The sequence below is a fragment of the Glycine max genome, chromosome 2 (assembly GCF_000004515.6).
Source record: "Glycine max cultivar Williams 82 chromosome 2, Glycine_max_v4.0, whole genome shotgun sequence".
Classification (NCBI taxonomy): domain Eukaryota; kingdom Viridiplantae; phylum Streptophyta; class Magnoliopsida; order Fabales; family Fabaceae; genus Glycine; species Glycine max.
This window is the reverse complement of record NC_016089.4, coordinates 9,172,000-9,234,484: the sequence shown is the minus strand read 5'-3', so window position 1 is coordinate 9,234,484 and position 62,485 is coordinate 9,172,000. Positions and strand designations below refer to the sequence as shown.

General features: G+C 32.5%; 3 protein-coding genes and 1 long non-coding RNA gene across 5 annotated transcripts; 3 read left to right on the top strand and 1 right to left on the bottom strand.

The window, feature by feature from the left end:
* Positions 1 to 5,665: 5,665 nt before the first annotated feature.
* Positions 5,666 to 17,589, top strand: LOC100800563 (methionine aminopeptidase 1B, chloroplastic). Of its 2 annotated transcripts, XM_003518633.4 has the most exons (10): positions 5,666 to 5,864; positions 5,978 to 6,059; positions 7,659 to 7,896; positions 11,394 to 11,555; positions 11,641 to 11,682; positions 12,577 to 12,648; positions 12,772 to 12,851; positions 15,089 to 15,186; positions 16,238 to 16,285; positions 17,171 to 17,589. In XM_003518633.4, exons 1-10 carry the CDS (start codon positions 5,732 to 5,734, stop codon positions 17,314 to 17,316), a joined length of 1,101 nt encoding a protein of 366 aa, XP_003518681.1. In that variant the 5' UTR covers positions 5,666 to 5,731; the 3' UTR covers positions 17,317 to 17,589. The 2 variants fall into 2 exon arrangements, with proteins under 2 accessions (XP_003518681.1, XP_014621682.1); XM_014766196.2 differs by lacking the exon at positions 11,641 to 11,682 and having other exon boundaries at positions 5,668 to 5,864.
* Positions 17,590 to 18,875: 1,286 nt separating this feature from the next.
* LOC100800036 (allene oxide cyclase 4, chloroplastic-like) lies at positions 18,876 to 20,544 on the top strand. The gene is given in 2 exon segments (NM_001317457.1): positions 18,876 to 19,146; positions 19,700 to 20,544. Coding segments are annotated over 2 exon segments (768 nt in total). The 5' UTR covers positions 18,876 to 18,902; the 3' UTR covers positions 20,224 to 20,544.
* Positions 20,545 to 29,890: 9,346 nt separating this feature from the next.
* Positions 29,891 to 32,522, top strand: LOC121173998 (uncharacterized). Its single transcript, XR_005889609.1, has 3 exons — positions 29,891 to 30,289; positions 31,558 to 31,764; positions 31,883 to 32,522. It is a non-coding gene; the product is annotated as an uncharacterized lncRNA (long non-coding RNA).
* Positions 32,523 to 55,167: 22,645 nt separating this feature from the next.
* LOC100808573 (zinc finger protein WIP6) lies at positions 55,168 to 57,148 on the bottom strand. The gene is made up of 2 exons (XM_006574818.4): positions 56,517 to 57,148; positions 55,168 to 55,722 (listed from the first exon to the last, which is right to left on the bottom strand). Exons 1-2 carry the CDS (start codon positions 57,012 to 57,014, stop codon positions 55,216 to 55,218), a joined length of 1,005 nt encoding a protein of 334 aa, XP_006574881.1. The 5' UTR covers positions 57,015 to 57,148; the 3' UTR covers positions 55,168 to 55,215.
* Between the last annotated feature and the right edge of the window lie 5,337 nt (positions 57,149 to 62,485).

The window sequence follows — 62,485 nt, the reverse complement described above, 5'->3', positions numbered from 1 at the left end:
GCCCTGTGTTTTTTTTCCAAATTGCACCCGACACACCTCTTTTTTCTGCATCCTACAAAAAACTTCTTAATTGTTTAGCTCACATTACACTCAGACCCCCTCTCTCCTAAACATTGTTTAATAATTTAATAGAAAGTAGACACATGTTGGCCACATGATTTTTAACAAAAAATTATATTTAAAATACCTTCATCTTCTTTCTCTTAACTCTATAAAAGACATGACACCATTTCCAACCTGAAAATATTTTAACATTCTTCCTTCTTTTTCTTTTTTCTCTAATTGGATGCGAACCCAACTTTTTGTTAGACGTGAACTCATATTGTCAGTACGCGTGTGTTAACACCTTTCCTTCTTCTTCTTCTTCTTCTTCTTCTTCTTAGTTCAATTTTTTTGGTGCGTGTTGAGTTGTTTGGTTGTTGTGTTTTTGTTAGATGTGTTCCCAACAATGCCTATTGATTGAATATGGTCATTTGCTTCAAATTTTAGTATTTTGCTCTTGTATTTGTGCTTTGAACTTCTTTCTTTGAAATATTTATTTTTGATGGTTAGGTGTTTGATATAATGTTTCAATCAAGAGCTGCATCTTCTTCAAATGCTAGCAACAATAAAGTAAGAGTCAAATATTAAATGAACAATTGTTATTACCTTAAGAAAGGTCCATTCACAGGATCAATTGTTAAATTTGTTATTGAATATTTAACAAAGATGTTAAGGCAATTTCGTCTGGTCACATATTTCAATTGTGTTAATTAAGAACATTGACAGAAAGGGGGGGGGGGGGTAAGAGTAATGTAAAAAAACAGAGGGGTATCAAGTACAATTTGAGAAAAATTAAAGGAGTGCGAGTGCAATAAAGATGTTAGGACAACTTCATTTTCTTACATATTTCAATTGACGCTAACAGAATGTGGGGTAAAAATTATGTAAAAAAAGAAAGGGGTATTGAATACAATTTGAGAAAAATATAAGGGACGTAAGTGTAATTTACTCTAAAAAAACTTAAAATTTTCGGCTATATTAAATAAAATTGAGACGCAAAAAAAATCTATGGGTTAGAAAAGAGGGTGAAAATGTATTTTTCATATATTAATCAAAATTCTTATTTAAAAAATATTTAAATGCAATTAAAGATAATATTATTAAATAATAAAATAAAGTTAGATAACAATAATTTCCCACTTAATTTTATCAATTTCAAATATTAATAATTATATTTTTTTTTATCTAATTCAATCAGAATTTATTCAATAAATTATCTTTAAATTTGTTTGGAAACTTTCTTGTAAATAAAATGAAAATATTTATAATTACATCAAAGTAAAAATCCTAAAATCTAAAAAAATAATACATTGAAAATTTAGAATTCTAAACTAAATTATGTACAAATATTAATACTCCATTTATATGAAGTAAATACACTTTTTTTCTTTCTATTTATTATTATTTTTAGTACAAAATGAAGGAACAGGAACGAGACTTAGACTTTTTAGATCATAAAAGTTCAATTGGAATAAAATGTTTAATTTTTATAAATAGTTTTTATATCACAATAGTCTTTAACTCTTTTTATTATTTTTTTTATTTTCTCATAAAATAGTTATTTTCTCAGAACTTATAAGAATGAAATTATTTTTATTAAGATTTTACAAATTTTTCCAATAGTTATTATTATTATTATTATTATTTAACAAATCACAATAAATAGACTCAACTATATCTTGAATAAGCTTATGAGAATTATTCACAATTAAAGAATGAGGAATGCCAATATCAATTTCACCATTATTGTAATTACCAACTGGACCATCACCCAAAGAAAGAATTCAATATGAAAATGTCATCTTTTCACTTTCATCCACATCATTTAAACCACTTTTCAAACGCATGTTTTGAGTTAATTTCAAAGTTTTACAACATTTTTCATAATTGAGAAGAGTTAATGGTGGCCAAAATAATTTCAACTTTACTTGCATTAGGCACAACAAACAAAATTTGTTTGAAATCACCATTGAGAATGACAACTTTTTCACCAAAAGTTTTATGCAAACTATTGTCAATAGTAAAACACATAATATCTCTTAATGTTCTATCAAGAGCTTCAAATGCAAATCTACTAACCATAGCTGCTTCATTCCATATGATCAAAGGTAGTGTGTTTCAACAATTCTACTTTCAAACTTCCTTGCTTAATAGAATAACAAAAATCCTCATTCAATAATAATGGTATAGCAAATTAAGGATGAACAATTTTACCGCCAAGAAACAAAAGAGATGCAATACCACTTGAAGTTACATTTAACACAATCTTTTCTTTGATCACAATTTATAAGATAATGTCTTTCATAAGAAAATCTTACCAGTACCTCCATATCCTTAGACAAATAAAGAATATACCTTGGTTGGAATTACATGCATGAATTATATGATCATACTCAACTTTTTGATTCTCATTAAGCATGATTACATGTTCATCAAATAAAGATCACATTTCATTCATGTTATAATTGAGCTCATTGAACAAAAATACATTACCATACTGATTAAAACCTTCTTCAGAAATCAATACATTGACTCAAACTCCTTCAAAGATCTTCCATTTGATACCATTAACTTCTCAATCTCTATCAAATAAAGTTTTTCATCGTATCATCTTCAATAAGAAGATCTAAAACCAAAAAAAAAATCTATTTAAAAAATATAAAAAACATAATAATTTTTAAAAATAAAAATGATTGGCTGGTAATCTCAATTCTTTCCTTTTGTCATAAAGATACCATCAGACAATAAACTTTAAGTTTCTTCCCAAACAACTAAAGGATTGGACATAGAGTTCAATAAAAATAAGTTCAATGCAATAAACTTTAAGTTTCTGTGATAATGATTAAATATGACATTCAAATAAAGTTGAACAAATATTATAAACATAAAATAAACATGAAAATGAAATTTCTCTCTAAAATTACCTATTTTTAAATTCAATAGCATTAGGGGTTTGTGGATTCCAAATAAGCCTAGATGTTTTTCATGACATTTTGAATGACAGTCTCACCAAAAAAAAGTTAAGATGAAAATACAAAACCTTGATAGTAAAAAAATAAAGTTATGAAGCCCAAGCACAATTTTATAAGCCAATTCCATACACAACAAGTTTATACGCGAAAACTCATGATTGACATTACAAATTACATTCCCGAAAAAAAAAAGACAAACGTGAAAGATTTCTTTTGGAATGGTTTATGAATGTTCCACAGAATCACATAGTCACCTAAAAGTGAACAAACAAAAACAAAACAAATGCAAATAGGGACAAAAAATAATTTAAGCATACAAAGGTCAAGATTCTCATCCTACTGAAAAAAGTATAAAAGGAATAAAAACGTATATAAACAAAAAATTATAGATTTGTTTTATAGATTACTGATAAACCAAATCACAGAAGGAATCTCTGTATTAAAATTTGTATTAAAATTAGACAGGTCAACTTGATTTGTCAGCTCCTTCATAATTGTTTTGGAGTTCCGTACATTACAGACTAAAAAAATAGAAAACGAAATCAAATAACTCAATAGAAAGAAGAAGGGCAAAACCGAAAGGGCACCGTTAATTCAACAATAAAAATCCTCTTGATCGAAAGGAAGAGAAGTGTAATGTTATAGATAAATTATTGGTGTCTATCCATATTCCATGCACATTGTGAGTAATTATGTTTCTCCTTAACTATATAAAAAAAATGTTTCTCCTCAATTCTATTAAACTATTTGTAACCCTTCAGTTACAATTTATACCTATAAATAAACCATGTCTTTTATGGAAATGAGGCACAAGAATTATCTTTTCCCCCCTATTCTATGATTCTTTCTACTCTTTATCTTCTCTACTTCTAAATTCTTTTAGTTTTATGTTTATTTTTCATAATGAATTAAAAGATAATTTATTCAACTCCTTTTTTCAAATGATGGAATCTAATTTTTTACCATTATATTATAAATCTAAATTATTTAATAATAGAGTGACATATTTTTAATTCTTTCTATTCATGATTCACCCATTCTACTATGTTTCAATCGATTCCATTTTCTATTATCTTCCCAAAAGTTATAAGAGACTAAATTAGAGGAGCAAAGTAGAAAAAAAAAATACATAAAAGACGAACATTTTATTTTAGCTTAATTTATTTTTTCATTTATAAACTAGGTAAAACTTATAAACTAACAAATTTAATTTGGTAAAACTAATTAATAAGTTAGTTGAAAGCTTATAAGCTATAAACTAGGAGCTGAAAATATGAAAATTAACTGGAAGCTTATAAGCTAGATGATTTAATTAAAAATATTTGATAAATGTCTAATGATGTAAAAGAGCATATTTATATTTTTTACATTTAAATTGATTTCTAATAACTTATATTCTTAAAAAGTAGGATAATAATTTTTAAGTTTTGTATTACAAGAAAATGATAAAATTTTGGTGATTTTACTCATATTGTTTAAACTTTAAACTCAAAATTTTCATTTTTTTTTGAAAAAGTAAATTTGAATGAAATAAAATTTGTTAGAATTATATTGTTTAAAATAATTTTTTTATATTTAAATACTTTATTAATAATATTATTTTAAAACAAAAAATATAAGATATTTTTTCCTTATATTTTTCTTAAAAATTTATTTTTCTATTTATACAAGAATAACTTGGATGTATACATCTCATGACTACAAAATATGATACAAATAAGATCTTCTATATATATATATATATATATATATATATATATATATATATATGAAATTATGATTAAATTAAAAAAGCATAAAAATAATTTAACAAATAGTTGTAAAATTGATATGATTCAAATAATTCATAACCTTAAGGAACAATTAGGATGATATTTGACAAGTTGATTGTTGTGTGCGTGTAAGAATAATAAAATTAGATAAGAGTAGTTTCTCCAAATAGTAAAAAAATAAATAAATATTAAATTGAATAAAAAGATAAAACATAATTTCAAATAAAATAGTAAAGATAAAATTGAGAAAAAAACTAGTAACTTTTAAGTTAGTTTATTTTGCATAAGTTATTTTAAAATAACTTATCAAAATAAACTACTAAAATAAGCATGAGTCAAAGAAAAAAAATATATAAGCTTAATTATAAATTTTATCATTCAATTTTCATTATTTTGAATTTTTTTTCATCCAAGCTTTGTTTTTGCAAAATTTTACCATTTAAATTTTCAATTTCTGTGTATTTTATCATCGCTTAAGAAAGATGAATGATTTTAATTTTGACATCAAGATGTAAAAAAATAATTTTTTATATTGATTATAATTATCATCAATGTAAAAAGTTACTTTTCCACATTGATTATAACTATACAAATCCTAAAAAAATAACTTTTTACTATTTTGTTACCAACATAATAACAAAAGACAAAAAATAAAAAAATTTAGATAGTAGAACTTGTAAAATGTTAAAATTTAAATTATAAAATTTCTGAAAAAAATTTAAGTGATAAAATTTGTAAAATTAAAAAGATGTATGGTAAAATTAATGAAAATAAAACTTAAGTTATAAAATTTATAAAATAATAAAAATTTAGTAGTAAAGTTTGTAATTAAATTAAGCTAAAAATATATTTAAGTTTTTACCCTACTTCTTCTAAAACCTCAAACCCCCTCCATTTTCCATTATCCTCACTCACTCACAAACACATACTCTTCTTCTTCTTCCAATGGCGCTCACTGCTTCGCTCGCTAACAACGCATTTCTGAAAATCCCAACACTCCATCATGGCGAATGCTCACTGTCTTCGTCATCCTTCATCGGTTCTCGGCTCACACTCTCGCGCTCTTGTACTCTTCAAGGTTCGCCAATTCCGACTATATTCATCTTTATTTTTTTCGAAACCGTAAATAAATAAATAATTTTATTAAATAAACGAAGCCTCACACGAATGCTTTTGCGATGAGTTTTGCAGGGAACCAATTGCTTTCGAGAAAGCAATTCGTGGTTTTCGCGAGGAAGATTTCGGGGTTGGAGGAGGCCATGAATATCAGAAGGTAACCAACCCTATAAGCCACCTCTGTTGGAATTAATTAGGCTATTGAATTTGTAGTATTTTAGTTGGTTTAATTTGAAATTTTTAGTTCATAATGTAAGGTAATAAATAATCTGGATTTGGAGAACATGGGAACTGGGAAGGTTCTATGTTTTTAGTAAATGTTTTGTGTTCAAGGTTTTAAATTGTTGTTGCGGTTGTTTGTGACTGATACAGTCCACAATCACAGCCGGATACGGCCACCGCCATGACCAAAATGTTATTTAAAAAAACCAAGGTGAAATTTTGAGTACCAAAAGCCATAAGCAATACGTAACACAAGCCAACTGAAGCCAATGCCATCCTAGATATTCTTTGAATTCTTTGTTAATTTTTTAAAGAAACTCGTCATTATATAAGCAATCTGTCGGATTCTTATCACCATGGTCTCTAAATGATGCTTCTGTAATTTCTAGTATCTGTCTGCTATTGTCGCATGCTCAACACAACCAAAATATTATAGGCTATTATGCTTTTAATTGGCTGGGCACAAAACTGGGGAAAACATGGTTACAAAAACAATAAAATAACATGTGGGTTGGGGAAGTTCCAAATTCCAATACCTGAATCATTCTCTGTAGGATGTTTTTTTTTATTAGAACCAACCCATGAATCAAAATCAACCCACCATATGTCGGTTGGGTTGAGTTAAAACCAATTGAAAGAGAGAAAAACAGATGCAAGAGATGTTGAAACTGTGTATTGACTACAGAACAGAGTCCATTTTAATAAACTTAATGCAACAAATACATAATTAAATATAGGAGATAATATTCCTACTTATATGATACAATATGCCTATAATTAAAAAGATCCTAATTAAATTAAATAAGGAAACAAATGAAAAAATAGAAAATAAAAATAAATCCTAACAGATCATCTAGGATACTCTAAAATAGTCTAAGATATAAAATATATATTATCAGATATTTCTAACAAAACCCATGAGTTTTGCTGGTTAGCCCAAGCTAATGAACTCCCATCTATGATATTCTGAATTTGTAGTTTATGTACTGTGCTGGATGTTGAATTGGAATTCTGTGGTGTAACATATTTTGGTAGTAAAATGTTTGATAGATCTTCTTATGAGTTCTCAATTACATAAGTGTGAACAGAAGTTCTCCAGTGTACAGCTATTTCATAATCTGAATTTGTAGTTTTTTCTATTAGATGTTGAATTGTAATTGCATGGTATGCTGTACATGGGCAATAAATTTTTTTAGAGATCCTTCTTTTATCAAAAAATTTGAGAGACATCAGGGCTGTACATTTTTTTCCTCTGTTCTTTCTCATTATCTGCTTGACGTCTAGTTAGTGTCCCTATCATTTAGATCGTGGAATATGGGGGATAGATATCAAATCATCTATTTATCCTTTCCTCCCCTCATTTCTTCTTTGCTAAGCAATATAAAAGTGCTTTCTTCAGCAAATAATTTTTTGAATTTCTTTACTCTTGCGTTTGCTTTCTAGTAACCAAATAAAGTTTTTATTTTATTTAGAAGTAGAAAAAAGTAGATGCAACTTTAATATGGATTCTTACTCATTGTCTGGTCATATGAAGAGAACGTGAAGTTCGAGTTGTGCCAAAGTTTAAGAAAAGGCCTCCATTAAGGCGTGGGAGAGTATCACCACATCTCCCTGTTCCTGACCACATACCAAGGCCTCCTTATGTAGGTTCAGATATACTTCCAGAAATTGCAAGTGAGCATCAAATTCATGATTCTGAAGGTATAGCTAAAATGAGGGCTGCAGGTGAGCTTGCAGCGCATGTCTTAAACTTTGCAGGAACTATGGTTAGGGTAAAGTTTCCTCCTTCTTGCCTACTTTCTATGTGATTTATATACTTGGTGTTTACTCTCTTGCTAAAAGAATCTGAGATTCAACAGAAACAGAAAACTAACTTTGATTGTATTGATTTCTTAAGTGAGGAGAGGATCTTACAGATATTTATAGACTAACAGAAGAGTGCTAGAGAAGCTACTAGATGCTGACTCAGCACTGACTAGACTCAATAACTAACTTGGGACACAAGTTAGTTATTAGAGATAAAACTAGCCTACTGCAGGTCTACTATTAGACAGTGGACCTTTATTACAAAGAATTTAAACATAGACTCTTATACTCCCCCCACAAACTCAGGGTTATTGATAAAAATCAATAACTTGAATTTGGCTCTAAGATAAACAAATCTGGTTCTAGATAGTGGTTTGGTGAGGACATCTGCAATCTGATCTTGAGCAGGAACATCAGTGACTACCAAGGAGCGATTCAAAACTTTTTCCCTGACAAAGAAAATGTCCAGCTCCATGTGTTTGGTGTGGGAGTGAAGAACTGGATTATGAGAAAGAGCCACAGTACTCAGATAGTCACTATTTTCAGTTGCCCTTATCTCATCTGAAACTTCTTTTGGGCATACTAAACAAGGTGCAACATTCCTTGACTTTTCAATCAAATGATGCTTTTCCCTTGTAATTCCTCCTTTCATGATCTTGTGGCAGTAGTTACAACATATTTCATTCGTAACATTTTCTCTAACAGCCGTGCAATGTTTCCATCCAATGTCTATCCTCTTACTAGGAGGGTTTGAGGAAGCAGTGTCAGTCCCTATCCCTGACATTATCCTATAACTGAAAAACAATTGGGATGAGGTTTTCTCATAAAACCTCAGGACAACGAACAAATATTAGTTATGAAAAAACAGAATTAAAACTCTCAAATTACAAAAAACAGAATAGAGGACAGTTCAGAACAAAGGAGACAAAAATAGTTCAGGAAAAAGAAGAAAAACAAAAGGAAAAAAAACCAGAGTAGAGAGGTCGCCTGAGTAAGAGGGTCACTGGAGCATAGTGGGTAGTTGTATGGGTTCGCACAAGGTCGCAGCTAGGGTTCGAGTAGTGAGTGTGAGAAGAAGATCGAGTGAGTGAGTGTGAGAAGGGGGTTCGTTTGAGTTTAATGTGTTTTCGGGTCAAGGTATTTTGGCCAACCCAAGTCCAAAAAATCGAAAAAACCCGTCATGGCCTCCGTGAACCGCCACGACGTTATGGCCATGGTGGGTGCCATATCCCAAATGGCGGGCGTTGTTATTTCACCCGAAATGGCGCCTAACGGATGGTGGAGGCCGCCGTTACGCCTTCATATAACCGTTATGGCGCCGCCATAACCGCCATTCGATAACACTGATCTCTATCCTAGACCATAAATATACTATATAGTATAGGCCATTACACCAAACTGTTGCCAATTGGAAACATTCATCTGTAACAAAAGATATTTTGAGAGAGAAAAACTTTAGAAAGGGAAAGTGAAAAATATTATTGGCTACTGAACTTTGTGTTACAGCTTGGTATATCTAGGCCTAGACAGTTAGTTATGACAACTGTGAATAACTAACCTACTAACTAACTCAGTAGAGTAAACTACCACCTAACTAACTCACTTAGCTGAGAGTGCAGTTGAATACTGCAACTCTCTGTACAATACTCTAATACCCCCCTCAAACTCAAGGTGGGTGAGACTTTGAGGAAGTCTAAGCACATTGAGTTTGGCTCTTGGAAAAATAAATCTGCTTGGGGAGAGTGGCTTGGTGAGTGCATCTGCCCACTGATCAAGAGCAGGAATATGATGGACAACTAGCTGCTTGGTCAGAACTTTTCCCAAACAAAGAAGACATCAATTTCCATAAGCTTTGCTCTTGCATGAAGGACTGGATTATGAACTATAGAAACTGCTCTTTGATTATCACAAAAGACAATGGGTGTGCTGAAGGGAACTTTCAATTCAGTCAAAAGGGTCTGAATCCAAGATATTTGTGCAGTAGTCTAGGCTAAACTTCGATATTCTGCCTCTGTACTGGACCTTGCAATAACCTGCTGCTTGTGGGACCACCATGATATGACATTAGGACTAAAGTAGATAGCTGCACCAGAAGTAAATCTTTTGTCATCAGTATCAGATGCCCAATCTGCATCACAGGGCTCTAAGAGTGTATGGTTGCCCCAAAACAGCAGGTTCAAGATGAAGACCATGCAACATTGTACCTTTCAAGTATCTTGAGATTTGTTTCGCTGCAATCCAGTGAGAATCTAAAGGATTGGCCATAAATTGGCAAACTTTGTTCACTGAATAGCTTATCTCAGGCCTAGTGATAGTCAAATATTGTAAGGCACCCACTACAGACCTGTATAAAGTAGGATCAGAAAAGAGATCTGAGGCTGTTTTAATAAGTTTGCAACTTGAAGCCATAGGGGATGAAATAGGCTGAGCCTCCGCCATATTTGTTTTCTGCAACAAATCTGATATATTTACTCTGAGTGAGGAGTAATGACTTGTGAGGAAGAGTCTTAACTTCAATTCCCCGAAAGTAGTCTAGCAGACCAAGTTGTTGAAGAGAAAAACTTAGAATTGAGCTGGGATGCTAGGTGCTGAATCAGGTGAGTGGAACTGCCAGTAAGGATGATATCATCCATTTAGACTAGAAGATACACAGTGTGATATGCAGTCTTGTAAATGAAAAGAGAGGGATCACACTTACTAGCCATAAAATCAAACTGAAGTAGATTAGGTTGCAGCCTCTCAAACCATTGTCTTGGGGCTTGCTTGAGTCCATATACAAAGCTTTATTCAGTTTGCAGACCATAGAAGAATTAGATTGTTGGAAACTAGGGGGTTGAGACATGTAGACAGTCTCATTAAGTAAGCCATTAAGAAAGGCATTATTGACATCTAGCTGAGCAAGATTCCACTGATTTGTGATGGCTAGAGTTAAAATAAGCCGATTAGTGACAGGTTTCACTACTGGAGAAAAGATTTCTGAAAATCAAAGCCTTGAACTTCATTAAAACCTTTTGCAACCAGTCTAGCCTTAAACTTATTGATTGAACCATCTGCATTTTCTTTGACCCTAAAAACCCATTTACAACCAATTGCTTTTCTGTTTGGTGGAAGAGACACTAAATCCCGAGTGTGATTCTTCATCAATGCTTCATATTCTTGTTGCATGGCTGAAAGTCAATTTGGATCAGTCAAGGCCTGCTTCACATTTACATCTACTACCATCTAGTCATTTTTACATGTTCAGCTATTGAGATCATTGGCGATGATTCGACAAAATTATGATGTGACAACTGATCTGTAATGTTAGATGAAGTATGGAGTTTGCTATCTTTAAAGTCTTAGATACATATTTGAAGATTTTAGACCTTTGGTGGACTGTCACATTAACTTGTCTTCTGTTTGTTATGATAATCTACTTTGTGCTGCTATTTTGATCTAACTTAATCTTGGTTTAAATTGTCAGCCTTCCATAACAACTAATGAGATTGATAAAGCAGTGCACCAGATGATAATTGATGCTGGTGCTTATCCCTCACCCCTTGGCTATGGTGGATTTCCGAAAAGCGTGTGCACATCAGTTAATGAGTGCATGTGCCATGGAATACCTGATTCTCGGCAGTTACAGGTCTTCTAAGCCTATATTGTGATTTCTAACTTTATCTTTGACATGCATTTTGCTCAAAACTGATGACAATGATCTCTTTTTACAGAATGGTGATATTATTAACATTGATGTGACAGTCTACCTGGATGTATGCTTCTCCCTTACTAAAATTTTATTTAGGCTTAAGTGGTCACAAGTGTCAGTGTTATTTATACGATTATTTGGAGCTGTCTTATAAATTACAGTTTCATAGTAATTCTCTTTCAGCCTTTTCTTGTCTATACCTTTTAATGCATGCGGCTAGAATGTTTAGTTATTAGGGTGCCTCTTGTACCAGAAGCTGGTTTACAGCTTATTTCTATTATTTTCTTCCCATGCAAACATGCTTTAACAAGAAGGAAATACTCATTGACTATGGTATGGATAGACATGGATTGGTGTTGGTGCTGAAAGCTAAAATAAGCAAGTTGTTGCTACTTTGTTGAATATCAATGAGTGACAGTGTTCAATTTTTTTTTACATGATTTATGCCATTATATTTTGTATCAACTTGTAATAATTTTTCATCAGTTTTCCACTTAAAAATAATACATTTAAGGGAAATGATTGGTGAGTTGTTATGATAATTCAGTCGGACAAAGGCTTCTCTCCATTTTTTTTGTCTTAACCCTCCTATTCATTAGGAGAAAGAGACCTTGACTAATTTGGAATTCGGCTGGGAGGTTCTCTCTCCATTTGAGAAAGTATAAATACGATATTATTTATAATCTGCTGAACAACCAGCTGGTTGCTGACGAAGTAGGAGTTTAATTTCTCATGATATTTTTTTAGGTTTCTCATCATGTATATTAAATTTGATTGTGCGAATTTATTTTATGATGCTCTGTCTGGTAGTTCCCTTTTTTTTTTCAAACAGATTAGCTGTGATATATTTTTATATTGTATTTTGGGTACAATGCTAGTTACTAATAGTCTCTCTAAGATATTTATTGCTTAGTGTTAATGACCAATCAAATTAATGCCCTTCTATATGCCGTATTAGGGATATCACGGAGACACGTCAAAGACATTTTTTTGTGGGGAAGTCAGTGATGAACTGAAAAATCTTGTCAAGGTATGGGCTGTAATCCATTGACCAAATATTACTATCTTTAAATACTTTTTTCATCACATTTAGCAATTTCAGTTGTTCAGTTATTTAGATTATTCATTGAGTAAATCCTTTATATGTTGGAAGGTAACTGAAGAATGCCTGGAGAAGGGAATAGCTGCGTGCAAGGACGGTGCTCTCTTTAGGAAAATTGGAAAGAGAATCAGGTAAATTATTCTTTGCATTATAATGAAGAAAATGCCTACATGCTTGTAAATTTACTACTACTGATATTTGTCATGTGAATCTTGGTTTACTTTCCTTTAATTTGTAAAACTAGTTCCAGCCTTGCAATAGAATGAACCCATTAACATTATAAATTATTAACTATTCTTCCTACAACAAGCTGCTAGAGAAGATTTAAATGCTGTATCATTCTTTGAAATTACTAAACTATCCTGAAACAAGGTCCTAGTACAACAATGGGTTAAAATTTAATTTTATATATTACTTGGCAGACTCTTATTAGAGAAAGGATGAGGAACAAATGATCCTAGGCACTGGGCAATGACGAGAAGTCAAGTCTAAGTCACTTAAAATGCAGCAACAGCTCACAATCATAAAATACCTTCTGTTGTATTTGTCAATTTCACGTGTTCAATCTAATAATCCTAATTTAATAAATTAGTTCTCTACAAAACCATTGGAACCATGTATCTAAAAGTTGTCTGATCATAAAAATGAATACTCTGCAATTCTACTGCACTTTTCACTTTGTTGACTACACAAGTTAAAATGAGAGCAATCACATAATCAATGTCTTCATCTGCAGGATCTGATGAATACATTAAAACATAAAATACAGTGCATTACCCCAAGTCCTCTACATTGAGACAGGAAAAGTCGTTCATCTCCCATATTGAGTGGGTCTAAATGCAATTTCTTTTTCATATTTCTGTTTCTATATCAAAATTAAAATGAAGATACTATGATGCCCTGTAATAACACTCCCCATCTAATGTAGCATGCTTCATCAAGTTGTCAAAGATAATTAAATAGGGGAATTTGGAATTTTAAATGTTGCCCGTTTTCCCTTTCATTTGACCACAAGGAGTACTGACTGAAACAAATATCTGAAATTTAACTCATTTAACTTGTGTTGGGTGATTTGGATGGAAAGGTTCTAGTCAATGGTTTGGAAAGTTGGGAACTTGAAAGTCTGGTTTGAGTTTGACCTTTTGGGGAATGACTATTCAGGGTTTTCGGTGATGGGTACATTAGTCATGAGCTATGCAGAGTTTTCCTCTAAGAAAAAGGAAAATTGGCTCTTAATACCATATAATCTAAGTATGGAGAATATAATTGCATCTCTTAAATTATTCAGACAACTAAAGCTATACATATAGCTGAACTGAAAGCTAAATAAAGAAGCGACACAAAACATATTGGGGAATCCCCAGAACTATCTAGGAGATTCCTCTCGCAAATTAGGAATAGCAACTAAAAGGGATAGTTGCTATGGTAATGGCATAATGACATAATTTTCAAATTTCAGCATAAAGGTAGTACCTAGTGTGTCAAGTATAAGTTTCCCTAGGGGGCGGTCACCACTCATTCTAGAGCCTTGTTTTTTGGATTGTGTACAATTGACTCAATTTGCCTTTGCATATATGAACTAGTATTTAAAAGTTATGAATAAATACTTTGAATATATAATTTATATTATAATTAAAATGCACAATAAATAAATATTTTTAATATATAAATTATATTTTAGACTTATGATAAGTAATTGGCTTAAATATGTTTGATGTCTTTGATAAATAATCTATTTTTTTTTGTCCCTAATAAATTTTTTTGTTGTTTTGAGTCTCTGATATATTAAAACTTTTGTTTTAAGTCTTTGTCGTTAGTTAAGTGATGATATGACACCATCACAATTATTGATAATGTTGGGAAGATCAGTTTGTAACTCAAAATAAAAATTTTAATATATCAGAGATTCAACAAAAAAATTTAGGGTCTTAAAACAAAATTCGGTCATTTGTTGGGGACCTTAAACATATTTAAGTCTAAATAATTTATATTTTTTTGGTAATGAAATAATTTATATTGTGATAAATGATTATTTTTAACTATTGATTAGTTTTTTTTTTTTAAAAATTAAAATTTAATTTAGAAATAAAGATGAAATGGATAGATTGAAAGAGATAAGAGGTTAAGAAAAAGTCTTAAAAACACTTCCATTGAAGATTAAGTCTTAAAAATGTTCTAATTCACGATAATTATTCTAATTTATGTATATAGAGCATTTGAATTTTCTACTTTAATTTTTTTAAGTTAAAAGTTATTAATTATGCATCTTTCTATTTCTAGTTTCTTTATACAATTATAGTATATCTTAATTGATGATGTGATTTTTCATTTTTTAAGTATTTGCTTTTCTTTTGAAACATTATCTCAGTGAGCATGCTGAAAAGTATGGCTATGGTGTAGTGGAGCGTTTTGTTGGGCATGGTGTGGGAACAGTGTTTCATTCTGAACCAATTATTATACACAATCGTAAGTGACTAACTAGTATAATTTCTTCATGATATTGTTTTTCAATTTCAATCATAATATGACTGTCTAAAATAACACTACATTAACTGCACATTTGTCGCTTGGTTTTTCTATGATTTTATATGCTTATAATTGCTACTTAACTGGACTGTTCGTAATAGAGTGTTCACCTAGGGGTGTGTGCTTTCAATTTTATGAAAAGCAAACCAAACTGGTAAGTACAGTTTATTTGGGAAAACCAAATCTGATTTCCCCTCCCATTCAGTTTGATGTTTTTGGGAAATTGGTTCAAGGTTGGTTTAAAACAAACCTAAACCAGTTCTGAACCAGTTTGAAACCAGTTTTGAACTGATTTTAAACTTTTTTTGGTTCAAAACCAGTTCAAATCCTGTTTTAAATTTGTTTCAAAACCAGTTTTTTGAACCTTTATTTTTCTCTCTCAAAATCCAATTTTAAAACTGGTTAACCGAGCCAATTTTCTTTTAAAACAGTCCATGTGCCTCGGTCCTTGCTAACCCCAGAAATTAAATTTTAATAGGTTGACTAGAGCATTGTCGACATTTCAAGCCTACTGGGTGTTGTTTTGGGGGCGTCATATATAGAAACCCAACATTGGACCAGTTCTGAACCAGTTTGAAACCAGTTTTGAACTGATTTTAAACTTTTTTTGGTTCAAAACCAGTTCAAATCCTGTTTTAAATTTGTTTCAAAACCAGTTTTTTGAACCTTTATTTTTCTCTCTCAAAATCCAATTTTAAAACTGGTTAACCGAGCCAATTTTCTTTTAAAACAGTCCATGTGCCTCGGTCCTTGCTAACCCCAGAAATTAAATTTTAATAGGTTGACTAGAGCATTGTCGACATTTCAAGCCTACTGGGTGTTGTTTTGGGGGCGTCATATATAGAAACCCAACATTGGGATAGACCTTCCCTCCTCTTTTCCCTCTTGTTTTCCTTGTTATGCAGAGAGAGGGTTCTGGAGCTAGGAGATATTATTTTTTAGTATTACTTTTTCCTAACAGACTTTTAATTTTATACCATTGCTTTGACAGGCAATGAGAAGGCAGGCCGCATGGTTGAAGGTCAAACATTTACAATTGGTAAGTGCATTGTTAGTCTGTACCAAGAATCTGAGGTGATAACTGTTACCTTGTCTTTGACATACTACTGTGGTATGTCTAGAACATTTGGAGTTATTGATGAGTGCTCATCCTGCTCATAATCTGTAGTTTGAATTGACTCCTTGTTTTGGAATAATATATACGAGGGGAATTTGCCTTGGTAGAAAGAAGAGGTGGGGATCTGTTTGGTTTTAGGAAATGTATTTGTTTCCGTTCTCTGTTTTCACTAGGAATTACAAATATGCCAAAAAAAATTCCACTGTCCATCATTCTGTGTCTTCTTTTCTACCTGAGGGTGTTAAAGCATTTTTTGAGATTCATCATCAGTTCTAGATGGTTATAAAAATGCTACGTCATAATTGATAATTCTTAGAACATGAGTTAGGGCCTAACTCAATCCTATAAAATCGATTTGCAAGGTGAGAGTTGACCCACTTATATTCTCTTTTCAGGCCCTATCTCTAGTTGATGTGAGACTTTGGTATTTCCCAACAATAATTCAAATTATCCTTGTGGCATAGTTGTGTTGTGTCTTTATAGTTTATATCCCCCCCACCCCACCCTTACCTAGAATGTATCACGATTTTGAAATTCTGCTATGAAAGTAATCCAATGCAAATATGATGACAATTGTGTTTGTGCTAGGCTTCTCATCACCTGTGACGTTTACATCCATACGTCTTGTCTTCAAATGAAAATAGCAATCTAACTTGTTTGCCATTTATTTTATATTCATGCTGGTTCTGAATTTCTATTGGAAGTGGATTTTAAATAAGTTGGTTGCTCTCTGTATTGGTCAAGCTGTGTGTTTAGTCTTGAAAATTGAAATTGAATGATCCCTTAAGAATTCTACCTAAATTGCAGAGCCGATTCTTTCAATGGGAAGCATTGATTCCATTACATGGCCAGACAACTGGACAACACTAACAGCTGATGGTAGTCCGGCTGCACAGTTTGAGCATACCATTTTGATAACTAAGACTGGAGCCGAAATTTTGACTACATGTTGACATGGTAATTCTTTGTTTAATCCACATTGATCATGTTATGAAATATGAATATAGTTTGTGTCTATGTTGTAAATATGTGCCCTTAAATCAATTTGCTTCTGGAATATTATGCTCTGGCAAGTAAAGATTGCCTTCAGAAGCTGTATACCAAATTCTTTAGTGCATAGAATTTTCATATATGATGGCACCAGATATAGAAGACATAGATTCAGCAGTACATGTTTCTATCAGAGAATACAAACTGTCAAAATGAAAGTTGAATTGGTAGTCTAATTTAGTTTGCAAGAATAGCTTGGTTATTGTTTGTTACCAATTGTCTAATGTGCTTGGAAGTTATTGGAAAGAGTTTAAGCTGAGATTTCATTTGAAGTGGTGGACATTAGCCATGGGACTACTTGATAAAGCTGAACATTCACGAGTTAAATTTCAGATTGACAGTGAATATTCGAATTCGCAGAGCTCAATCGTGTTAATTAAAATCGAAGTTGGGCTTGCAATACAGTAATAACCCCGGGGTTCAATCTAAAGAAATATACACGCTTGCATAAAGTATGATATTCAATCTACTTATCATATGGGATTGTTTTAAGTTCAATTGAGTTTTGAGTTTTGTTTCAAGTTCAATTGAGTTTTGTTTTAAGTTGCATATCTTGTTTTATTGTTCTTCAATGAGATTGAAAACAAACTCATGTAATGTTTTGCACATTATTAATTTAAAAAGGACAACCATTCTCCCATAGAAGTAATGGAATATAATATGTTGACATGTAGTTACTTTTAGGATTTTCAATTTTTTAGTCCTTAAACTTTATAAAAAAATTTATTTTAGTTCCCGAATATTTTTTTTATCAGTTTTTATTCCTTTAAATTTTTTCCCCTAATTTTTAGTTTAATTTTTTTTTACTCTTACTTTTTAATCCTTACAAGAAACTAAAAATAAGGACAAAAAAAAGTTAAAAGATTAAAAGAGTGAAAAAAAAGGTTAAGGGATTAAAAACAGACTTAAAAAGTTCAGAAATTAAAAATAAATTAAAAAAAATTTAGGGACTACCCTATTATATATATATATATTAGAATATAGGAATGCAGCCACACGTGAAGTGTCCTAAATTTTACTTTATATTGATATTCATTCAACTTTTAAAAAAGAAAAAGACCATAACAAATCCTAGTGCCGGGTGGTGTTATACGTATGCAATAATGTTAGAATATACGATAGCAGCCGAACGTATGAAGTGTCCTAAATTTTACTTTAGGCCACTTGCAAATATATAAATAATTGTACCATTCTTGACTGAGGCGTTCGTTTTACTAGTTAGCTAGGAGGAAAGAACGTAGCATATGCTAAGTTTTTATTTATACTTGGGGAAAAGGACCAGGAAAAAAAATCATTGAAGATGATAAAAAAGAAAAAAGTTCCCATTTGGGAAAAGAAAGCACTCATTGACCTCATTTGCTAACCTTACCGTCCACTTTCGTTTCACTCGTCCCATCCACGTGTTAAAGTTAAAAACAAAAACCATTTTATAATTTTTTTCCATATATAAAAGCACCTTTAAGGAAGCATTCATCAATCATCACCATCAATGGCTTCCATGAGCTCTCTGAAGATGATTTCTTCCTTCAAGCTCTCCCATTTAAGTTGTTCTATCTCTCCTCTTTCAACCCAAAAGCAAGTAGGTTCAAGTCTCTTTCAATCCTTCCCAACCAAAACCTTAAAATTCTCAGCTACTCCTCAAGTATCTACATCTAGAAGAAGTACCAACAAGACTACAACCACTGCATTCTTCTTCAATAACCAAAAGCAGCATCAAGATTCATCACAGCCAAGTAAGTTCTTTTCAGATCACTTTGCTAGATCTCACACACACAAAACCAACTTTTCAATGACTTAGCTAATGCACAAAAATCAAAATTTAGTCTAAGAAACACAAACACTTTTCTTCTTTACCGTGTCATCGTGTGAGACACGTTTCCCTCTGACACTCTCGAAATTTGTTCAATACTTCTTTATCAGGTGCTTAATTTAAAAATTATTTTTATTAACTTAAATACTTATGTTTTGTCATCTTTACACAACTTATACATTAGAAAAAATTATAAAAGATTGGTTTAAAAAGATGATTATACCATCAATTTAAATATTTTGTTATATGTTATCCATATTTAATTCCATTATAGTTTCTATGCTTGTGTATATATGATGTCCCGGTATCCTAGATTTTAGACATTAATCATGCCAAAATATCTGTCTATGTTGTGTCTGGTGTCTGGTGTCTTGCATCCGTGTTTCAGAGTCCCTGCTTCATAACTCCTAGTACCCTCTTTGAGTAGCATTTTCTATCATTTCTTATTCATGATGAATTTGTTCATATCTATCTAGCCAAAGTTCAAGAGCTCTTTGTCTACGAAATCAACGAACGCGACCGAGGAAGTCCTGCATACCTCAAGCTAAGCCAGAAGCAAGTTAACTCTCTTGGAGACTTAGTGCCATTCAGCAACAAGATATACTCAGGAGACTTGCAAAAGAGGCTAGGGATAACTGCAGGCTTGTGTGTGCTCATCCAGCATGAGCCTGAGAAAAAGGGTGACAGATATGAGGCCATTTACAGCTTCTACTTTGGTGACTATGGCCACATATCAGTGCAAGGAGCCTATCTAACATACCAAGACACATATTTGGCTGTTTCTGGAGGCTCTGGAATCTTTGAAGGTGTGTATGGACAAGTGAAGCTTCACCAACTTGTGTTCCCTTTCAAGCTTTTCTACACCTTCTACTTGAAGGGTGTGCCTGATTTGCCTCCTGAGCTGCTTGGGAAGCCTGTTGAACCTTCTCCAAGTGTTGAGCCTTCTCCTGCTGCTATGGCTACTGAGCCTCATGCTTGTTTACCAAACTTCACCAACTGATGATGATGAAGCAATTGAGCCTTTTTTGTTTTTCAGAAAGTTTTAGTTTTGAACCCAAAATAAAGTCTTGGTATTGCAAATTAATTATATATTTTTTTATCCGTAAGAAATCAAATACCTTAATACAAGATTTATCACACTCACACAATTGAACTATTAATAGATTGACTATATTATACCCAAAAAATCTAGATCAGTTGGTTAAACAGAATATATAAATTATTATAAATCTCATCCGATTCTCATCTTTAATTTTTATGGATAAAATAAAAAGTTCCCGACATTATTAAATCTTTGTTTGTGTTTGAATAGATATGGTGGATGTATTAGGTAAAAACATAATTTGAAATACCAATCAATTTTACTTAGATTTTCTTTTCCTGAACTAGCTAGATAAGACTGCAAAACGATTACTATATGAAAAACTATTTGAGCCGAACATTGGTTGGTATTCAAATTTGATTATTATTATAAGTAAATTATTGAAACGACACCAACCTACCTCGATCCGTGACTATGCTTGATATTTCTTCCTTTAGGATCGATATTCCTTTCTTTGGACAGCTCAGCACAGTAGTTATAAGCAACTGGAATATTGTTACAATTCTGTTATTTTCCTTTTCTGTTATGGCCATTTGGAATGACATATCTTATCTTTGGTTGAAATTATTATAAATATGACAGTAATAAAATAAGAAGGTAGGAGAATTATGAAAGTACTTGTTAGTGTAGTATAGAATAGCTAACTTAGTTTTCTGTTCCTAACAATATTGGACTTCAAATAATTAAGCTCTGCACTCTGTGGTTGATAGTAACTGAAAATGCTAGAAAAATCTTATTCAACTGGTGAAACGTGGAAGGGCACACTTTTAAATGTGGAGGAACATGCGGGCTGTGGCTACGAGAAACAACCATTGTTTGAATGCCACGAACACACTGCACCGGGTCTGTATTTACTGAAATTTATTAAAAATTACAATATTTTAAATTTCACATATAATTTAATGAATCTCTTTAGTGATTTTATCCAATAGGAGTGTATTGTTAGATTTAAATATGGGTTTCTTTTAGAGTCTAATGCTTCAAAAAATCATTATTTATTTATTAAATGTGATAATGATTTTATAGTGTAAAATAATTTTATATTATTATTTAATCATAAATTATTATTTAAATTATTGTAAGATAATTATTTTTAAAATTAAACAAACTTATCATACATATCAGATCATGAATAGATGATTGTGTAATTTTTTTTACATTATTAACCTGTAATTTTTTTTCTTCTTTTTATCTGATTTTTAAGATGGTTACATAAAATAAAAAAATATAATAAATTTTGTTGATTATAATAAAACAGTCATGGAATTTTCTTTTTTATTACTTTTTTTTAGTCCACGATAAATATGTGTAAATTAATTAACAGATTAAGAGATAAAATATAATTGATAGTAAAAAAGTAATTAACGTGACAATTCATAGTTGACTATTAACAAATGAATAAAAACAAAAATTTGTCAAAAATCCACAATAAAAATGAAGGGAGGGAGTATATTTTATAGTTGATTATTTATGTGGAAAATTCATTCATGATATTAAATTTTAATTAAAACGGATCCAACGCAAGTCTACAAAGGATAAATTTGAATTTAATATCTGTAATGAGAGTATGGCTTCCTCTTGTTTGTTGGCAATGGTTGTTATCAACTATACCCTCAAAAGTTGTTTAAAAAAAGAAGAAAAAAAAAACTATACACACAAAAGTCTTGAGTCAGATCTTAGGAATCTCCTTTAGGGCTAGATCTGAAGCCACGACCCAGTCACCAAAAAACATCTTGAAAATGTGATTGATGTATGCTTTGAACACTTCATGATTATTATACGTTTCACGTACAATAATTTTTCGTTCGTACTATTGAAAACTTCAGTCAGTTTTTTTTTTATTTTATAAAAAAACCTTATTTTCTTTTTGTATGATAATGGTACTAAAGATTTTTTTATCAATAAAAAAATTAAACACAATACCAGAAACATTTATATCACTCATTTAACCAAATGAATTAAATCCCATTAACAATCTCATAAAGTTATCCCTTTTTCCTCCTAAGTATAGAATATAATCCTTTTAAAACTACATTTTATAATATCTCTCTTTTATATTCCCTTACGCGTAATCTCTTTCATCTGGACAAATTATTGAATCGATATTTATTTATTTTTTATTATAAAACTTACATGACATGTGAAAGGCAAAGGTATAAGACTGGCATTATAAAAAAAAGGTATAAAAATACGATTTTTCTTATATTTTAAACTTTATTTCTCAATTTTTTTAACTAGATGATCAGCTTCCCGTAAGAAATAAAATAGATAATCAGCTATCATAGGACGCTCCATCTAATTTATAAACACCCAAACCATTGTAGGTCCTTCTATAAAATAAATAAATAAATAATTGTAGGTCCAAGCACCACAAGTTGACAAATGTGACTTTCCAAATCGTTAGTCTTAAATGCTTCTTTAAAACTAGTCGATTCATGAGCAAGAGGATTGTTAAATATTAGAATTATTGATGATTTAAATTAAAGTATCACTACGTCTATATTAGTGATTTTATTGGATTGCACTTGGATTAGTTATATATCATTATCACTTCATTGATCATTGACAATTTCAAGCCTTGCTAAGCCTCTCCCAACACTTAATGTATGAGTTTCATAATTTACATCAGATCACCATTTTGAAATATGGTTTAGGTTTCTGCTTTAGGGAGTTATTATTGGCACTATCATTTTTGCTTTTGATACTACTCACATGAGTGTCTTTTAATAATATCTCAAAAATATCTTTTTGACAAAAATACAACGGACTTATGATTCTATTGCCTATATGGGGTGAAAAAAATTTCACAACGGAAATGTGATTTCTTTGTACACTTGTACAATGGAATCGTGTTTCTATTGTGTTTTATTTTTTCATCTTATATAGGCAACAAAATTATAATTATGTTGTGTATTTTTTTTATCCCCAAATAACATAACAAAATCATAATTTTGTTGTGTACTCTTATGAATTTTTTAATTAATTTTAAATGTAACTTACCTTTTTTTTAAAAGCAATCAAATTAATTGTGATATATTTTATCATTTTTAATAGTAATTAGTATATTTTTTTAATTAAAATTGAATTATTTAGTTAGAAGTTACCATTTGTAAACGTAATTGAATTAATTATTATATGAATTACCTTTATTAATCGTAATCAAATCAACTTATAATATTAATTTATATCATAGTTAATTTGATTACAATGGAGGTGAAGAAAATAGTGTGAGAGATGAAGAGAAATGGTTGGGTGTTATGATAGAGAAGTGAGAGAAGAAAGAAGGGTTTGGGGTGTAGGAAAACTCAAAGATAAAATGATCATTTACTAAGGTTTGGTAGTGCTAATAGCAATTCTTATAGTGGCAATAACAATGCCCTCCACTTTGGCATAAGCATGTGGAGTGTCTAACCAAGGAAGCGGTCTTTTTTCCCACCTACCTAGGGGGATTTGAATGCTCCACCTTCCCTATTGAATCATGCACCTCCTATTTTTTTTTAGAACCCCAAATTACCATTATCATATTATACCATTCTAGAATAGGTGTTCCATAACATAAAAAATAGCTTCCGAAATAAATGTTCCATAACAGTAAAAAATAACTTTGCCTTCCGGAATAAGTGTTTCATAACAATAAAAAATAGCTTCCAGAATAGGGGTTCCATAACAATAAAAAATAATTTCCAAAATAAGTGTTCCATAACAATAAAAAATAATTTTGCCTTCAGGAATACGTATTCCATAACAATAATAAATAGCTTTGCTTCCGGAACGATCATTCCGGAAGATACAAGATGCACTTCCGGAACGATCATTCCGGAAGATACAAGATGCACTTCCGGAAAGGTCATTCCATAAGCAAAAATGTTTCCAGAAAAACCATTCCAGAAGCATTTTTTGCTTATGGAAAGACCATTTCAAAATTATTTTTTGCTTATGGAAAAACCATTCTGAAAACATTTTTTGCCTATGGAAAGGTCCTTCCAGAAGGATTTTTGCTTATGGAAAGGTCATTCCAAAATTCCTGTTATGAAAAACTTGTTTTGGAACAACTATTCTCGGACTCCCTCCTCGGTAGGCCAGGCATTGGCATAAAACTCTATGAGTATCTCCAGGTCAAATTTAGCCATGGATCTCACAAGTGGTGCCCAGTGCCTGCGGGCTATCTCCCCCTGAAAGTCAGGGAACTCATCATCCCTCAGCTGGACCCGTCTTTCTCTGAGGAATGACCACCCCTTGATGGTCTCAAAGCGTTGCTGATGTTCGGCGCTCCAGAATCGGAGCCGATCAAAGTCCATGTCAGCTTGTGGGGCTACGCTGGAGCCTTCTCCGGTGGTGTCCTTCCTGGATCTCTTTGTTGGAAGTTTTCTTGGGGCCATCTCCTGCGAAAGCAAACATTGGAAAGTCAGTTTACAAGGGAATGCCATTTAAAAGCAAAATCAAGCAAAAATGGCATACAACTCTTTCCAACCACATACCAAATGCAAATTTAGAGAAAACTTAAATATGCACATTTCCTTGAGGAGATACATTTACGAACATACACGTGTGTAAGATATTTTGCTACCTACACCAACATACAGGCACATTCAACGTATTTTTGCTACCTATATTCACACATATGCATATTCAAAGCATTTTTTCCCCTAAATTTACATACACACATACTCAAGGTATTTTGGCTACCTAAAAAAATCACATACACGGATATCCAAGGTATCTTTGCTACCAAAAAAATGCATACATGCATATTCAAGGTATTTTGCTACCAAAATTACATTTCATGCATATTCAAGTACTTTTGCTACCTAAATTACATTTCATGCGTATTCAAGTACTTGCTACTCAAATTACATTTCATGCGTATTCAAGTATTTTTGCTACCCAAATTACATACAAATTAACAAGGTATTTTTGCTACCTAAATTAACAAAGTATTTTGCTACCTGAATTAATATACAAATTAACAAGGTATTTTTGCTACCTAAATTAACAAGGTTGGGTAGCATTGTTTTGCTACTTCGTTCACATTATATTCGTACATATATGCACACTTGAAAGCCAATTTCATGCTATACACATATTTAATTTTATTTGAGAAGAAATTTCACATCACACATTCATGGGAACGGTAGAAAAAAAAACTCTTCACTACTCATTCACACTTTGCAAAATCATTTCATGCCATATGCTACCATTTTAGGAGGCATTTTGGTGTCATTTTTGAACACACATGCATATTGGCAACACGCATAGCTACCTATTCTATATACACATACACAACAAGTGTTCAACACATGTTCCACATCATTTAGGCGCAAAGAAAACCATCATGGTGCAGCGCTTACCAAATGCTGGCCTAAAGGGGAGCTTCACCTAATATGCTCTCATCTTTATGCTTTCTTATATTAAAAAATCCAAGCTTGAGTCTTTAGGCCTAAGCACACATTCGAGCACCTATTCTAGCTACTAAAAACTGTCCTTAAACTCCACAACGACAGCCACCTATGCCCAAGTTAATTCCATAAACAAAAAATTAGAATTGTGCTCAATGCCATTGAGGCATTTCACCGAGCACTTGATGGGCGCACCTTTAGGCATGAAAAAGTGGGGAATGGGGGCAATGTGACATGCCCAATCATTTTAGAACACAACCTTGGCCTAAGGCTATTGTCTACAACTCCCTATCTCAACAAAAACAAGCACAAATTCAAAGATAAATGCCTCATGAATTTGAGCAAGAATGAACAAATAAAGCATCAAAACGCAACAATGGTGAGCCAAAGAGCAAATAGATGGTGCACTTACTTGTATGGAGTGAACAAGGATACCAAAAATGGAAGCAAAGCACAAAAATGGTGGCTTGGGGGCTGCAAAATCATGTCGTTCCGTGAGCCCCTTGGTTCTTGAGTGTTGGGGGGAGTTTTAGGGTGAATGAAGCTTCACCCCGACCCTTTTTTTATATTTTCGTGCAGAGGGTGCTCGCCCAGGCGAGCTAACTTTGCATTTTTTTTTTTTGCAAAAACCTCTTTGCAAAATTTGACTACCTTCCAAGCTTGTGCTTGTTTATTTTAATTCCTAGGATTATGAGCAAACTAGGCATATTCAAACTATGACTTAAGAAACATAGGCGAATAAATAACAAGCTGAATTTTAAAAGATACTAGGCTGCCTCCTAGTAGCGCTTCTTTAACGTCTTGAACCGGACGCGGGATGATGATCTATTGATCACGGGCCTAGCACCTGCTCGTATATGCCCCTAAGTCTTTGAAAACAGGAAATGGCACTACACAGTAAAATATGACTACGCTACCACTTACTTTTGCTATGAATTTGGCGTGGTATTGACCAAATCTCTACTTATCCTCCGACTCACGGGATGACAAAAATGCATATGCATGCACGCTCATGATTAGGCAGTTCAAGTGCAACAATTTAAACGAATGTTTATTATGTTCAATTTTACTTAAACGCTCGTGGCACCCCTATAGATCGAGAGTATGCATTTTGAAGCAATAACAGACACAACACAAGGGTTTGAAATGCAAGCTATCAACTCGATGTTTATTAGATGTTGCGATCGAAGTTTACAGAGATCTAGAAAACTTTAGGGAGCCTCAGAGTACAATCATGTATTGACTCTCCTAGCTCCCCCAAGTGCTAAGCACAATATCGTTTGACGATATCGGCGTTCACGGGTGAAGGAAACTCTTCATCGTCCATGCTGGCAAGCACCAGTGCTCCTCCTGAGAATGCTTTCTTTATGATGAAAGGTCCCTGGTAGTTTGGAGCCCACTTTCCCCTATTGTCCTTTAGGGCCTGAGATACTTTCTTCAAGAAGAGATCCCTTACGTTGAATTTGCGCGGACGTACCTTCTTGTCGAAAGCATTCTTCATCCGCCTCTGATACAAGCGCCTATGGCTCATAGCTGCCAACCGCTTGCCTTCTATGAGATTGAGCTAATCGAAGCATGCTTCAATCCGAACTCTGCCAGAATCCTCAAAGAGGGGACCTCTACTTCAAACGGTAGTATGGCTTCCATGCCGTATACCAATGAAAATGGCGTTGCCCCGGTTGACGTGTGCACCGAGGTTCGGTAGCCATGTAGTATGAAAGGGAGCATCTCGTGCCAATCCTTGTATGTCACGATCATTTTCTGCACTATCTTCTTGCTGTTCTTATTGGCATCCTCCACCGCCCCATTCATCTTGGGCCTATAAAGAGTGGAATTATGGTGTTGAATCTTGAAATCCTCACACATTTCTTTCATCATTTTTTTGTTCAGATTGGTGGCATTTTCTGTGATAATCTTCCTGGGCAACCCGTATCGGCAAATTATCTCTCTCTTGATGAACCTGGCCACCACACTCCTCGTCACAATGGAGTATGAAGCAGCTTCCGCCCATTTGGTGAAGTAGTCGATTGCAACCTCAATGAAGCGATGTCCGTTCGAAGCCCTGGGCTCGACGACTCCAATTACATATATTCCCCATATAGAGAAGGGCCATGGCGCCGCCAAAACATTCAAGGGCATGGGCGGAGCGTTGACGTTGTCACTGAATGCTGGCACTTGTGGCATTTTCTCACATGGATGCAACAGTCGCTTTCCATGGTGAGCCAGTAATAGCCTACCCTTAGAATTTTTCTGGCCATGGCATGCCCATTGGCATGCATCCCAAAGGACCCTTCATGCATATCTACAAGCATTCACGCGGCTTTTTTAGCGTCCACGCATCAGAGCAAAACCATATCATGATTTCGCTTGTACAAGATACCTTCGCTTAAAAAGAAACCAGCTGCCAATCTCTGCAAGTCCTCTTGTCGTTGTCAGAAGCTCCGTGTGGGTATTCCTTATGGTTCTACGTACCACTTGATGTCGGAATACCACGACTTACCATATTGCTCCTCCTCTATTAAGCAGCAATGCGCGGGCTTGCCACGACATTTGAACTTGATGAATGGGAGGTCTCCGTGTGGGGTTAGTTGAAACATGGATGCCAGGGTGGCTAACGCATCAACCATCTGATTTTCTTCTCTGGGAACATGATGGAATGAGACATCATCGAAGAACTTGGTCAATTTCTTGATGTATGCCTGATAGGGTATCAACTTGTGATCCCTAGTATCCTATTCTCCCTTCAATTGATGGATCACCAAGGCTGAATCTCTGTATACTTTGAGCAAATTGACGTTGAAGTCAATTTGTTCGTGCAATCGAAGCCCAATCTGGCCGTGAAAGGAATGTATTGATTGTCAGGAGAGACCAAAGCCGCCCCAACCCCATGGCTTAGGGCATTGGACGCGCAGTCGAACCACACGATCCACTTATCCCGGTTCTCATCCTCCAACTTTTCTCCGAACATGGCCATGATGTCTTCATCTGGAAACTCCAGATGCATCAGCTGATAGTCGTTGAGAGGCTACTAAGCCAAATAATCCGCCAAGGTGCTCCCCTTTATTTCCTTTTAGGCGACATAGACAATGTCAAACTTAGATAGCAGAACCTTCCACTAAGCGATCCGCCCCGTAAGAGCGGGCTTCTCAAAAATGTACTTGACCGGGTCCATCTTGGATACCAACCAAGTAGTATGGCTCAACAGTACTGTCTTAGACGATGGGATGCCCATACCAAAGCCTCGTTCAAGTTAGTTATGACACAATTTTGTACTTTGGTAGATATTAAAGGGGGTGATATAATGTAACCTAGCTTCAAACGGCTTAGTTTTAATTAAAAGGCTATTGTTGTGCTCGTATTAATTATTTTTCTTAAGCTGTTACTTTCTTTGCTTAGTATAATAATGATACTACTTTAGTATGAGCGACCAGCAAGAGCAATCATGTATCTTCCAAGAATTTTTCTTTCCCATGAACCATACTTCATTCAATGTTAGTGTCTGCCATTAAAAGAGCACCTAATTAGACTCCCCATGATGAAGAATGCATGTTTTCCAGACTCGACTATATAACTAAAAAATAAATAAACTGCACACTACTTTTTTTATAAAAAAAAATTACAATTCAGTAATGTGACTACTAAACATTCTATAAACCTAGTTACTTAAATTGGGACTTCTGATTTTTTTAAGACTAGTATTTCTTATTCAAGTCTAACAAATTTAAAATCATGAAATCACTTACCCAATTGTTTTTTTGTTTTATTAAACTCAAGTTAAATTATTGTTGCTAAAATAAATAAATACTTTTTGGTTTAGTGTCTTCTTCTAAGTTTTATTTGTTTCTATAAAATGTTTTTGTTAAATCAAGTTGGTCATTTCATCAATTTACTCTACTAACTTGACCAACTTGGTCATATTGATAAACTTTAAGAAATGTTTTGATCGAATGAGTATTTGTCATGTCATCAAAATTACGTCACTACTTACTAATATGATATTGGTAGAGAGAATAGAGAGAGGACCCTATGATTTCTAAGTTGCAGAGAAACGACAGAAAAAAAAAAGGGGGAGCTTCAATTAGTACACAAATAATTGAGGAAACAGTAAAACGAAACAATGAAAGAGAAAAAAGGGTGAAATAAAGAAAAAGCAAAGGGTTGCAGAGAACAACATAGGTAGTTGTTGGGTGAGGAAAATAACAACATTAATTGAACTAAAAGCTATCTTTTTATTGGCTCAGCTTCAACAGGGCTTCATGCATTATTATTCGGTTTCTTTTTATGAGTGAAGAACATGGCCTATTGAAAGCTGAGAAAAATATAGAATGACACTGGTTTCATTCATTGGCTAGGAGTTAAACTAAGAATTCAACAAAGGAGGGTAAAACAGTTGCATAACGCAGAGGAAGTTAGGGAATGCCTTCACGAGACACGAGTGTCTCGGATGTTTTGGGACACTGAGGTATCTTTCTTTTTGAGGATACGTCGCTCTAGAGGACAGATGAAGATACAGATTTCACTATGGGGCTCTTCTCTTCTCATCGACTTTTGAATTTGATTCTACCAAGGTACTCCATCCTTTTACTTTTGTTAATTAATTAGTTTGCAATGTGAATCCCAACACCATAATGTAGCTCTCTTTTAATTTTTATATTCCATTATTATAATGTTGTTTTTATTTTGCTCACCATGCCTCCTCCAGATGCATGTTTTTTTGTCATGTAATGCATATTTCCACTAGGCGTTTTTCTTGTGTCTTGAAAAACTGTGTATGTGACTGGGTTTTTCTTCGGTAGGCTTCACTTCTTCAATGTTCCCACTTGCACTAATATTATTCAAAGACCCAAGTAGTAGTAGCATTTGCATTTCCCTCATGTACCCAATGGGTAGAGCCATCAGGTGGTTGAAGGGGTTGTTTGGGACAAGGACAGACAGAGAGCGCAAAGAAAATTCAAATCACTCAAACAGAGATTCCCGAGGTCTAAGATTGCTAGACCACTGATTAAAATGAATGGAGAAATCCTTCTCTAAATTTCTCAGCCAAGTCCAGATTAAGAAAGCTGCGTCATCCATGACTTTGTTGCTGTCAAAAGGAACACTAGAACTAACTTATTCCTCTGTTGCCATATTGTCCAGGTCATCGCCAACCACCACCATCTCCACCTATTTGCACATACTAATGATTGTTTCCTCTTTAAAACTATTATTTATTAAATTTAAATAGCTTAATATTGTTCAGCATATTATGTGTAATTGTTCTAACTTATGCCTCAAAACTCCACCATCGAGTTAATCACAAATTGAAGTTTCTACTGCCAACTATGCTAAGTTCATTTCCAATTCCTATCCTTCTACTTTATCACTAAGCATTGTAGCCGAATTTATCTTTTTATGTTATTTCTTCCTTTATGCACATAGTCCCTATCATGGACATTACAGAATACCTAAGCCATTTCAACTATAAACATATATATTTACTACATAGGTTTTCATTTTTTATGATCTGTTTGTGGTTATACCAGAAATGAAGGCACTTATATATCTCTGGTATATTACCTGACATATACTAACACCATTACAAACCGACAGAATTACTCTAATCGCTACAAACTGACAAAATTACTTAAACTATGCCCTGCTTCATTTTCCTTTCTGCTACCTAGGGCTGCCAATTGGAGTTAATCCAAGAAGAAAGGTGGTGTGGGAATCTATAATCAGAAAATTAGAGGCTAGGTTGAATAAATCGAACTAGAGAAGCATTTCGATGGCTGGCAGAATTACTCTAATCAATGTTGTCCTAACAGCATTGCCTGTGTTCAATTTGTCTTTTTTTCAGGGCCCCTACAACACTGATTAATAGGCTAACTGCCATTTAAAGGAAATTTCTTTGGGGTGGTAGCTTTGAAGGGAAGAAGATAGCTTTGGTAGCTTGGAGACAGGTGTCTGCCTCTAGAGATTTGGGAGGTTTGGGGATCAAAGACATTAAGGTCCTCAACAATGCTCTCCTAATTAAATGGAAATGGTTGATGTTTCACCAATCCAGGTTTTGACACTACATTTTTTCTTTTAATGTGTGTTATTTGCAAAATTAGGGACCTCATCTCATTGAAGAAAATACAATAAATGATTAATCATAATGTTTAAGAGCTTTCAAATTTCAGGCTGACATAGTGGAACAAATTCGAACAACTAGACTCTTCAAACACGTCACAAGGTGGTTGGATTCTGAAAGTTCATGTTGTAATACTTTAGCAAACCTTGGTGACAAAGACATGTTACCAGCACTTGCTGCCAGTGTTTGTTGCCAAGCAGCAGATCTTTTGACTGTTTGTGGTAGCCAAAGCATCTGAAGCTGTAGCCTTAGGGAAGCTGAAAACTCTTACTGAGAGTACCATGAGAGAAAGAGCTTTAACAACACAGCATAGTTCCATGATCACTATCTCAAAATTTGAGTATGAGTATCTAACAAATCATGCAGCCTCAGTAGAAGAAATTGCTGATAAAAAGTAGCAGCAGCTGAGGCATGGATTGAAGCTCTCAAGGCCAGCGAGAAGGAAATACTGATGGAAACAAAAATAGCTCAAAGAGAACTCAAAGAATCAAAATTGGAGCAAGAGCTGGAGGTTTACACCAAAGAGAAGATGCTTTCAAGAAAAGTTAGTAGTAATGAGGAGCTTGACAATTGGCCAAGAAAACGCGAGAACACTTCATCCAAGAACTTCATAGTTTAATTGCCAAGAGAAAAGTTAATGATTTTAAGTTTTAATTTGATAATTTATTTATTTTAATTTAATTTTCTAACTTAGACTTATATATCTCAATTGTCTTGCCATTGAAATACTATTAAATTTCATCATTTATTTGATAGAGTCGATCTCATAATTTTTTTTTGAATAATCCCACTAAATATTTAGTTGATTTACCTTTTATTATCTTTTTTCCTTTTCTTCCTATTAGTAAAAACTAAAAACAAAGTTGTGTAAAAGAAAGAGGATGAAAGGTGTGGTGCATAAAACCCCAAACTCAAATATCTTTTCCCCCCTTTCCATCATTATTGAAATTGAAACTGTTCTAAACTAGAGTTAAGGTTCAATTTGTAGTATAGAACACCTGAGTCCAAAAAAAGGCATAACCAACTCATGTAGCAAAGTATTGACCAAGGTCAACACCCACTCGGGTGTACGGCTCCTATAATATTAATATATCTGGATGCATGTAAATTGGAAGACACACAACCATGAATTGAATCCAGATACACACTACATAGGTGAACAATGAATTATCCTTCAAAAAGCAACTACAAAATATAAAATATACACTACATATTTAAGAAACAACATACACTATCAGCCTTGTTTACTTTGTGAATTGCTTATCGATATCCTTTAGTAGGGGATTTCTTCATTTTCACTAGAACACTCACAGTTCGGACGAATATATGAACAAGGTTCGGAGATTTTATGAGCTCTTTATCAAAATAGCATCATAATTAAGGCCTAACTTCCCTATTATTCATACTAATCAATATCTTTTTAATTGTCAGCTTATGTTTCAAGATAGCATGACATCACAATTGCAATTCTCACCAGCAAAATCATCAGCACAACAAAGCATACAAAAATATGAAGGAAATGTATCTTCATCACCTCGTACCTCGATCAAGTCGTACCTCGGTATATGCAAAATTACGTCTAGCAAGTCCAGCAAAGCGACTGATGACGTAGCAAACAAACCTCGTACCTCGATTAGCTGACCACTAAAACCCAATCAAATGTATCTTCTAGCTATAGAGTTCCTGGGAAACAAAAGATTAGAAGGATCTTAGATTACTAATTGTATGATACAAGTATTATGGAGTATCATAGACACAATATGCATATTTTACACTTAGGTGGCACCAACCAATTTTTAGTTTACAATTACACGAACCCCAGAAAAAGGTGAAGTCCCATAACTACCGCTTACACAAACTAATAATGATCAATTTGAAGCGACATATGATACACTCACACCCCACACACGCCAAAGACAACTGCTATTGTTTTTTTTTTAATATGTTATTGGTATGAAATTATTTCCACTAAAAATAATGATAAATATTTACCGAAGATCATAAGTCCACCAAAGATAATTATTTTTCTTTTAATATAATTTATTTCATACTCAAAGATTAATTACAAATCAAATCTTAAATAACTTGATTAAAAAACATAAAATCACAACTACTTATGTGAATAATGGTTAGTTTTCAACTGTGGTACTTAACCTTAGTGTAATTTTTAATTTTTTTTCCTTGCATCAATATTTGAATACTAACGTTAAAATAAAAATAAAGAAGTTGAAGATTAGTTGATGAAGTTTCATTTCGTGTCAATGTTAAGACACATTTTCTCTTTATTTGTCACATTTTGCAAAATATAGACGGTATGTCTCCCTAAAGACAAAGGAGGATTAGGAATAAAGGATATCACCAAGTTTAACCTTGCATTGCTTGCCAAATGGAAATGGAATTTATTCCATCACAATGGTGAGCTATGGGCAAGGATTCTAGAATCAAAGTATGGCGGTTGGAGGGGTCTTGATGTAGCAACAAGAGACAATAATGTCTCCTTGTGGTGGGAAGATCTCAAATTAGCTCTTCATAATCCCCAATATGAGACTGCACTGCAGGGAGGGATAGCATGGAAGGCGAGGAATGGAGAGAAAATCAAGTTTTGGGAGGACAAATGGAACCATAGTGATACATCATTTCTAGCAAAATACCCCAGATTATATGTGATCTTATGCCAACAAAACAAGACTATACAGGAAATGGGAAAACAGGCTAATATTGGGTGGGAGTGGAACTTTAAATGGAGAAGAAATCTGTTTGATAGTGAGATTGGTATGGCTGATTGTTTCTTAAACGATGTTGCTGGCAGTTGCATTCAGCCTCACAGAAAAGATGAGTGGATTTGGACATTAGAACCTAGCGGCCAATATTCAGCCAGCAGTGCCTATAAAGTGCTCACAGTAGAGGAAATTGAAAGGGAGGATGCGCGGGTGTATGAGGAATTATGGAAGATATGAATTCCACCTAAAATAGCAATCTTCGCATGGAGGCTAATAAAAGAAAGATTGCAAACAAAGTCAAACTTGAGGAGGAAGCACATCTATTCTTTCAATGTGACAGAATCATCCCGCTATGATGGGAATCCATGTCATGGGTCAACATCAATGGTGTTCTTCCACAGAAACCGTGGCAGACTTTCTCCCATCATGTGATCTGTTTGCCTAATCGAATTTGCGCTCATAGATGGAGGTGTTGGTGGCTGGCCTTCACATGGTCAGTGTGGCAGCATCGGAATAAAATAATATTCTCAAATGACACTTTTGATGGTAACAAGGTGATGGAGGATGCTATTTTCACACTTTGGACATGGCTGAAGAGTTTTGAGAAGGATTTCGCAATCCCATATACTTATTGGGCATCTAACATCTCAACAGCCTTTGTCTCTTCAGGGGGGTAGAAAATATAGGAAGTGGGAGCAACTTGTCACTGTATTTCCCTGCCTCTGCAGCTAATGGTTCCTTTCGAGACTGCTCTTAGTATGATTTTGGAACCATGATGATTGCAGTTTATTTACATGTATTGTTTGACAATGACATCACCTCAGCGACTAACTTTCTCAGAGATATTGCATAAAAGAAAGTACAACAACAGGTTTCAGATGCTTGGGAGTGGTCTGGAGATCCAGCGGGACAATATTCAACACACAACGCATACAATTTGATAAGAGAATAAGTAGGAGATGGCAGTCAGGAGGAGTGCTTCGAGAAATTATGGAGGATAAGGATTCCAGCTAGGTTTGTGGTGTTTGCGTGGAGATTAATAAGAGACAGACTGCCGACAAGACAAAACTTACAGAGAAGACAAATACAACTCACAGATACAATATGTCCTCTCTGCAGAACCCAAGAAGAGGATGCATCCCATCTTTTCTTTCACTGCAGTAAAGTACAACCCATTTGGTGGGAAACCATGTCATGGCTGCAAATTAAGGGTGCTTTTCCATTAAGCCCAAAGCAGCATTTCCTTCAACATTTGGGTGTTCAAGCTGTTGGTGTAAGGAATAATAGATGGCAATGCTGGTGGTTAGCTTTAACTTGGTCCATATGGAAACTTAGAAACAGTATAGTGTTCTCTAATGCAAATTTTAATGCTAATAAATTGTTTGAAGAAGCAATATTCCTCCTATGGTCTTGGCTTAGGAGTTTTGAGAAGGATTTCACAGTGCATTTTAATCAATGGTCAAGTAATTTTCCACAATGTTTTATGTATCAGCAGGGGATTGCATAGTTATGAGCTCTATACATGTAAATTCATATGCATATTGTATCCATAGCTTGGTTCCCCCTCAGAATATTAATGTCTGACTGTGGAACCATATATATGGACTCTTTTTGTATTTTAAGTACCTCTGGTACTTCTTTCAATATATAATATATTATCTTTGCTAATAAAAAAATATTATCTTTGCCGATAAAAAAAAATACTAACAAATAAATGTTGAATCAACCTCACACGCATACATACACTCGCAGAAGCGACATATTCTAGCACGGACTCACAACATGATCATAAAGCAACAACAGGGGTGTCGTGAGCAACAAGAAACAACAATAGTAGAACTGCCAAGGTTGAAAACTACTAGAACACGGTTCATGTGTGTAGAAGTAGGAAGTCGTAGAAGAAAAACAAAACAGAACAGAAGATGAGGGAAGAAAACCCATTCTCAATCACTCAAGCACTTTGGAAAAGTCATGGACTATTGTGGGAAAAAAGTGATAGAACCGGTGTCATTGAAATGCATATGGCATGAAGGGTGGGGTTAATAAATCAAGCTTTATCAAAAAAGAACATTTATGAACTAAGGACCATAACAGTGTGCCTTTGAGATAGAGAAGCATCTACATAGCCTTTATGAAAGTGTATATATTCATTCATATATAGAAAGCCACACACACAAAAGGATGTATCATACACACTAAAATTTTCAACCGCATTGCCAACTTCTCCTAACAGTGGACCTAGTAGTTAGTTAAGTGGCTATTGATTAGCCCACCACGGCAATAAAATGCTACTTTATCTTCCATAAAAAAAACCATTACAAACTGACAAGTATGTACCTAAACCAAGTTGAAGAAAGTATGTACCTAAACCAAGTCGAAGAAATCAGCAAAATTGTGGGACCTAACAAAACTAAAACGGAAAAAGTCTTCTACTAATTTCAGTATGGTACTGCCAGACTGGGTGTTACGAAGCAATGAACCAGAATTGAAGAATAGAACAAAGACAGAAAGAAAAACAGTGGATCTGAACAAAATAAGGGGAGAATTCTCCAATTCTGGTTTACAATTCTAATAATTAATAATGCCCTCTAGATGGAGGAAAGCAGTACTCTAGATGGAAGTGTTGGTGGGTGGCCCTTACATGGCCTATTTGGCAGCACATAAATCAAAATGTTTTCCTAGATGCGCCTTTTAATGGAAGCAAGCTACTGGAAGACGCAATATTTCTAGTCTGGTCATGGCTTAGAGGGTTTGAGAAAGATTTTGCTGACTCATATAACTACTGGTCTAGTAATCTACCAATAGCTTTTTGTATATAGGATAAGAATGTTGGGTATTACACGGTAGTAATATATCAGATCTACAGTCTGGATCATCACATTAGTGGATCCAGCAACATACCCACCATTAATATTGTATTTATAGTACCTCTGGTACTTTCATAGATTTATAATATATTATATTTTGGCTGATAAAAAAAAATAATGCCCTCTAACTAATTCTATAACCATTGTAACTATTTTTCTCCAGGGCACATATAATTGAATCTATGTTACAATTTTCCCTAAAATAGGCTTACTCCTGCTTATGCCACATCATGTTTATGCTATGGTAACTTAATGCGTGCAGACACCACACTATAAGTTATATATCAAACAAGTTTATATGGAAGGCATTTGGAAAATTTGTGACATACCAAACAAATGCCCCAAACTCCAAAATAATTGCAAGAAGTGTCAGTAACTTGTTATGAACTTGCTTAATGCAAAATAATGAGATAGTGAGCTAAATTACTCACAATAACAGGATCCTTATCACTAGTTATCTCTACTGGTGCTTCAAGCAGTCTATAGATTTAATAGAGACAAACTTCAACATGTTTCCTAGCTAAACTACAAATGAAAAAGAGACCAAGCTTACCTCGAACCCAAACAGTGACAATGGCAGTGAGATCTAACAAAATGGCACGAAACTTTAAGCTTTCCTCGTACCTCAATCAGCAATACTACAACTGAAGACGTATTATTATTATTGTTATTATTATTATTATTATTATTATTATTATTATTATTATTATTATTATTATTATTATTATTATTATTATTATCATCAATAAAACATGAAAACCCACAAAAACTTAGCATACACGAAGTTGACCTACGTACCTCGCGGAGAAAGCTTTGAGCTTTGAGCACCCACGAGTGTTTCAACACCCTAGTACCAACAGTGTATGTAGGGTTTTCTTCGAGCCACACTTCCAAGAGCAGTGTAGGGGGTTCTGTGGGTTCGAGCGAGGGGTTTCCGACAGTATTGAAAACAATGTGGGACAGTGTGGGAGAATGTGGGTGTCAAGGGAGCTGTTTCCAGCAGATTTCAGGCGGGAGGAGAAAAAGAAGAGCGATTTCAGGCAGGCAGACAAAGAGAATAGGGAGGGCAAGGTTTTCGAACGTGCGCAGGTTGTGAAATGTCAAGTTTTAACTTATAAACATAACAACATCGGTTTTTTATGGATAACCGATGTTAACTGAATATAGTTAACATCGGTTTTGTAAAAACCAATGTTAACATCAAATAGATTACATCTGTTTTTTAACAAACCGATGTTAAAATCAACTCCTTAACATCGGCTTTCTCAAAATCGATGTTAACTCTATGAAGTTAACATCAGTTTTGCCAAAATCGATGTTACCATATTCATCTTAACATCATGTTAACATCGGTTTTTTAAATAACCGATGTTAACATGAAGTAGTTAACATCGATTTTGCTAAAATCGATGTTAAGTAACTCCATTTAATTACAAAAATGTCACCGCGCTTTCGTTAACATCGGTTTTAGCAATAACCGATGTTAATATAGCGATGTAGAAAACCTTTTTTTTTAGTAGTGCTTCATCATTGAGAGGGAAACAATTTGGATCACTAACTAAGGTCCTTAAATGACCGCTCAATGATGAAGGAGGCAGGGATGCAGAGACTACCAAGAGGTTTGCCTAGAAGTGGCCACCCTTGAAAGAGTGCATAATAGCCCACTGATCCAGTGCTCTTGTGCCGAAGATGAACGGGACTAAGTGATCTGCTGAAGTTGTGGGATGTAAAAATGAATCGGTGAGGGAGCTTTCCGCCTTAGAGGGAAGGACTTGCAAGAGTAGTGCTGGATGAAGTGGAAGTGAGAATGCCGACTTAAATAACGCAAATGTTAGTGAGACTCCAATGCCATGAAAACCCATGAGTTCCTTTGCAAGATTCGTCCATGAAGCTCTATAATTTTTACAATATTTTTTAAACTATAAATGATATGTATTAACTTTTTATTCCTTTAAAATATTTTTACAAAAATTTAATGCTAATTTAATTTAATTCAAATTTACAATCTTTATATAATATATCAAAATGAGAATATTTTTAAAATAAACAAAATATTAATATTATTGCAATCTTAATCTTAAATGATCTAAATTAAAATATAATTTTTATACTTAATTATAAATATGCTTTCAAAATAGATCTAATCGATTATAAAAACAAGTAATTGATTAATTTTCCTAAATCTCCTTTGTTTTGCAATTCCATAAACTAGTTAGTCGAATAATTCATTTTCAATTTGAGAATTTTAGTTTCCGTTGTGCTGAATAGATAATCGATTATCATGTTTAGCAATCAATTATAGATTTAGACAGATAGCTCCTCTTCGTTTCCTAGAGCTAGGTAATTGATTATCCTTAACTGTAGAACTTTTTTTCTTCTGAAACTAACTTGAGCAATCAATTACCAAATGAAACAATCAATCAATTCGATGTTGCTAGCCATGTTTCAAGTAGATGTAAGTTCTTAAGAAACTTAGAGACAAAGAATTATTCATCTACTTCACAACTGATCAAACACTAAACATGTAAAAGATAAAAAATAATATTGAAGCACACACATGCTTAGACTAAAAACAATCAATACAAACGTCTTAGCTATTAAACCATGTCAGACATTGTAAAATTATTAAACCAAAACTAAACTAGGAGCTTCATTGTAAAAAGGTTCAATTAAGTTCTTTATTTTTTTAAATGAGTTTAATTTGATCTCATTTTTCTTCCATTATCTCCGAATATTTTAAAAAATGAGATCAAATTAAATTAATTTTAAAAATAAAGATCCAATTGATTATATTATTAAGAGAAATAAGAATTATAAATCTAGGTCGTCAATTATATATTATTGCAATAAAATGTGTTTATCTAAACTATTTTTACTTTTTCTTATTTAAAAAAAATTACATTAAATTTTATTATTAACTCAATAAAAATATTCAAACATAGATAAATTCACTTCAAAATCAATTATGCAAATTTTCACCCCAAACACACATGAGTAGAATGATTTTTACTTACACGCAGATTTACATAATATTACAATAATAAAGCCTAAACTTAAGAACTCAAAAAGTACTCAAAATTCTCACCATTAAGTGGATCTTAATAATTTACCAAGCATATGATTGAAACATAATTGATTTGACTACTAAAAAAATTCAAGAAATAGCTACAAAGAAAAGGGAACAAAATGTACATTTTAATTCTAAATTTGTACCTAAAACTTTTCCGTATGCGGATGCGAAGCCAAACTTCATTCAATTTTTCTTGGCGCTTCGCAGTAATCATTTCCCCAATTAAAGCAAATAGAGAGCCGAATGAATGAAAAACCTGTCACACACATATAGGTAAGAAAAACAAAATCGATTTGTACAATGAAAAGTTTTTCTGGCCTTATTTGCCAATTTCACATCTTTGCAGGACTAACAGTACAAGCATAATTATTACCGTATGCAGCTAGTTCAGAATAGCATATGCCATTACAAATATGTAGTACCAAAGTTTAGAGACAGAAAGATCGACATAGACGTAGTCATGACATCAGAAAATATGTATAAAAAATCAATATAATTAATGTAGTGTGTCGTTACACTGATCGTGCATATATTACCGTTTGCACAAATATATGGTTGAATCCAACTACATGTGTCTAGTTCATGATGGGTTGCTAAGATTTGAGAGAAAATAAAGTTTGTTGAAAAATGGAATGCCAAATAGAGCAGTTTAACATACATCAAATGTACATTTGATATATATGATCATTGGATTCATTGAGATTTAGGGGAATGTGTATATATATGTTCTGGTAAGATACACACTTAATGTTATTAGCTAGCTATATGTAGTGTGCCAAAAATTATTGAATGAAAAGCGTAAATGGAAAAGAATATTTAGTTTTGACAATACCACGTTCCCATAGCTTAAGATCTAAATAGATAGTACTGGAATTAACTAATTGAAGTTTAGATTAGTTCTGGATTGAAATGTTGCACCGAATGAAGGCCATAAAAATCATAACATAACCCTCTTTTACTATACTTGACACCAACCGTTCATAGCCCATCTTTAAACCATCCAATATAAGTAACACATTGCAAATATTAATAACTTTAATTTGTTTCTAGAACAATTCTCTTTCTCTATTAGGCAAGCAACGCAATTGAACAAACTAGTCCACATCCTTAACTTCGAAACCACCAGAGCACTTTTTACCTACACACTTCTTTCACTAATTAACCCAAGTCACCCCTAGAACCTTGTTGTCCACCCCGTAAGAAATTACATTGAAGAGAAGTTACTTTTCCGAGCATGAACGTCACTTTTCCGAGCATAGTCATGGTCACCATGACCACAACTGTCTTGATCTTGGGAGCCAATTGACAGCCGAAGAGCAAGATTTGAAATTTGAAGTTGCCACTCAAGGACCACGATCGTCATCATGCAAGCACGACCGTTGGTGGTCTACGAAGTTAGATATTTTTAAGTTATCATAAACAGGGAACAAAAGCCCTCTTTTACTTTGTTTAAAAAATAGAGGTTTATGAGAGAGTGACGACTGTGAGAGGAATTAAGGTATGACAAGAACGTGAGGAATATGATGAGGGTCCTAACTTGTAAAGTTTTTACTTTTTTTTTTGTTCTTTTACGCTTTGATTGTAAAGTTTGTATCTTCCTGTGTTTATGACTAATTACTTTTGTTAGGGTTGTGATATAAACTGAGCAGGTAATCTTTTTTTGCTATTTTCATTGAATTTCTGGTCTTCCCTTCTATCAATTGAATTATTTGATTGCTTTGTCTGTTTTAGGAACCGATCAATCCTAATTTTAGTCATTTATCTGGTATTGACCATTTACTTTCAATTGATCAAACTTGTTTGGTAAATTTTTAATCGGATTAATCATATTTAATCATCCTCTCTAGTATTTATCATGAGACTTTTATTTGTATGTATTTTGTGTTTTGTTATTGAATAATTTTTTTTATTTTTTAGGTTTTTCAAGAGTGTGATTATTTGTTAAATTTGGCTCCACGTGTGGGAAATGAGCATGAGTTTGTGGTTGTCATTCATAAGTGAAAAGTAAGTAAAAAAAAAACACGTTATATTGGATTGTGAAAAAGTGTGAAAGAAGTACAAACACTCCAAAGACAAGTTAGTATGCAACTCTACTAGAATAAAATGTGGGTGCACTACTAAAAAAATGTGTTTTTACAATGTAGATTCGACGACGGTCCTAGTAAAACCGTCTTAAAAATGAATGTGGTGGCAATTTGGTAAATAAAAGGTTATGAACGAAGAATTTGACGACGGTTTTGATTATAACCGTCTTAGAATACCATGTATTGTGGCATATTTGTAATTTAGTCCAACTAATTTAAGACGATTTTTTAATAGTACCGCTGTTGAGTGAAAGCATAAGTTTTAATTTGGACTTCACCCTCATGCCCTACAGGCCTACCTCTAGCGACCCTAACCCGTCTTTCTCCTTATTCCCTTCCTCCCTTCGCCACCACCCTTTCATCTCCTCGCCGTCGCACTTCTCCCTCCGCCGCCTCCTCTCTATACAATCTTGCAACTCCCAGCACAGGATCATGCGGGAGAAAGCATGGAAGAGAGGAAATCAGATGATGTGGTGCACGGGGACTCATCCTCCTCCTTGAGAAGCAGTGAGCCGGGTTCAGTCAAGTCAAAGGCATGGCTGTTTTTGAGAGAGTGCGATGAGGCGACAGTGAGTTTCTATGACGATGACGATGGTGAACCAAAGCGGGTGAAGGCGAAGGTGTGCTTTGAGGACCGAGTCGATCTGAATCGGGACATGGCGCAGGCGATCCGGTTGGTTCGAGCCACCATTGAAGATCTCTCCACCATCGATGTGGCAGAAGCATTATTGAGCTCAAAGCCACCCTCGACGATATCTCCATCAAGAGCACCATAGGGTCGAAGTAGCACCATGACTTGAAGACTCTGTTGAGTGGAGCAATGACCAACTTGTACACGTGCCTTGATGGCTTTGCGTATAGCAAAGGGCGTGTGAGGGACAAAATCGAGAAGAAGCTGCTTCAAAGATCGCATCACGTGAGCAACTCGTTGGCCATGCTGAACAAAGTGCCACGAGTGAAGAAATTAACAACTTCTTCAGAATCTGATGAGGTGTTTCCAGAATATGGAAAGATGCAAAAGGGGTTCCCTTTGTGAGTGCCATCCAAAAACCTATTTAAATATTCTGTGTGAATTTTCAATATCTTTGTAATCATTTTAGAATCTTTATGCCAGTAACTTATGGAGAACTACATCAAAGGAGAAGAGAAAATTGGAGTGCCTGCAGAAGCCATTATATAATTCAATTTGTCGAGTGGCAAAAGTTCATCGTCAGGTTGTAATTTTATTCTTACTTTCCAGCTTTAACCTTTTATTTTGATGGCTAATTTTGGAAAAATAAAATTAGACAAGATAGTCACTGTTTATTGTTTGGATATGGAGGAGGAAATAAAGAGTGGGAAGTGGAGGTAAGATTAATGTGGGTCTGACCCCCTATTTTTTATTCTCCAAGAATTTGTGGAAAACATTAAGAGAAAGCTAATTTGTAGAAAAATGTTTTCACCTTTGCTCTTTCATTCCTTATACTTTCATTAGATTTTAATGCAAGGAAATAAAGTCATATTTTCCTTTTCTTTATTTCCCTTGTTTCATCTGATTTTATTTTACATTCAAGTGAAAAGTTGAGAAGTATGTTTATTCTTTGATAAAGCTTGGTGTTATAACAGTAGCCCAGTATATTCTTTATTTCTAAGTAGGTTTGCAAATATATTAAAGGCATTTTAAAGCCTGGAATGTTGATGACTTCGTAAGCTAATATCAGAGGATGCTCTTTAAATTGGTAACACTATACTATGGTTTTCTGCTTTTCCCTTTTGTTAAGTGGTTTCTTGCTTTACAATACTAAATATTAAGAATGAGCAATGAAGGCACACCAAGAGCATAAACATTGTGAGAATGTTATGTTGGGTGAGTGATTGTAAAAGAAAAATTAAATGGAAATGAATGTCTTTGAGAAAATGTAGTAATGGCACCTATTAAGAAAAAAAAATGGCAAACTCAAACCTCAGATAAGTTGGAATGTGACAGATCGGTGGAAGCCCCAATTAGAAAAGTTGATCAAATAAACGATAGCTCCAATTACTAGAAAATCCCTGATTGAAACCATTAAAAGGATTTAAATTTAAATGGCCTCTATAAAGTGTTGATTTTTGATGTAATCATTGTAATGTAATGGTTTTGTCTGATGTTGTAACTAACCTCATCTAGTTGGAAAATGCTCTAGTTGTTTGAGGTTTCTTCCTTGAATTGTTTTCTTAAATGAGACTCTTACTCCTCTAGGGTTGCTGCTCACTGGACCCCAAATTCATGGGATAAGACTATACTTCAGTGTGATGATGTGATGAAATTGGATTTTGGTACCCATGTTGATGGTAATACACATAATATTTTTTTTATTCAATCTTGTATTTCTATGATAATACTAGTAATTAGTGTATGTATGTTTTGATATTTACTTTGTTGAACCTCTTGTCATGAATTCTGTTTTGAAGGATATATAGTTGATTGTGCTTTTACCGTGGCATTCAACCCCATGTTTGATCACTACTTGAAGCCTTCGTGAAGCAACCAATACGGGTGTTAAGGTACATTCGGGAAAAAAATGCTTAACCCTATGTGAAATGAGGGGTATTACATCATGTAGCATTGTAGCTGGCATTTCTTGGACAATTAATAATGCCAAATTGCTTAGCCCTAAGATTACCAGTTTAAAGAACACTACCCATCTATTCTTTCATATTGATTGGTGTAGTTTCATTTGTCTAAATAATTAAATTAATAGTGTTCATGTTTGGGTCACATGCGACTCAAACTTGTTTGTGGCCTTTTTAACTATTTTTTCTATTATTCTATTATTTTTGTTCATTTATATTATTTTTATTCATTACTATTCTTTCTTTTGAAAAGCTTGACTTGCAAAGGAATATGCTTGATGGTCATTTAGAAGATGGATTTTTACTTTTTTCAACTGCAAGCTATTGTCAATTTGTTATTCAAGATTTATGTAATGATTCCTCAAATTAAATTTGTTTGAGCAAGCCAATTATTTTGGATATTGGGACTGTGTTTTAGTCTTTCGTGTTGAAGATCAAGATCAATGGTGACAGAGAGTGAGAGTGATCATGTAATTTTCTTTGATAATTCTTTCACATTAGTTCCTATGATTGTGACAACTACCAGTAACCTGAAACAAGTCTACTTGAGTGTCCTTGAAGTTCCTAAATGCATTGAGGCATGACAAAGAAAGGCTTCAATTGACGTGCAACTACAGTTCTACAATCCGAGACAAAATTATTCCTCATGTCGTGTCTTAGTAATTGCAACTTTTCTAGTCAATTCTCAATTTCATACTCTTTTTAATTATTGATTATGGATACCACTATACTCTTAAATATCCCCTGCACAAGAAGAAATTATTAGGTAGAGGCTCATGATTTATGTACTTTAATATATATCAAACACACCTTATGTGTTACATGAAGATTAATAAAAATTATGATGGCTAAAGATCACTTAATAATTTTGCACAAGTAGGTAAGATATACTTTAGCACTTAAAGTTGATAACATTTTTCATGTCATATCAGGTGTGAAATTATAAGTGGTGGAATGAAAGAGTACCTTACACCAATGGGGCCAACTCCCCTTCATGTCAACCCAATATTTGAGCTAGGTCCTATTGAACCAAGATTCTCAGAGTGGCTGGTCTTTGAGGGCATCAATGTTGTTGAAAGCAGTGCTTAATGCCACTGACTACATATCCAAGTTTGGATACTCCAAAGAACAAGTTTAGTTTTCTTTTCATTGTTTATATATACCATTTCTACATTAGAAACCAAAGTGCAACCTATGACTAATTGCTAAGGCTATGATTGTTAACCATAAAGTGATGAAAACATTGGTTGGTCATTCATATGTTGGTCGTTTAAGCAATGAAGAAAAATTATAGTTAACTAATTGACTAAATTAAAACATGATGAAACTTGGTCAAATTTTGTTGACAATCAAATATTAAGATCTAACAAATCTTAGCACCAACAAAATCATATACAGTGAACGTTAGAAATACAACATCTAATGAAGTTGATAGAGCGCTACTAATATGTTTATTGGTTTAGACAACTGGACAATGAAGACATCGTCAAAGATATAATGTGGGCACATCTAGATTCCATCAAACTCCTAAATTTGTTTCCAACAATGTTGATTTATGATACAACTTACAAGACAAACAAGTATCGTCTTCTGCTGTTGGAAATTATTGGTATCACTTCAACAAGCATGACTTTCATTGTTGCCTTTGCTTATTTAAGTTTTGAGAGAACATATAATTTTGAATGTGTTTTAAGCAGGTTGAAAGGATTTTTTGTGAAAGATAATGTGTTGCCTCAGGTTATTGTCAGTGATAAGAATCTTGCTTTCACGAATGCATTAGAGACTTTGTTTTCTTCTTCAACCAACTTGTTATTTATGTTCCACATTAGAAAGAATGTAAGTGCAAAATGCAAACTCCTCGTGGATAAGGGTGAAGATTGAAAAAAAATATCATTGATGCTTGAGAACTATTGTTGTAGTCTTCAGATGAAGTATCATATAATGCACGCTTTAATAGCTTTACAACTCAGTGCACACATTATAAAACATTTGTGGATTATGACCAAATTACATGGTTGATGCCTTTCAAGGAGAAGTTTGTACAAGCATGGATTGATCGGGTCAATCTTGGAAATAGAAAAACAAATAGGTACATAAATTATTTGGTAAAATATGTTTAGAGTCCCTATAAAATTTGAAAAATATTGATTTCATCCTCATAAAAATTTTCGTATTAATTTGGTCTCTATAAAAATAAAAAATGTTTTTATTGGTCCTCAATGGTAACTCTATTAGATGATAATATGATGTAGCTAACAAACTTATACGTGCAATTTGATTACAAATAAACTAAATAATTTGTGGCATTTAATATCCTCCAAAATGAATTAAACAATTTCTGAGAGCTAACCCCCTCCCCCCCGCCCCCCTAATAGCAATTTTCCATTACTTCCCGACCAATTTTCTCGTATTTTCTGATGAGATTAACGGAAAAATTGAAGTAACAGTGAGTTTTGATATCTTCTGAGTGTGCTTAGGAAGGTAGAAAAAGAAAGTAATTAAGTCTATTAGCCATGTCAAGGAATCGTATAACAGAGTTACAATTGAGTACCAACAAAAATATGCTTTATTTTTTTTATAAGAACCAAATTAATACATAATATTTTATGAAAACAAAATCAATATTTTTCAAACTTTACAAGGACCCAAACATATTTTACCCTAAATTATTTGACATTAGTTTTTTTTGGCTTAAGTTTTATTTTGTTAAATTAAGAGAATTATTTACATTTCATTTTGTTACAACATAGGATTGAAGGCGCACATGCAATATTGAATAGGTTGCCTCATGATAACATGGATTATTTCATTGCTAGTTGATATAATATTGTATTGGTCCACTTATCTAGGCTGCAGAGTTGGACCTTTTTTCCACTTAGGGATCCCATGCTAGCAAAGTCTCGTCTCATTTCCATTGGACTTGTCAATGAAAATTACTTTGTGTAGATATATAATATCCACTAAAGTTACCATTTACCTTTGTAAGCTAATATTGATTTGTTCGTTAACTCTATCTTTTGCATGTATGACCATGAAACTGTTTTTTAAAGGATTATTGTCCCTTGTCTCCTGTTGTACCACAATGGAGAAACTACTATGTACCTGAAGCCCGCTTATGGAAAAGACCTTACAATCAATGCATACAAGCTTTCGACTTAATACAATTTCATTTAGTTAGAGGATCTCAATATGTAGCAGACTTTCTTTTTAAGGATTGAAATATGTAGTAGACATTTCATTCATAACAAACATTGAATGTGTATCCCATTATTTTATGGATATGTACCTCAATATGTACTTAACATTTGTATGAAATTTTATTTAATGCATGTCATTTTTGTATGTCAGACTATTTAAAATTCTGGAAAAAAAATATACGATGGAGGTATGATTCTGTTATATAATGTGTAACGGAATCACACTTCCGTTGTGTATTTTTTTCAGAGTTTATGTACAACGGAAGTGTGATTTCATTATACATCATATAACAAAATCATAGTTCCATTATATAGTTCGTTTTTAACCTTCCACCCCCTTGCATAACAGAATTGCGATTCCGTTGTATATTTTTTTCCCATACCAAGTTACACTACAAAATCATAGTTCTGCTGCATAACAAGAGGAGCAAAAACTGTGTACAACGGAATCATGAATCATGATGAATCATGATTTCGTTGTACATTTGTAGTGATTCTGTTATACTATGCATAATTTTCGCATCTTATTATGTAGCGAAATACATTTCTATACTATATTTTGAGGATGAATAATTTTAAAATTTTGAGGTATGATAGAGACCAATAACCAAATCCTTTGGGCCAATAACAATTTCCTTAATAAAAACATTAATACAATGCAATCCAATGCAACTATGTTTCATTAGACTAAATTTTAAATTAGACCAAATCCAACCAAACTTTAACCCTTACACCTTAGTTTGCGTACTTGAACTTCATAAAAATATCTTTGTTTTCAAGTTACTGTGGTGAGCACAGAGCACGTGACCTTTTCAGACGAGTTAGTTTATATTATCAGATACGAAAAGAGGTCTGCACCTACATGTGTATTATGTGATTGCTGTGTTTAGACACGTTCCTGTACAGTTAATCTTGGCGCGCTTACGGATACAACAAATTAGAGTTAAGGAAAAGAAAAGTTAAATGAAGAAAAAAAACAACCTATAGTGTACCAAGCTATCCCACCAAATAGGATCTAAGGAAATAGATATATGCAAATCTAATCCTGTAATTAGAGAGGTACGTACTATCTTACAAGTCATAAACTTGCCGCTTTACTTTGAGTCAAGACTTTTCCTACTCCACTTAATAACTTTTCATAAACATTAAATTTCTTTAATTCAATAATTGGTTTGAGAGGTGACATTAAATAAATCAATAAAATATTAATTTAATTTAAAATTATTCAATATCTTTTAATCAATTTTATTTTAATATATAATACAATCAAAATTATAAGTAAATATTAATTATAAAATTATATATCTATAATTATTTAGTTTATTTAAAATTTTGACATACATAATGGTGAAGATGATATCACATAATTTAACGATTAGGTTTATGTGAAAAATTTTAAAAATTGAATGGATGATTAATCCAATCAAGATATTGTATCAATGATCAGACCAATGGATTGCTGATTAACCTATATGATTGGGCCTTTATTGAAAAAATAAATAAAAATTTGATACCCTATATTAAAGAAGTAAAAAAAAATCACATCACAAATTAATATAAAATTTTATTATTACTAATAATATTTAGTTTTGAATATATATACTTTGTATGATATATCAAATAAATGTTATAAAACTGATAAAAAATGCTATAAATAATTTTGTATGATATATATAAGTATAATGTATATATATAATTTTGCAGTTATATAATAAGAAGTTGGTGTAGCATAGATGGTAATCCTCGTCCCAAAGTCGCCAAAGGATCAAAATTGGATTCTGGCTGGTGTCCTTTCATTGTGCAAGACCCAGTCCGATGGTCGATTCGGTCCGAGTTTTAAACCATTATTTATTATGAGTAATTTGTAAAGTGCACGCTTAACATATTATGGATTCAGTTATAATAGGAATTAATTTGTATACAAATTTAAACAATTATTATGGTTCAAAATTTCACCCACTACCAAATCTTCATTTGCTCATATCATTTAATCTATGAACCAAAACACTCATTTTTGGTTCAATAGCTAAGTATGTGTTTGGCTTATTGTTGTCACAATTTTCTCAAGCAAGAAATTTGTGTTGGGTTAGATAAGATAAAATGTTCCTTTGGGCACATTTTGAACATAAAAACAAACAAATTGTAATATTATCACTAGGGGCGTGCAAAAAATTATTCTCAAAAAAAAAAAAAAACAAACAAAACGAATCGGTTTCAATTTAGTTTAAACGCTTCGACTTTTAAATCAAATTTGAGAATTGGTCTAATTGGGAGGTCAAATTGATTTCAAATCAATTTTAAATCGGTTTTAAGAATGGAACTAATTTCGATCTAATTTACAAATTATTATTTTTCTTCTTTAAAACAACCATTCTGATTTTAGAACAATAAATAATTTTAAAATCAATTCAATTTTATTTAACCAAACTAATTTAGTTCAAAAATAGTTCAAATGATTCAAACTCATTTATATGCACACCCATGTTTACCAACAATGTAACACTTTATGACTTATAATAAACAAATAGATTCTTGAAAATATTTGTGAAAGAGTAACTTGAACCTACAAGCCTGTACACAGAGAGAAAGCAGGAAGACCTTTTCTTAACTCCTATGATGAGTTTAGTCAATTAAAAAGTTATATAAATGGTATAGTGGTATACAATTTCAACTAATAATTTATCTAGACTAACATGGTTCAAAAGTTTAATGTTATATATACTAATTGCCTATATAGTTGTCCTATCAACACCCTCCAAATAGTTAATAAAAAAATGAGCTATTTGCTACACCAATAAGTAAGAAGTAAATAAACGACCATAACAGTATAATTGACTACTTAACGGGGAACTAAACAATTTAAAGGTTAAAGTGGATGCTAGTCTGAATTGAATCTTTTGCCTCGGATCTGAAACTTATGTCTCTAATACTATACTTGTTTATCATCCTAGACATGATCTCGTGTTTCTGTTGTTTAAAATACTTTTGAGAATTGTTTTTCCCCAAACCAGACAAACATTAATTAATGAACCAGGTTAACGTAGATCCATGTAGCTAAACTAAAAGCAAAAGCAAAGAGTTTCACTTGGAAGATCCAAGCATGCATGCACAGTATTAATTTATTCCCTTTTTGTTTTTCCAATCTTTCCATTTCCTTCTCTTTTCAATCTGCTTTTCATGCTACAAAAGAAGAAAGAGGGAAGAAAAAGCATAAAAGGGAGCAAGATAGAAGTACAAGGCTCAAAGATAAAGCCTCGAGCAAAGAACAAAGATCAGAAATGGCCATGCACATGCATTATTATTTTATGAATGATTGCTTCTGATTACTATTGTATCATGATGATGAATAATTGACATTGTGGCAGACTTATTATTGACTAAACTCTCATTTATTCTATCTCACTTATTTTACTCCAAAACATTAGTTATAAAAATAAAAAATAAAAAAGTTAGTTGAATCAAATAAAACGTAATTAATACATACAAATAGTCTTTCATGAATAATTAATAAATATAAATATCAAAATATTACATCAACAATACAAGAGAGAACAAGTTATAAAAAAAAATAACTTTAAGATAATTATTCTTTATTTTTGTCATTTATTTTCTTACGATCTAACGGTTAAAATTAATAATTTATTTTAATCATTAAATTTTTAAAAAATAAATAATAAGATTGCAGAATAATTTTCTTAAAATTACTTTTTTTATGTAACTTACCCCTTCTCCTACTATATTATATCTAACTAAAAATAATCAATAAAAGATGATGCATGGATAAATTATGGTCCAGCATGTACAAAGTTACTCATACAACATCAGATACTAATTAATAATGAATTAATTAATTTCCATAGTAGTGGGGGGAGAGGGTTAAAAAGAGTGGGAGAGGGGGTAATAATAAGAACAAAGGTGCTGAAAATGTTTCGTAGTATCTGTTTGTAGTTGGTCTGAAAAGGCAAAAGGCAGCCCTTTGGGTGAAACCCCAAAAGCAGCAACACATAGCAGTGGTCCATCTATCGTTATACTACACACACTGACAGTATCAATCCATCAAAGGTGTGTTACCAGTGCAGTGCTAGTCCATGCTCAGTAAGTATCACTGACCCCTCAAACAAAATATAAACAACTGATACTCACTCTCTCTCTTTTATTTATTTGAATTTTAATTAATGCTCTTGATAGAATTAAAGACTAATCCATCAAAATACTAAATACATATTTAAAATAATCAAATTCTTTAAACATACAAAGAAGTTGTAATAAATCACATCCAAAAAGATTAATAACAACAAAGATTTATTTCAGATGAAATCGATTAGATAAATCACTTGCCTGTTCGACATGATTTCAACATGATTAATTTTTTTTTAAAAAATATTATTTAACGTGAGAGATAATTATTTTGAATGTTATATATATATATATATATATATATATATATATATATATATTAAAATTAAAATTAAGATTATCTATCATCTATAGGCCAAACGATTAAATAGGGGTATTTTTTTTGTAATTTATCATTTAGGAATAAATTTTTAATTAATATGCTAAAAGAGGTAAATCTTAATAAATATTATTACTTCTGAATTGAAAATTGTAACATTTATTATGACTTCTACATTTATATTAAAGTTGTAAAAAGATTTACAACTTTAATTTTTTTAATTATGACTCTAAAGTTTTAAGGTTTTTTATATGATTTTAAAGCCATAAAACATTTTTTTATATTTTTTATTAAAGTTGTAAATTAATTTATGATTTTAATATTTTTTCATGTATATTTAAAAAAAATCGTAAATAAATTTTTATTTTAATTATTTAATGAATTAATGTACGTTTTATTTTATTTAATTTTATTAAATATTTTTATATTTTTATATTATTTTATTTAATATGTTTATTTAAATTTAAGTCTTTTGCATTATTTTTTTAATTTATAAAACAAATAATAATCTTTAACAATAGTAAAAAATATAAAAAAAATATTAAATAAAATAATATACAAAAAATTGAAAAAAATATAGAAAATATTAAATAAAATTTAAAAAATAAACATACATTTATTTATTAAATAATTAAATTAAAAATTATTTACGATTTTTTTAAAAAAAAAATATACGTGCAAGAAAAAAACAATTAAAGTCATAAATTCATTTATAACTTTAAAATAAAAAACTCTTATGACTTTAAAGTTATATTTAAAAAAAATTAAAATCACAAACCAAGTGATTTCTTTTAGTATAAAAAAATTATTTGATATGATAAATAATCTCTTTATCAAGAATTGACTCAATGTAAAAAAAATAAAAATCAGAGAAAATATTACGACTAATTGAGAAATTAAAACATTTACTTTTTTTTATATATTACTCCCAAATTATAAATTGAAAAAAAAATTACCCCTATTTGATCGATTGACCATCATCTATATTATACCATATTAATGACACCCTTTTCTACTATATCTGCCTTCCCCTCTTTCTTTCCCTGCCCAATATCCATGGCGATGCAAATGCAAAGTTTTGAACAGTAGAATCTGTGACTGCCCTTGTCTGCATGTCTGTCTCTCATCTGCAGTCGCTGAATACTCTTCACTACCTCTTCATGACTCTCTCTCTCTTACTCTCTCTCTCCCTCTCTCATTATCACAGGAAAAAGTAGCATGAAAAAGAAAACGTCCTTTAATTAGATAAGACTGCCACTTCTGGCATTAAATGCAAGAACCTTAGCTTTCATTTCACTGTTTGTCTCCATCTTCTCGCACCCTTCTCTCTCAGAGACAACAGACAAAGGTTCAGTGTCTAATTCATTCACCCAAATCTTAGTTACAACGAAAATCTAACAAAGTAAATAACCACCCCCCATGAATTGTCTCACGTCAATTTTTAACAAATTCTTTTTCTCGTAATAAACATTAAACTTGTGAGACCTATTTAATATCAAGAAGAGTTATTATAGTAAAATACTCTCTAATTTATTTTTTAAAAACATTTCTTAATATTTGGTAGATCTCCCTTATGTAGTAAATTCGTCTGTTTTTATAATTTTTAATAAAAAGTATTACTAACACTCTAATAAATGATGAATAGGCATAAGATTTAAGCATATTTCATGGTATAAGTAATCAAATTACTGCCTTGAAAAAATTACGTATTTTATGTGTCCTTTTTCTTTTATCTTTCAAATAACACTTAAATACTAATTAAAAAGTGTTTTTTTCTTTTATTTTTCTAAAAATAAAGTATTCTTATAGCCAAAAAGTTATGAAATTAATTCTTAAAAATATAGATAGTAACAGTCAAGGAACAACTCTACTTCTCATAAATATTATTTATCACATAATTAGAATTCAAATTTCTCTCATATTCTTAAAAGACATAAGTTATTAGCACTTGTATTACACCTTACTTTCTAGAAAACTAAAAAAGAATATTGTTTTTATTTAAACTTAAATACATTTTCAGTTTCTGTAATTTAATATTTTTTATTTTTGTTCTTATAACTTTTTTTCATTTTAGTCGTGTAATATGTTTATTTTATTTTTTTTCTAAAGTACATTAAATAATATATTTTTTACTGTTCAAACTTCAAAGTGTTATGTAAAATACTATAAAAATGAAAATAAAACAAATATTTTTTATGAGACTAAAATAAAATAAAAATATTAAATTAGAAAAAATAAAAATATATTTAAATTTTTATTCATCATATACTTCTAATTAAAAATTAAAAGAAAGACATGAAATGAGAGAAGATGTCATATTTTTTTTTCTTTTTAATATAAGAGGTCATTTCAATCCATAGAATATATCCATTCCACGCTACATATCATATCATATATTAATTAAAACCAAAAGCCAAATCATTACTATTATAATCCTCCTCCTCATCATCCTCCTCCACTTCCAACTCATCATCATCATCATCCCCCAACAACAACAAGCCATCCTCCCCCACCCGACCACAGCTCTCCACAGTGTGAGGAGCATGTCCATCCCCAAAGGCACGAACATGGTCCTTAAGCGACCTCTTGTGCTTGAAATCAGACCCACAGATACAGAACCATAGCTTCCCGCAGTTCTTCTCGTGCGTCCTCCAGTCACCTCTCACCGCAAAAGGCTTCCCGCACTTCCGGCACCCGAACGGCTTCGCCCCGTGCTTCCTCTTGTAGTGCGTCTGGAGGGTCCTGAAGTCCTTCAACGGCCGTGATCTCGGGTGTTCTATATTGTTTTTGCAGCCCTCCGCACAGCAGTAGCAGGGAAGCCGCAGCATCGACGATGCTGGCTTTGCGCCCCGAAGTGATTCAGGGCCTTTTCTGTATTGCGAACCGTGTCCCCACATGTGCATCTGCATTAGGGAAAATTTGTAAGAGATTTTTTTTGTTGTTAATTAATAATAAGGTGCAAGAAAACAAATGACACTAAGCTGTTTAGAAAAAACTTAAATCCCACATGAACTAGAGATAATAAGATTATAATTGAGTATATAAGTGGAGAGATAATAAGATTATAATTGAGTATATAAATGGATGTAACTCTTGTTTTAAAAATTAACTTTTGAAGTTGATTTAAATTCCAATTCACATTCTAAGATTTTTCAAAAATGGTTTTTGTTGATAAACATACACCTAAATTGGGGGTGGGTTGAGGTGAAGAGATAAGAGGGGGATAAAAAAAGGAAAAAAGATAAATATTTTGGTCATGAATGCTTCACATTCTTTTGAGGGTGTGAAAGGGTTTATTAAACTTCAAAGTCATGACTACATTACATGTGATGAAAAGGGAAGAACTAGAGATTTTAGCTAGAGAGATTTGTAAAGTGATTGTAAAATAAATTAGAGGTATTATTACACTTAAAAAGAAAGATAGAAAGAAGAACAAAAGCATTCAAAGAAATTAATGGAGTTAAATTCAAACTTTAACCAGAGAGTGTAACGGTTACATAACATTTTTTTTTTTTTTTGTATATCAGTATACGTAAATCTTTGATAGAAAGAAGTGGATTTTTTTTACTTTTTTTCTTCTTCTTTAAAATCCTTTTTACCTAGGCCTTAAATAAACGGTAATGAAATTATGATGGAATAGCTATATATCCTACAGTATTTTACTTTTGTTTATTTTTGTGGTCGACTAATAATTTACCTGCATGTTGTTGAAACGGTTGAACATTTTGTTGCATACAGTGCAAGAGAACTGGGTGGGTCCAATGAGGATTTGAGCAGGAGAAGGGATCCAGTACTGGCCCTGAATGTTGGGTGCAGCAGAGGCCAAATGAAGATCAGGCGACTTGCTAGTAGTAGTAGTAGTTGTGGTGACACTGTTTGGTGAAGTTGTTGGGGTAGTACTGGGAAGGCCAATGTGAAGGGCCACAGTTACACCACCTCTCTGACGATGATGATCATCAGAGCTAGTAGTAGTAGTAGGGTTTTGCTGGTAATGGTGGTGAGGAATGGAAGAAGTCACGGCTTTGTTGGGGTTGTTGGGTTGTTGGTGTTGTTGGCCAGGAGGGCCAAGAGAGAGGGAGATGGAAGCTTCATCCACTACAGCTTCATGATGATGATGATGAGGTTCCAAGAAGGCACTACTAGTACTATTACCAGGACAAGATGATATGTAGGAGAAAGGGTGGTGAGCTTGCATGGTGTTGTGTGATCTGTGAGATTTGGCAGATGGGGTGGTGGTGTGTGTAATGTTATTGTATGATATTATGAGAGAGAGAGAGAGAGAGAGAGAGAGAGGGTGCTAGCTAGGTAGGAGAGAGTAGAGTAGGGAGGGAGAGAGAGAGGGAGAGGGCTTTTTTGTGAATGTTGTGTGATAATGTAAGTGGGGACGAGAAAGGCAATAAATAAACAAATCTTGTGGATGCTAGCTTTGGCTTTTGGCATTTGAACATTGAAAAACAGTTATTCTTATCATGAAAGTATAGCTTATAACATACTATATATTAAATTATTTTCCTCATAAATTGCATATAAATACAATTCATGTGATCACAACTCAAGTAAGTCTCATTACAATCATGTACACCCCCAAAAACCTTGACATTACAACTAAAGTTGCAGTCGCATAATGCACACATTTAAAAATCAATATTAACATTAACATGTGTAAAGTTGTAATTAAAAGTATACGAAAATGTCTAATTTTCTTCATATAACAATTGGGTTATGCAATTCTATATATAGTAGATGATTGGTGCAATTCTTTATGTGATTAAAGATGATTGGAACATATTTTTCCTTCTTTGTACTAATGATACTAAAATGAGAATGTTTAATCTAATTTTCACTTAGGTAACTCAGACTACTCAAAATATATAAATGTATTGATTTGAGTACCATCCTTAATTGGTTTAATTTGTTTGATATTATATATGTCATCATGCTAATGGATTTGGTTGTGTTGGTGTGTGGTTTTGTGGTCTCATATTGTAGAAGAGATAGAATACTGGGAGAGAGAGAGGGTGGTAGCATGGTTGGAGTGGCATGTGTGTGTGTGCGTACGTGGAATGAAGGGAAATTGGTGATATGATGCGTTTTTTTGGCGTGTTTTGGGAATAGAGGAGACACAGCACCGGCAAAGGAGGAAAGTGTGAGAGGGGGCAATGAGGCAAAGGAGGGTGCAATGCATAGAACATCGTACCGATATACGACACTATCTCTAATTCATTTCTCTCTCAACTCACACATACCACATAACATATTAGCCTATAATCAACATTCTCAAAAGGTTAGGAGCCTCTAATATGTTTTGTTTAATCCTTTGTTTTGTGTTTATTTTTAACTATAAAATCAGTAGGTTATTTTATTTTCTTAGAATTTACATAAAAACAATAAATATGATGGTTTTTTTATAATAATCTTTTTACATATAATTAAAAAATGAAAATATATAAAAAATATTTTTAAATCAAATAAGTTGTGTAAGTTCTTAAGATCATCTTCATGCAAGATTTTTCTTTGGATTCTTAAAAGGATTTCACTTAATTGTACATATCATTCTTTTTGTTTTTTTTTTCTTCAATTTAAGCATCTCATTCTCATGAGAATTCGATCAATCCCTTCAACCCAGCACGTCTACAAAATTAATTAAATGGGTTTCACCAATAGACCTGCATTCTTACTTTATTTTTACTTGAAATATAAAAATCTATACTAATGTGATAGAACGGTCCACAATTTTTTTAGCATCGATCGGTGTTTCTGTAAGCATTAATTCTCATTTTAGATACTCTGCAATGGTTAGATACAGAAATAGTATCGTGCCTCTTTCTTAAATACCATGAAGGACTTGAGGTTTGCGGGTGACCTAATAACACTGATAATTCTGGGGACATTTGAAGCATTTTATTAAATTTCATAAAAGTAATTTATGACTTTTTATATGTATATTTTTAGTTTATGTTAATAATTTTTAAGAAAAAGTTCTCAAAAATGAAATTTATTTTAATTTACAATGTTTTATTATCAAATATGTGTATACACGACTTCTGTTGCATTTTATTCTCACCCCATTTCTTTCATTTGTCTTTTCATTTTCTATCTCATCATATCATTTATCATATCATTTATCATATCTTTATATATCAATCTCTTTCTTTTTCTCTCTCTTTTTATATATCTTTATTTTCTTTTCACCTATACATTCCCAAAATTAGGTGTACATTTAACATTTTCCTTAATAAAATGTTATTAAACAAATACTTTTTTTCTCACTTGAATGTACACATTAATTGTATTATTGTAAATGAAGATTTTTATATTATAAAAATTAGATTAAATTATATTTTTGATCTTTCTAATTTTTCTAATTCATGATTTTGATCCTAGTTAATAATCTCTTATTAATTTTTTAACGATTAATAATTTTTATTTAATTTATAATTAATTTAATATCTCTAATTATCATAATTATTAGTTAATAATCTATGAGGGACCAAAATTATCAATTTATATAACTAGAGAATCAGATGTTAAATTAAAAATCAAGAAAATTAAAATTATAAATTTAAAAAATTAGAGAAATTAAAATTATAATTTAACTTAAAAATTTTATAAAAAACATTTTTTTTTCGTCCATCTCATTTTCATCCTTATTTTCTTTCTATATTTTTCTTCTTTTTTCCCATAAAATCAATCACGTGTGCCACTTCTCTTCTTACATTTTCCCCCCTACCTCTAATTTCTTTCCACTCCCATTCACCCTACAATGTGGTCCATTTTTTTTTTATCATGACGTATATAATAGCCCTAAATCTTTGCACCAAACCAAATGGGGGGGACTTCAATTCTGATGAGGTCCTCAATCTTCATGTAAGCTTTCTGAATTCTCTTGAGCCCACATTTACTCTCTCTCAAAAGTTGAGAATGAGTGGGCAATGGCACAGTCCCTTTCCAATTCAGAGAGGCACAGAAGAAAGAAAAAAAACTACAAAAATGAAAAGAGAGAGTGTATAAGAACACAGGAAGTAGACATGGAGAACTGTAGAAGGTGGAGGCGTGTCTCTCTCTCTCTCCCCCACTTTGTTATTACCAGAAGAGAAGGGGATAGATAGTGTGATAGTGATAGTTCATGGTGATAGTGATGCTAATGCAACGGAAGTGATAGTTGCACTGTGTAATTAGGATGTGTAAACCAATAGCTTTGTGTGTGTCTCTACTACCACGGGTCTTATTCATCATCCAGTGACAGAATGTGAAAAGGGAATTTTTTTTTTTAATAATAATGATATCTTCACACAACCAATGTGAAACGGGGTTTAAACAGAAAGAAAGGAAGAATGTGAGATATGTAACCATTGATTTTTTTCCAAGTTAGCATATTAGGGGTATTTTCTAATATATTGGATTAGAGATCAATCTTACTTAAGAGCGTAAATATTATTCATCTAAAAAAAAATTGTACAAAATAAGAATCAAACTCAGATTCTTTTATTAGTTAAATTATTCTTATTTATGTGAACATAATAAAATTTTATATCACTGGGTTAATACAAAGATATGTAAAAATTGATGAGATCTAAACAAAGTAAGTGTAAATAAAACAGAAAATCATTACAAAAATTGTAGCTAGGTAACCATGAACTTTTTTTGGCAATGCAGAATTCTATGCAGCTTATCCACGACCATCTCCAAAAATAATTAAGTATCTCATCTTTTTTATGGCCAAAATAAGGCATGCTATTCACGATTAAGATATTAATATTACTATATTTCATTGTACTGAATGTAAAAAGATATGTGTGAGAAAATTAAATTTAGAATACTTTGACATCTCAAAATTTACAACTAATCACACTAAGATCCATCCACTCAAACACATAAGTAGAGGGGTAGGGAATAAAATATTGAGATGTTAAAATATATATCATCATTCATGTAAAAAGGGACATAAAAAATTGATGGCATAAAAACAATATGAAATGGTAAAAATGAATTTAAGAAAAGAAATTTATGAAATGATTGAAAAAAACGTGTTTAATAAATTATTTTGTTAATTTTTCCTAATCATATTAATTATGAAATATTATATAACATGTAATTTTTGTATGAATATTTTCTTACCAAATAATATTACTGTTAAAACAGTTGCAACACTGATGTTCATGATGTTATATTGTATGGTAAGAAACTAAACTTGTTCTGCACAAGAACAATTAATATCTATATAAGGAGAGTCAAATTTGGTTTAAACACACTTTTTAATAGAACAAAAAATTAAGGAACATGAGTGGGATAATTCCAAGTTTGAGAAGATCAACAATATTAATACTAGTAAAATAGAATATTTTTAAGACAATAAGATTAGTGCATATTTGGTTAGACAATACACACATTGATATAATTTTACATAAAGTTAAAAGTAAACAAAAATGCGATTTTTTCTTTAGTCTTAGCTTGCAAGTTATTCAAACAGTGCAGCGTGTGTTGAATTTTTTAATAGAAAAAATTGCTGAATAGTTCACGTGTGTTCGCACACCTTAAAGAGTAGTTTAACTTTTGGTTCATATTTTGCTAAGTCCACATATATAACCCTACTTTGGATATTAGTAATTGTAATCTTTTGAAGCCACTGGGAATCTTTTGCATAAGTACCATCACGGGATACAAATGGAGAAATTCTCAATGTTGGACAAAAAGTCAGAGAAATAAGGGATGATTCTTTGTCTTGCCTACTCAATCCATTAACGCAAGCACTCTACGTGAACAGTTTGCAACTTTTCACTCCCATAAACAAAAATAAAAGAAAAATTAATCAAAATTAAATTTTATTAAAGGAGACAACATTAATGGGCCGAAGCAAATGGTTGGTGTGGGTCATGTCTTTGATTGGACATAGCCCAAAACATAAAACCACTGTCACAACACCCATCAAATCAATAAGCATCTTTCTCTATGCTTTCATTCAGAGAGTCCACCAAAAGGGCTAGTAAAAGGTCAGGTAGAACTTCCACTTTGACTAGTTTCATCTAAGCTAGGGTTCATTATGCCTAGCACCTTGTAGGGCTCTAGGGCTATTTTTATCTATGGCTTATATTCAGTTTCCACTCTCCTACGCTTTCTAGTTGTTTGATGAGAAGAAGAAACTACATGTAGCATAATAACATAATATTTTACCAGTTCAGAGGGCTAGAGACATAACTATCCAAACATCGGAATAAATTAATGGGCCCTGAATCTTGGATGTGTTACTTATCACTGTTGGGTTTCTATTTTTTGCATGCAGGTGATTTGATGTTACTCTGAATTTTCCACTCACAACTGTTCTCGCTAGTTTAATGTCCATTACAAACTCCAATTCGGTCAAACTAAATCACTATCAAATTAAATGGCCAAGTTAACCTTGCCAAACTATTAAAAATTATGTGTTGTTTATATAGGAACTTGAATTTTTTTTTTCTAGTTCAAATAAGACATACTACATCTAAGGACATGACAAATTAAGTGGGTGTTTGGATTTTTTTTAAATCACTCAAACTTTGATCTAAGACTTGAAAATCTGAAGCAATATAAAGTAACTTTGGCTTTAACGTGAAAATTGAATGTGATTTTCACTAATATGACGCTCAACCAAACACAGTATAAATGAATGTTTAGATCTTCGTCCAAACC

Excerpts from the sequence above, each read along its gene's own strand:
- LOC100808573 (XM_006574818.4), bottom strand. The coding sequence starts at position 57,014 with ATGCAAGCTCACCACCCTTTCTCCTACATATCATCTTGTCCTGGTAAT. Across the intron at positions 55,723-56,516 it reads ACCGTTTCAACAACATGCAG|ATGCACATGTGGGGACACGG; the intron begins GTAAATTATTAG and ends TCCCTAATGCAG.
- LOC100800563 (XM_003518633.4), top strand. The coding sequence starts at position 5,732 with ATGGCGCTCACTGCTTCGCTCGCTAACAACGCATTTCTGAAAATCCCA. Across the intron at positions 12,649-12,771 it reads AACTGAAAAATCTTGTCAAG|GTAACTGAAGAATGCCTGGA; the intron begins GTATGGGCTGTA and ends ATATGTTGGAAG. Across the intron at positions 16,286-17,170 it reads AGGTCAAACATTTACAATTG|AGCCGATTCTTTCAATGGGA; the intron begins GTAAGTGCATTG and ends CCTAAATTGCAG.